The sequence below is a fragment of the Manacus candei genome, unplaced genomic scaffold (genome assembly GCF_025592945.1).
Source record: "Manacus candei isolate 608988 ecotype Guabito, Panama unplaced genomic scaffold, ASM2559294v1 h1tg000262l, whole genome shotgun sequence".
NCBI lineage: Eukaryota > Metazoa > Chordata > Aves > Passeriformes > Pipridae > Manacus > Manacus candei.
In genome coordinates, this window is record NW_026138310.1 from 311,138 (window position 1) to 377,224 (window position 66,087).

Consider the following 66,087-nt stretch of genomic DNA (forward strand, 5'->3'; position numbering starts at 1 on the left):
TCTCCTTTGAAGTCCAATGTAATTCAGTTTTGCACGAGTCTTGTCTGACTTATGTTTGAATTGCTTTCTATTCTAGGCAGTTCTTTTAAATTAAACTTTTGTGTCTCCCCCCCAGTATCTTGTACAAGACAAAGCTACCTTTCCTCGTGGGAACGGACTGGCCGGGCTTTGGCAATCTGGCCCCTCGAAAGACTAAGTGACCTCTTCCAACAGGGGAAGACTTTCTGGCAAGCGGTGCCAGGAAGAACTGGAGTTTCTGGAGAATAAAAGCTGGAAGCGTGCCCCTGAAAATCCCCAGCCCTGGGTGGTCAGTGGTCTGACTTGCACGGACCGGTGGCCTTGGCCAGGAGCGGTCCTGCGGGAAGCGCCTTTGCCCAGGCTGTAATTTTAATTTCCCTTGGATGCTTGGCAAAGCCCCTCTGGGTGAGCCCCAGTGCCTGGCAGGAGCAGAGCGGGCTTCCAGGGAGGTATTCACCTGGTCAGCGTCAGGAACCATCCTACCTGAGGCCTCGGTGAGTGCTTTTTGGACGACTGGACGGTGAAGCTGTCTGTGGGAATGACCTGGCTATGGCTCAGGGTAGTCCTAATTAAGGTGTCTTTTACTCCGTGTTCCCAGGCTGCCTCTTTCCCTTCGGTCGCCGTGGGTGTGCCGGACGCCTCTGGCAGGACTAACCCTGTGGCTTTTATGTCCAACGTGCTGTGCTGTGTGTGCCTGCAGGTAAGAAAAGCTGGGAGTGCAGTCCCTCTGCTTTGGTTGCTGTGTCTCTTTGGGAGTGATTTTGGAGGGGAATCCCAGAGCGATTTGGTTTGAAGGGGACCTTCAAAGGCCAGCCTGTCTTCCGTGGGCAGGGACACCTTCCGCTGTCCCCGGTTGCTGCGAGTCCCGTCCAGCCTGGCCTGGAACACTTGCAGGGATGGGGCAGGCTCAGCTTCCCTGTGCAGTGTGCTCTGATATCTCTCCACTGGCATCCTGAAAAATTTTGTCAGCACGTTTTGTGTGACAATGGTAAGCGGGACCTGGGTGAAAATTGGGGTTCTCGGAGGTGCAGAGGGAAAGAATTCTCCTTTGAAGTCCAATGTAATTCAGTTTTGCACGAGTCTTGTCTGACTTATGTTTGAATTGCTTTCTATTCTAGGCAGTTCTTTTAAATTAAACTTTTGTGTCTCCCCCCCAGTATCTTGTACAAGACAAAGCTACCTTTCCTCGTGGGAACGGACTGGCCGGGCTTTGGCAATCTGGCCCCTCGAAAGACTAAGTGACCTCTTCCAACAGGGGAAGACTTTCTGGCAAGCGGTGCCAGGAAGAACTGGAGTTTCTGGAGAATAAAAGCTGGAAGCGTGCCCCTGAAAATCCCCAGCCCTGGGTGGTCAGTGGTCTGACTTGCACGGACCGGTGGCCTTGGCCAGGAGCGGTCCTGCGGGAAGCGCCTTTGCCCAGGCTGTAATTTTAATTTCCCTTGGATGCTTGGCAAAGCCCCTCTGGGTGAGCCCCAGTGCCTGGCAGGAGCAGAGCGGGCTTCCAGGGAGGTATTCACCTGGTCAGCGTCAGGAACCATCCTACCTGAGGCCTCGGTGAGTGCTTTTTGGACGACTGGACGGTGAAGCTGTCTGTGGGAATGACCTGGCTATGGCTCAGGGTAGTCCTAATTAAGGTGTCTTTTACTCCGTGTTCCCAGGCTGCCTCTTTCCCTTCGGTCGCCGTGGGTGTGCCGGACGCCTCTGGCAGGACTAACCCTGTGGCTTTTATGTCCAACGTGCTGTGCTGTGTGTGCCTGCAGGTAAGAAAAGCTGGGAGTGCAGTCCCTCTGCTTTGGTTGCTGTGTCTCTTTGGGAGTGATTTTGGAGGGGAATCCCAGAGCGATTTGGTTTGAAGGGGACCTTCAAAGGCCAGCCTGTCTTCCGTGGGCAGGGACACCTTCCACTGTCCCCGGTTGCTGCGAGTCCCGTCCAGCCTGGCCTGGAACACTTGCAGGGATGGGGCAGGCTCAGCTTCCCTGTGCAGTGTGCTCTAATAGCTCTCCACTGGCATCGTGAAAAATGTTGTCAGCGTGTTTTGTTGGACGACGGTAAGCAGGACCTGGGTGAAAAGGACATTCTCTGAGGTGCTGGGAGAAGGAGGACTCGTGCGGGCACCTCCAGAGACAGCGGGAACGGGAGCGTGCTGCGGAGGAGGGAAATTCCAGGGGGTGGGTGCCGAGAAATTTGGCCTTCCCTCGCCCTGTGCTCTGCACTTAGCAGTGGGTCAAGTGCAGAAGTTTCCTGGGGACCCTGGGAAATGATGCCGGGTCTGCCAAGAAAAGTGGGGCCAAAGGAGCAGGACCTGGGTCTGCCAGCGTGGGAGAAACAAGGGACGGGTCATCCTCTGCCTCCAGGAGGGAGGGCAGCAGGAAAGGCCACGGACTAAAGCACTGAAGTGCCGTTCCCCAGGGAGCCCCTGCCCAGACCTGAACTTGCTTCTGCACTTGCTGTCCCTTTCCCAGCGGAGCCGAAGCGTCGGGTGCCGCTGCCGGGGGGATGGAGCTGCCAAGGACAAGCTGGGAGGGTGTTTGCGAGGGAAGGGGGTAGAAGGAGCTCTTGATGTGCTTTTTTTACTTCTTCATCCCACAGAATTGCCACGAGAGGAAATACTTCAGAGGGGCTTCCCTCCAGATAAGGCCTGAAGATGCCAGGAGGTTTCAGCCGGGAGGAAAGGAGCTGTGGAAGAAAAGCAGCCTAAAAACAGCCAGTGGGGATCATCAGGTTTTCCAGCCAAGAAGAACAAGGAGAGAGATGAGGGAATCGGGTTCCAATTCCTAATGCTTTGGTGGGTGCAGGAATGATTTCTGTGTGTTTTCCAGTCCCTTTGGATTCCTGGGATGATTTTAAAATGATGGCTTTAGCAATCAACTAAATCGCAGATGTTGTTTTTGAGAGGAAATGATGCCAAAGAAATGCAGAGTTTTGGGTCAGTTTTGGGGATGATTTGGGTCAGTTTTTGGGGTCAGTTTGGGGTCATTGTTTGGGGTGATTTGGGTCAGCTTTTGGGATGATTGGGGTCAGTTTTGGGTCAGCTTTTGGGATGATTGGGGTCAGGTTTTGGGGTCAGTTTTGGGTCAGCTTTTGGGGTGATTTGGGTCGGTTTTGGGTCAATTTTTGGGGAGCACTGGGTGTTACTGGGGGTTGTTGAGGAGCACTGGGTGTTACTGGGGTGTACTGGGGAGCACTGGGTGTTACTGAGGGTTGTTGGGGAGCACTGGGTGTTACTGGGGAGCACTGGGAGAGAAAATGAAAAATAAAGAGAATAAAAAATAAACGAAGTAAAGAAGGAAATATAAAAAAGAAAATTTAAAAAAAAAGGCAAAAAAACTAAAAAGGAAATAAAATGAAAATGAAATAAGAGAGAAAAAAAAAAAAAAGAAACCCCTTCTTGGGCACCCCGTTTCCTCTCCTCCCCCCCCCCCCCGAACCGTAAATTGCGGGGTCATCACCCCTAAAATGTGAGAAGGGGACCCCGAAATGTGGGTGAGGGAACCCCAGGGAGCCGGAAAAGTGGAGGGGGAGCCGCAGTAAGAAAGCGAAGCCGGGCGGTCGGGCGGCGGGGTGGGGGGGGGGCGCATGCGCAGTCGTTGGCAAGACGCCGGCGATCACGTGGTAAGTAAGGGCAGGCAGGAGAGGGACCGGCGACGCATGCGCAGTGGCTCTCGTGCCGGTGCAGCGCGCCCTGCTCGAGTTAAGGGCCGGTTCCGGCGGCAGGGCGGGACTCGCGGCCTCCCGTCTGTCCCGGGGTGTGCGGGGGGGGAATAACGTGAATTTCTCCTGATTTTAATTCTCTTGGGCTCTTGTCCTCATTTTAATTTTTTTAAGGCTCTTGTCCTGATTTTAATTCTCTTGGTTCAAACCATTTCCTAATAAGTCAGTTTTAATGAAGTGTTTTCCAGTCCCTTTGGATTCCTGAGATGATTTTAAAATGATGGCTTTAGCAATCAACTAAATCGCAGATGTTGTTTTTGAGAGGAAATGATGCCAAAGAAATGCAGAGAGAGAGCATGGAATCATCCTGGGATCCTGGAGTGGTTTGGGTTGGAAAGGATCTCAGGGATCATCTCCTTCCACCCCCTGCCACAGGCAGGGACACCTTCTAATAGACCTCCAGCCTGGCCTTGGCCACTTGCAGGGATGGGGCAGCCACAACTTCTCTGTGCCAGGCCACCTCCCCACCCTCCCAGGGAAGAATGTCTCCCTTCTGTGCAATCTTTCCCTTTCTTCTCTGCAGGAAGTGGGCTGGGACAAGGGAATTGGCTCCCACGAGGCCGAGGATCAGAGCGGGCTGTGCACAGGGGACAACTTCCACTTCCGAACGGGGAAGGGCCCCTTCGTGCCCACCCCTGGCAAACTGGGACAGAGTAACATCTGCCTGCAGCTGGCTGGAGTTCCCGTTGGCTCTGGGCTTTCAGCCCGCCGGGGCTGCGGCGGGAGCCGCGCGGAGGGAACGGGGGCCGGGGCCGCGCCGAGGGCCGGGGCCGGGCTGAGCGGGCGGGGCGGGGCCGCAGGGCCAGGCGGGCTGGGATTGGGCGGAGGCGCTCGAGTGCTGATTGGGCAGCGCTGCCAGCCCGCGGTATAAAGGGCCGGCGGGGCAGGTGGGGGCGGTTGTGTGTGGGGGCTGAGGGTGTGGCCCCGCTGCTGCCCGGGCTGCGGAGGGGAGAGCGCCTTGGCCGCTGGGTTTGTGCACCGGGGCAGCCGGGGGCGTTTAGGGGCGCCTTGTGCTGGGCGGCGGGGCCCGGGTAAGCCCCTTACCTGCCGGGTGCCCCCGGGGAGAGCCGTGGCATGGCTGTGGGTCCTGTGCTCTCTGGGTGTCTGAGGGTTTGCTTTGGGATCCCAAACCCTTTCCCCGTGCAGGGTTATGAGGCAAAGACTGCTTTAACTTGGTTTTTTGGTGCTGCGTTAATGCTTTTTGCTCGTTCTGTGTCCATTTGCAGCCTCGCTCGTGGTTTCCCCTGGTGTGGAGGCGAGTTGTGCTTCCTGCTGGGAGAGAGAACGGCCTTGGGAAGCTGCTCCATGAGCCACAGCTGTGCCGAGCCCGGCAGTCTGTCCAGGTAAGAGCAGGGCTTCTACTGCCCGTGAGGAGCTGGGTTTGCTGTTGGAAGATAGAATGTGCCTATGCCTTTAAATGCAAGGACAGGCAGAAGCCGGGAGGGACCCTGAGCAGGTTTGGTGGCACGACAGCAGTTTGAAAAGACCTTGACTGTGGGAGAAATGTCCAGGAAAACGATTCCTTTTTTGCAGGGAGGCAGTTTGCGAGGACAGGGGGGTTGCTGTGCTCTCTAGCAAAACTACTGCCCTTGGGATGTCCAGGGTGGGGAGATGTTGGCCACGTGTGGGCTGGAGCAAAGGTGTGTGGGTGCCTGTGTGTGACAGCCGTGGGTGTGCAGGAAGGGGGGTTCTGGTGCCATTGGAGCTGCCAGGGAGCCAAAAGGGGCACGGTTGTCTGAAAAAGGCAAAAAGTCTCAGTCTCTGTTGACACGTGTACCAAAGGAGATGCAAATTTTCCCTTTCTCGTTGCAGACTTCGCAAAGCTCCCCAGGAAAGGAAGCTTTATATTCCTCCCCAGCTTTATGCTAAAGGTTTCCTTCCTCCTGTCTCAGCACCCTTTCTGCTGTTGGGAGAGCACGAGGTGGATGGAGAGGATCCCCAGGCATCTGCAGGCACAAGGGACTCATACAACTGCGATTTTCCTCCAGCCCTCGTGAAAGGGACTTCCAGGATACTCTTGGGAATGTACCAGCTCTCCTGCTGGAGCTTTTCTATGGAATATTTGAACACAAAGGGTAAAACTAAAGTCAGGTCTGTTCTGGAGTATGTTACACTTGTGCAAAACTCCGTTCTTCTGTTTATTTTCTGTTCTGGAAAGAACAGTCTGGGGTTCCTGGGCACTTCCTATTGAGTGATTCCATGAAAATAATTTTGTACTGAAAGGGGAAAGGAGCTGTCTGTGGGAGGTCAGGTGTCCATGATAAAAGCTTTATGCTTTTCAGTCAGATAAGCCTTAAAATATCTCACAGTGTATAGGAATGCCTGGCTTCTAAAAGTCACCAGCTGAGTCTTAGAGGCTCCTTTGAAGAGCTGTTTTCAGGCAGGCAAATTGCCCCCCAGGAGGGACTCTGTGCCTGCTCTCCCGTGGCTCCAAGGGATCTCTGGCCCTTCACGCCGGCACCGAGATTTTCTCGGGAAGGGCCTCAGATCCCCGGACCAGTCTGGGACACAGGCAAGATCCCCCTGCATTTTGGGACCAAATTGGCCCCCTGGAGGGACAGTGCTGTTGGTGCCCCCCGGGTTGGGGCACCCCGAGGACTCCAGCGCGCACCGAAAGGATTATTCGGGGAGATCCTCGGGGTGCCCGGCCCTGGGGAGCTCAAAGCAAGGTCCCTGCCATGGATTCAGGCATTGCTGAGAGTATCCCAGGGGTCCCTGTCCCTGCTAGACAGGGAGCTCTCTAATGGGCTGTAATTGGGTTCTAAAAGCGGTGCTCCAAGTGCCAAAGAAGTGTGGGATTGGGATTAAGAAATGAGCAGTGAGGGTGCAGTTGGCTGTTTTCTCTGGAATGTGACTGTGAGAGCTGCAGGAGTGCCAGGTGTGTGTTCCAGTCCCCAGCATTTGGTTTGCACATGTCCTGCTCAGACACAAGTACAATTTCCTCAGTCCTGAACACAGCAGAATGAGAATTATGGACTGGCAGTGTTAAGGTGATTGGTGTGACAGGGGTCAAACTGGGAAAACATTGGGGAATTCCTCAGTTTGTGTTTTTGCCAAACTCACCCAAACCTCTGCTAGGAAGTGATGGGCTGGAAAAGTTGAGGCAGAAATGGAATTGAAAACTGGGGCTCTTGACACTGTAATTGCTGAAACTAAATGTGTCCAAGCAGCAGCTCTTGTTGTGCAGGGAATAACTCCTGTCAGCAGCAAGGCCCTGACTGAAGTGGCAGCTGCAGTTGTTCCTGTGGTGTGGGCCAGTGGAGCTGCAGGAGAGTGGAAGAGGGCAGAACCTGTAGGTATTACCCCTGATGTGGGATCTCTATGGGTAAGGCCAACCCAGTATCCTTTAAAATCAGAATGCCAGACTGGATTGGTTGCAGGAACAGCTAAATTGGCTCCTCCTGGTTTGCTTGTAGGACGTGAATGCAAGAACCTGCCAAGAAAACCAGTGGACAAGATGATTGATTAGTGCAGGACCTGAGAGAAGCACCTTGAATGACAACCTGGAGGAGTTTCCAGTATTGGATTTAAAAGATGGCCTTTGCATCTCCTTGAGCAAGGAAAGCCAAGAAAGCTTTGCTTTTGCAGGAGAAAATGGGGCAAGCAGGCAGGAAGAAGAGAAGCCCCGTGACTCCTCCCTGAGCCCCAGACAGCCCATGAACTGCCTTGCTGGGAATGGTGGGACGGGCTGGACTCTGCATTGCTCCCTCGGGATGTGTGGTAAGACTGTTATGGCGACTTTTTGAATAGATGGTGCAAGGGCAGCCTTTAAGCAGCTGAAGCATTCCCTGAGGAGAGCTCTGGGTCTGCCAGATGTGTCAGAACTGTTGGAAGCATCTTTGGTGGGGAGGGCAAACAAAGGCCAAGGTGTGCAGTGACCCCCCTGAGAAGGGACTTTCAGTTAATGGCATCCCTGATGGTGAACTTTGTGGGCTGTTCCCCCTGTAGGGCAGGTGATAGTCCCAGCTCCAGTTATGGGAAAAATGGTTAAAAGGGAGCCCCAAAAGCTGGAAGTCCTCCTGGAGGCTCCTGGCAAAGAGAGTTTGCTGCGTTCCCCCTGACAGAAGGACAGTGATAGCTTTTGAGTGCTGGTAGATCCTTTTAATAGATAGCCTTGAGTGTGTCCTTGTTGCACCAGTAGGACTTATCAAAGTCCCCATATTCCAGGAGATAGACACATTGAAGTTTAAAATATTCTTCCTAATCCTTTGTTGGCTTGAGGCTCTCCCCTCAGGAACTGCAGGAACTCCTGGTGCCGCCTGGGCCGATGGATTGGACGCCCCAGCCCCTCCGTTCCTGCCCGGCCACTGGGGCCGTGTCCAGTGGTGGCACTGCCAGCCCTGCAGGTGAAGTGGGAAGGGCCTTTGCAGGTCTGGTGGGTCACATTTATAGCAGGTAAAGTTGCAGTAAAAGGACCTGGGGTCTGTTATTCTTGAGTTCAGAAAGCTCCTTTTGATTGGTGAGCAGGACAAAGTGGATCCTTAAGAGTTCCCATCCGTGTTTGTGTCTCAGCCTGTGTTAGGATTCAGGGCTGTAGCTGTTGTTGTCACTGAGGAGTCAAACTGTGCTTTAAATAATGAGACCCTGGCCTGATGGCCCAGTGTCAAGGCAAAAGGTGGAATGCTCTCTGAGTGTTGAGATGTAACAAGGGCTCATCCTTTTTGCAGTGGGATGGAGCCTGGAAAGTGCACAGAGCTGAGCCCAGGGATTGAAAGGGACCAAGCAAGGGAGGTGAAGAAAGAAGGAAGAAGGGAAGTGAGGCAGCAGGCAAGCAGCACCAAGTTGCTGTGTAAGCAGGTGAGTTGTGTTGAGGTTCCTCAGGCAGGCACTGAGGACTTGGAGGGCTCCAGACAGAGCAGACCTGGGAAGGCCCTCGGTGAAGCCCCTCAGAAACCTGAAGCCCCTGGGCCTTTTGGGGAGCCTGAGCTATTGCAGCCCTGGGGATGGCTTTGGTTTCCTTCTCTCCTCAGAGTAAAACTCTGTGGGGGAGTCTGTGATCTCCCTGACTTTTGTGTCATAACTGAAACTTGGAAGGAAGTTGACCTTGTGTAGTTTCCCAACTGACTTGGCCGGGTTCAACCAGCAGTGCCAGATTGTTGTAGTGTGCAGGGTGTTGTTTGTGTCTGAGCAGTTTGGGGTTGATTTGCCAAGGGGAGCCATGGAATGTTATGGTGTTTTTGTCCCAATATTTGGAGGCAGTGCCCTGGATGAGTTGATTTCTGCCTCACTCCCTGATATCTGAGTTAGGAGATGTACCAAGAACTGGTAGTTTTTGCAGTGGGATGTTCCCTAGAAAGTGCATGGAGCTGAGCCAAGGAACTTAAAGGGACTGAGCAAGCAAAGTCAAGAAAGAATGAAGAAGGGAACTGAGGCAGCAGCCAAGCAGCACCAAGCTCCTCTACAACCAGGTGAGTTGTCTTGAAGTTGATAAGGTGGTCACTGAGAACTTTGGGGTCTGCAGGCACAGGTGACCACCAGAGACCCCCAATGGAGCCCCTCAGAGAACTTATAAGGGTTTGTGTAGATGGGAACAGGTGTTGGGAGTGTCCTGAATGTGCAACAGGAATGCAGGGAAGGAAAATGAACCCTCCTGTCATGCTGACCCCTCCCATCAGCTGCAGTGGAGACCCCTCCGTGTGCCCTTTGGGAGCGGATTGCCAGGACCCCCGTGGGGCTGGGATCATGGCAGGGTGTTGTAAGCAAGGAATGCCTGGCTTCTAAAAGTCACCAGCTGAGTCTTAGAGGCTCCTTTGAAGAGCTGAGTTCAGGCAGCAGAATTGCCCCCCAGGAGGGACTCTGTGCCTGCTCTCCCGTGGCTCCAAGGGATCTCTGGCCCTTCACGCCGGCACCGAGATTTTCTCGGGAAGGGCCTCAGATCTCCGGACCAGTCTGGGACACAGGCAAGATCCCCCTGCATTTTGGGACCAAATTGGCCCCTGGAGGGACAGTGCTGTTGGTGCCCCCCGGGTTGGGGCACCCCGAGGACTCCAGCGCGCACCGAAAGGATTATTCGGGGAGATCCTCGGGGTGCCCGGCCCTGGGGAGCTCAAAGCAAGGTCCCTGCCATGGATTCAGGCATTGCTGAGAGTATCCCAGGGGTCCCTGTCCCTGCTAGACAGGGAGCTCTCTAATGGGCTGTAATTGGGTTCTAAAAGCGGTGCTCCAAGTGCCAAACAAGTGTGGGATTGGGATTAAGAAATGAGCAGTGAGGGTGCAATTGGCTGTTTTCTCTGGAATGTGACTGTGAGAGCTGCAGGAGTGCCAGGTGTGTGTTCCAGTCCCCAGCATTTGGTTTGCACATGTCCTGCTCAGACACAAGTACAATTTCCTCAGTCCTGAACACAGCAGAATGAGAATTATGGACTGGCAGTGTTAAGGTGATTGGTGTGACAGGGGTCAAACTGGGAAAACATTGGGGAATTCCTCAGTTTGTGTTTTTGCCAAACTCACCCAAACCTCTGCTAGGAAGTGATGGGCTGGAAAAGTTGAGGCAGAAATGGAATTGAAAACTGGGGCTCTTGACACTGTAATTGCTGAAACTAAATGTGTCCAAGCAGCAGCTCTTGTTGTGCAGGGAATAACTCCTGTCAGCAGCAAGGCCCTGACTGAAGTGGCAGCTGCAGTTGTTCCTGTGGTGTGGGCCAGTGGAGCTGCAGGAGAGTGGAAGAGGGCAGAACCTGTAGGTATTACCCCTGATGTGGGATCTCTATGGGTAAGGCCAACCCAGTATCCTTTAAAATCAGAATGCCAGACTGGATTGGTTGCAGGAACAGCTAAATTGGCTCCTCCTGGTTTGCTTGTAGGACGTGAATGCAAGAACCTGCCAAGAAAACCAGTGGACAAGATGATTGATTAGTGCAGGACCTGAGAGAAGCACCTTGAATGACAACCTGGAGGAGTTTCCAGTATTGGATTTAAAAGATGGCCTTTGCATCTCCTTGAGCAAGGAAAGCCAAGAAAGCTTTGCTTTTGCAGGAGAAAATGGGGCAAGCAGGCAGGAAGAAGAGAAGCCCCGTGACTCCTCCCTGAGCCCCAGACAGCCCATGAACTGCCTTGCTGGGAATGGTGGGACGGGCTGGACTCTGCATTGCTCCCTCGGGATGTGTGGTAAGACTGTTATGGCGACTTTTTGAATAGATGGTGCAAGGGCAGCCTTTAAGCAGCTGAAGCATTCCCTGAGGAGAGCTCTGGGTCTGCCAGATGTGTCAGAACTGTTGGAAGCATCTTTGGTGGGGAGGGCAAACAAAGGCCAAGGTGTGCAGTGACCCCCCTGAGAAGGGACTTTCAGTTAATGGCATCCCTGATGGTGAACTTTGTGGGCTGTTCCCCCTGTAGGGCAGGTGATAGTCCCAGCTCCAGTTATGGGAAAAATGGTTAAAAGGGAGCCCCAAAAGCTGGAAGTCCTCCTGGAGGCTCCTGGCAAAGAGAGTTTGCTGCGTTCCCCCTGACAGAAGGACAGTGATAGCTTTTGAGTGCTGGTAGATCCTTTTAATAGATAGCCTTGAGTGTGTCCTTGTTGCACCAGTAGGACTTATCAAAGTCCCCATATTCCAGGAGATAGACACATTGAAGTTTAAAATATTCTTCCTAATCCTTTGTTGGCTTGAGGCTCTCCCCTCAGGAACTGCAGGAACTCCTGGTGCCGCCTGGGCCGATGGATTGGACGCCCCAGCCCCTCCGTTCCTGCCCGGCCACTGGGGCCGTGTCCAGTGGTGGCACTGCCAGCCCTGCAGGTGAAGTGGGAAGGGCCTTTGCAGGTCTGGTGGGTCACATTTATAGCAGGTAAAGTTGCAGTAAAAGGACCTGGGGTCTGTTATTCTTGAGTTCAGAAAGCTCCTTTTGATTGGTGAGCAGGACAAAGTGGATCCTTAAGAGTTCCCATCCGTGTTTGTGTCTCAGCCTGTGTTAGGATTCAGGGCTGTAGCTGTTGTTGTCACTGAGGAGTCAAACTGTGCTTTAAATAATGAGACCCTGGCCTGATGGCCCAGTGTTAAGAAAAAAGGGGGAATGCTCTCTGAGTGTTGAGATGTAACAAGGGCTAATCCTTTTTGCAGTGGGATGGAGCCTGGAAAGTGCACAGAGCTGAGCCCAGGGATTGAAAGGGACCAAGCAAGGGAGGTGAAGAAAGAAGGAAGAAGGGAAGTGAGGCAGCAGGCAAGCAGCACCAAGTTGCTGTGTAAGCAGGTGAGTTGTGTTGAGGTTCCTCAGGCAGGCACTGAGGACTTGGAGGGCTCCAGACAGAGCAGACCTGGGAAGGCCCTCGGTGAAGCCCCTTGGAAACCTTCTAAGGGTAGTTGTGTATGGTGATAAGTGTTGGGAAATGTCCTGAATGTGGAACAGGAATGCAGGGAAGGAAAATGAGCCCTCCTGTAATGCTGACCCCTCCCATCAGCTGCAGTGGAGACCCCTCCGTGTGCCCTTTGGGAGCGGATTGCCAGGACCCCCGTGGGGCTGGGATCATGGCAGGGTGTTGTAAGCAAGGAATGCCTGGCTTCTAAAAGTCACCAGCTGAGTCTTAGAGGCTCCTTTGAAGAGCTGTTTTCAGGCAGGCAAATTGCCCCCCAGGAGGGACTCTGTGCCTGCTCTCCCGTGGCTCCAAGGGATCTCTGGCCCTTCACGCCGGCACCGAGATTTTCTCGGGAAGGGCCTCAGATCTCCGGACCAGTCTGGGACACAGGCAAGATCCCCCTGCATTTTGGGACCAAATTGGCCCCCTGGAGGGACAGTGCTGTTGGTGCCCCCCGGGTTGGGGCACCCCGAGGACTCCAGCGCGCACCGAAAGGATTATTCGGGGAGATCCTCGGGGTGCCCGGCCCTGGGGAGCTCAAAGCAAGGTCCCTGCCATGGATTCAGGCATTGCTGAGAGTATCCCAGGGGTCCCTGTCCCTGCTAGACAGGGAGCTCTCTAATGGGCTGTAATTGGGTTCTAAAAGCGGTGCTCCAAGTGCCAAACAAGTGTGGGATTGGGATTAAGAAATGAGCAGTGAGGGTGCAATTGGCTGTTTTCTCTGGAATGTGACTGTGAGAGCTGCAGGAGTGCCAGGTGTGTGTTCCAGTCCCCAGCATTTGGTTTGCACATGTCCTGCTCAGACACAGGTCCAACTTGCTCAGTCCTTAACCCAAGAGAGGGAGAATTATGGACTGGCAGTGTTAAGGTGATTGGTGTGACAGGGGTCAAACTGGGAAAACATTGGGGAATTCCTCAGTTGGTCTGTTTGCCAAACTAACCCAAACCTGTGCTAGGAAGAGATGGACTGGGGTCTCTGATCTCCTGGGCAGTTGTTTTGCATGACCCTGGGAGCCTCTGGGATTAGACTGGCCTGGGCAGACAGGGAGCAGTTTGTCCTGTGGAGCTGGGCTGGGTTTGTTGAGGATGCCTTGGGAGGCAGGGCTGGAGAGGCTCCTCTGTTGGCTGTAGTGGTGGAAGGTTGTAGCAGCAGGGCTGGAGCCTTCGCCCTCCTGCTCCCCCCGTGAGCCCCGACGGGCCCGTGCCCTTGGCAATGGAGGGCCCCCCATTGCTGAGTCAGCGGTTCCGGGGGCCAGGAGGGATGGGATCAGGATGCCGAGCTCCGCCCAGGGCCAGGGCTGCCAGTGTTCAACCATGGAGGGAACTGAAAGCACAGTGAGATGGAGGCCAAGCTGCAGCACAGGGATGGGTGAGAAAAGACCCTAGTCCTCAGGTGGAGCTTTGAATTCCCTGGAAAAATGGATCCTGTCAGATGGATCAGGCCCTTGTGGGTGCTGGAGCAGAGGCCTCTCTCATTTTTGGTCACCCTGAAAGGTTGCAAGGACAGCAAGTTCTGACTGCAGGATGAGGTGGCAAACAAAGTGAAGTGGTCCAGAGAAAAGCTGAGGCTAAAATTGGCCCTGTGCCAGAGCAGCCTCGTGCAGTGCTTGTTGCTGTCCCTGAGTGTCCCATTGCAGTGGACATTTCCAAGGGTGCCTTGTGCTGGGGAGCACTGGGGCAGTTCCCTTTCCCTGGGCAGGGCAGGCAGGGCACGTTTCCCCCCTCGAGGGTGGCTCCACAGTCCCCCCCTGTGCCCTGGGAGCGTGGCAGAACACCTGGACCCACTGTCCTTGTCAGAGAGGGCACAAGGGATGGTTGGATGGGGGAGGGAATGGCTCAGGGAGTACAAGCACCATTACAATGAGTAGGGCAGCACCTGGAAAGGAAGAAGGGGAGTTAATCCAGACAAAATCCAAGCACCTGCCCAACCTGTGATATTTTTAGGAACTCAGTGGTGCTGTGGTCCCCAGGAAGTATTGCCCAGGACTAGGCAGGAGACTTCAGGCTCTGTCACCCCCAGAGCAAGTGTCCAGGGGCAGGCAGTGGGGAGGCAGCTCTGTTGTTGAGGATGGGGTTATTTTCTCTGCTTTATTTTGTCTCCAGAGATGTTCTTCCCATTAATCCAAACTGACTCCATCTCCTAACTCTCTGAAGAGGTTTTCTGCTTTTTGTGGGAGGGTAAGGTTTGGGTTCTAACTATAGAAGAGCCAACAAAATAAAGGCTTTGTGGCAAACAAATGGTGTCTCCCAAACTCTTTGTACTTCAAATAGATGCCTTTATTCTTAGTTTTTTCTTATTGGTATTCTCAAGGTACTTGATACCCTGTCTACAGTTATTTATTTTGGCTTCTCTTTTTTATTTGTTACAGAGTTGATGTGACTGACTTCTTTTTGAAATGCAGCAGTGCTCTCAAGGATATTTCCCCCCCACTCCTGGGCTTGTGCAGGGCTGTTGAGTCCGTGTGTGCCACTGTTCTTGTCCCAGGGGGACCGAGTGACATTTGGAACCAAACCTGGGGACTTGAACTCTAGGAATGTTTCTGTGTCTTTGAATTTTAAATTGCACATGAAGCAGAAATATGTTTGTGTTTTCCAGGTTATATTGTCATGAAAATAGAAATGCATCATTGGATCTTACTCCTCTGAGGGCAAACCACCAGACTGATCATTTCTTAGTCCATCAGACCCAGTGCCAGGAACTCAGAGGGCTGTTTGTGTGCAAATGTGCTGAGTGGTGGTGGCCCCCGTGAGACTGTGACCAGCTGGAAATGTGTGTGTGTGTGTGTGCAGAGCTGGGCTGGATCCCTTGGGATTTGGCTCCCAGATCCCCCCCAGCCTTCAGGAAAACCAGAGGCCACCGAACCCTGAGGGAAGGGAGTCCCATTTGCAGAAGGGTTTGTAGATTGGGGAAAAGCTCTCCAGAACAAAGCCTGTGTTCCAAACCCCTTCAGGCCAAAGTCAAGGAGCACAAACCCTGGAGTCATCAAGTTATGAAGTTTGGTTCAAACCATTTCCTAATAAGTCAGTTTTAATGAAGTGTTAAAAGGAGAACTTAAATAAGGGTAATTTCTGATGGAGAATAATGGGAAGAAGTGGTTTAAGTTCCCTAAACATGTTTTATATCAGTCCATGGTTATTTAATTGAGCATTGTTTGGAATTTTTCTTTTTGCATTCGTTCCTGGTGTGCTTTTCTCTATCTAAGGGATGTTTGGAGGTCTTTTTGATTGCTTGAAGGTTTTTAATGTCAGTGCTGGATTGGGGTGGACAGTCATTGTAACATGATTTAGAGTTGGATGCATTTTATCCTGTGTGCCCTCTTTGATGTCTCGTGTTCAGCGAGTGACTGGTCAGAGTTTGGCCCAAGCCTTTGTTTTTCAGGTGAAAAACCCGAAGGGGGAATTGTAGTTGCAGCTTTGCCCTTGAGCTGCAGCTGGAGCCTGGCCAAAGAACAAGGCAAAGCTCCCTGGGGAAGGAAGGGGGAGCCAGAGAAGAAAAGCAGCTGCAGCCAGAAAGGTGGGTTTGGGCGGGAGAAGAGGGGCTGTGACCCAGCAAGGGGCTCTGGAGGGCTCTGGGGTCCCTGTAATGGCTCTGGGGTCTCTATAGGGGCTCTGGGGTCTCTATAGGGGCTCTGGAGGGCTCTGGGGTCCCTATAATGGCTCTGGGGTCTCTGTAGGGACTCTGGGGTTTCTATCGTGGCTCTGGGGTCCCTATAATGGCTCTGGGGTCTCTGTAGGGACTCTGGGGTTTCTATCGTGGCTCTGGGGTCCCTATAATGGCTCTGGGGTCTCTGTAGGGGCTCTGGGGTCCCTCTCCTGGCTCGGGGTCCCTCTCGTGGCTCGGGGTCCCTCTCCTGGCTCGGGGTCCCTCTCGTGGCTCGGGGTCCCTCTCGTGGCTCGGGGTCCCTCTCGTGGCTCGGGGTCCCTCTCCTGGCTCGGGGTCCCTCTCCCTGCCGGCACAGGAGCTGCTGCCGCCCCAGCAAGAGGCAGAGGAGTCGCTGCCCAGAAGCAAGAACTCACTGAGAGCTGAACTGGGGCCGTGTGGGCAGGGCCAGAGGGGAGCAAAGGAAGGGATTTGTTGCTAAGAAAAGAAATAAAGTTTGGGTCATTTGTTGGGGAGATTTGTGTCAGTTTCTGATCATTTTTGGGGGTTATTTTTAGTGAGTTTCTGGTCATTTTTGGGGGAGATTTGGGTCAGTTTCTGGTCATTTTTCGGGATGATTTGGGTGAGTTTTGGGTTTATTTTTGTGGTAATTTTGGGTCAGTTTCTGGTCATTTTTTGGGGTGATTGGGCTGACTTTTGGGTCATTTTTTTGGGGAGATTTGGGTGAGTCTTGGTGTCAGTGTTTTGGGGTTTTGGGGTCAGTTTCTGGTCATATCTGGGGCTGATTTTGTATCATTTTGGGTCAGTTTTGGGGGGGGTTTTTTGCATTTTTAGGTCAGGTTTTGGGCCAATTTGGAGTTAGTTTTTGAGGTGATTTGGGCCAGTTTTGGGTCAGTTCTGGATCAATTTTTGGAGTGAATTGGATCAGTTTTTGTGTCACTTTTTGGGGAGATTTGGGTGAGTTCTGGGTCATTTTTGGGGAGATTTGAATCAGTTTCTGGTAGTTTTTTGGGGAGACTTGGGTGAGTTCTGGGTCTCTCCTGATTGTAATTCCTTCAGGCTCCTCTCCTGATTTTAATTTTTTTAGGCTCTTCTCCTCATTTTAATTTTTTAGGCTCCTCTCCTGATTTTAATTTTTTTAGTCCCCTCTCCTGATTTTAATTTTTTTAGTCCCCTCTCCTGATTTTAATTTTTTTAGTCCCCTCTCCTGATTTTAATTTTTTCAGGCTCCTCTCCTGATTTTAATTTTTTTAGGCTCCTCTCCTGATTTTAATTTTTTTAGGCTCCTCTCCTGATTTTTATTGTATTAGTCCCGTGTCCTGATTTTAATTTTTTCAGGCTCCTCTCCTGTTTTTAATTTTTTTAGGCTCTTCTCCTGATTGTAATTTTTTTAGGCTCTTCTCTTGATTTTAATTCTCTTAGGTTCTTCTCCTGATTTTAATTCTCTTGGGCTCTCCTCCTGATTTTTATATTTTTAGACTCTTCTCCTGATTTTCATTTTTTTTAGGCTCTTCCCCTGATTTTCATTTTTTTTTTAGGCTCTTCTCCTGATTTTAATTCTCTTAGGAGAAGAGCCTAGAGAATTAAAACCAGGAGAAGAGCCTAATTACACAAGTAAATTTTCAAACCACCAGCAATCACAAGCCAATTATCCGATTTCCCAAAAGAACTACACGAACAAATACGGTTATAAAACAAAAAAAAAATGCCATAAGTAAAAAATCGCATAGCAACAGTGCCCCCTGGTGACAGAGAAAAAGAATTGCACATATATTTGAGATGAAATACTGCCACCTGCTGACGGAAAACAGGAACTGCATTGAAAAAATTTTGAACAGCGCATGCGCAGTCGTTGGCAAAACGCCGGCGATCACGTGGTAAGTAAGGGCAGGCAGGAGAGGGACCGGCGACGCATGCGCAGTGGCTCTCGTGCCGGTGCAGCGCTCCCTGCTCGAGTTAAGGGCCGGTTCCGGCGGCAGGGCGGGACTCGCGGCCTCCCGTCTGTCCCGGGGTGTGCGGGGGGGGGAATAACGTGAAGATTTCTTGGGGTGAAAGCGCAGAAATTAGCGAGGAGGGACGCTAATTTGGGTTAGGGTTAGGAGTTTCGGTCACCGGAAGTAGTGAGCGACCGGAAGTCCTCCAAGGCCCCGGCCCGGAAGTCCGCCAAGCCCATAGCAAAGATGGCGCCACCAGGACCGGAACGACCACACTAAAGATGGCGGCCCCGGCCCGGAAGTTCGCCAAGCCCACAGTAAAGATGGCGCCGCCAGGACCGGAACGACCACACTAAAGATGGCGGCCCCGGCCCGGAAGTTCGCCAAGCCCACAGTAAAGATGGCGCCGCCAGGACCGGAACGACCACACTAAAGATGGCGGCGAGAGGCTTCCGCCGCGACCCGGACCCCCACCCCGCGCCCGCAGCGCCGTCTCGCCGCGCTGCTTCCCGCTGCGGGGACAGGGCGGGGCGCTCGGCGGCGCCGGGCGCGGGCGGCAGGTTCGTGGGCGGCGGCAGGCACCGGCGCCGGCAGCCCCCGTCTCGGGGCCGCGGCGCGCGAGGACCGCATGGCGCGCACGTCGCGCCGCCCTCTCGCCCCGCTCCGCTCCCGCTCCCGCCCCTGCCCCCGCTTCTGCCCCGCTCGCTCCCGCCGTGCCCTGGAGATGCTATCGGGGCTGCGCCGCCGCCTTCCCCCCCCGGAAGCGACCCACGGCGGCAGATTCGACGGAGATCGACCCCGGGGTAAGCTGGGCGCGTCCAAAGGCGCCGCGGGTCTCGCCAAGGAGGGGAGGGGGGGGGGGGAGGCGCGCGGCTGCAGTACCGCTCCCGGCCGTGTCCGCCAGGCGGCGACTGTGAGGCAGGGCCCGGCGCTCGGCGGCGCTCTTGCAAGCGACGCCCCTGGCAAAGCGGCGCTGCTTGGGCACTGCCGGCCTTCCCCCGGAGTGCCCGGGCTGGCCCAGCACCTGGCCGAACCTCTTAGGGAAGAGGCAAGGAACAACTGCGCTTCTTCTGCCCTTTCTTTAGCCCGGGACTGGAACACAGACAAAATCAAGGGGCTCTTGGACCTGGGCAGGCTCCGAGCAGTTTTCAGCCTTCCTTAGCAGGGCATTCTCACCCTCCGAAAAGCTGAAAGGCTTTAACAGCTGGACACGCGCCTGCAGCTGTGCAGATTAATGTAGTTTCTTTTAGGAAATGAAGGGGAAGTTTTCCTGTTGGGAGCCTAAATACCGAGTCTACTCTGCTTTTTCAATCAGGTGACGAAGCTTAGGGAAGAAAAGACCAAAGGCCTCGAGGTGAGTACATTCTACCGAGTTCTGCTTTTCTGGCATCGGTTTGGGAAAATCACGTGAAATTCTAAAAAGCTTCTCTCCGTGTTTTCTAGTTGTTTTTTCAGCCTTGCTCTAAGTTTCATGTAGAAAAGGGCATAGAATTATTAGAACAGACAAACTAGACTTCCTCGGGAGAGATGGAAGAAAAGTCTGCTGATTCCAGTTCTGCTTTTCTTGTCTTCCCTTCGACTGTCGTTTTCTCTCCCCTGCTGTTCAAATAGGCTGCAGTTAATTGCTCTGCTGAAGAGTTTGCTGTCCTAAGTGTCTGTCAAATTGATGCCTTCAACTCAAGACAGCACCTGCTCCTTAGTTACAAAAAGTTCCTCACAGGAAATGTTCAGGCGTGCCCATAAATCTCCTCGCTGTTTGTTTGGGAGAACAGGCTTTTCTCGTCTGTAACAGAACAGTCGTGTCATCTGCTCTGGAATGCTGGTGGCAATCTAGTCAGAAGAGGACCCCGTGCTTCACTAATTTTCCCTTTTTGTTGTTGGGGGTGACTTCTTCCCAGGCATGTTATTCTTGACCCCCCGGGGCAAACGGAGGTGTCAGCGTCAGGAGCCATCCTAACTGAGGCCCTGGGAGGTCAGTGCTTTTTGTGGGACTGGACGGTGAAGCTGTCTGTGGGAATGACCTGGCTATGGCTCAGGGTAGTCCTAATTAAGGTGTCTTTTACTCCGTGTTCCCAGGCTGCCTCTTTCCCTTCGGTCGCCGTGGGACGCCTCTGGCAGGACTAACCCTGTGGCTTTTATGTCCAACGTGCTGTGCTGTGTGTGCCTGCAGGTAAGAAAAGCTGGGAGTGCAGTCCCTCTGCTTTGGTTGCTGTGTCTCTTTGGGAGTGATTTTGGAGGGGAATCCCAGAGCGATTTGGTTTGAAGGGGACCTTCAAAGGCCAGCCTGTCTTCCGTGGGCAGGGACACCTTCCGCTGTCCCCGGTTGCTGCGAGTCCCGTCCAGCCTGGCCTGGAACACTTGCAGGGATGGGGCAGGCTCAGCTTCCCTGTGCAGTGTGCTCTGATATCTCTCCACTGGCATCCTGAAAAATTTTGTCAGCACGTTTTGTGTGACAATGGTAAGCGGGACCTGGGTGAAAATTGGGGTTCTCTGAGGTGCAGAGGGAAAGAATTCTCCTTTGAAGTCCAATGTAATTCAGTTTTGCACGAGTCTTGTCTGACTTATGTTTGAATTGCTTTCTATTCTAGGCAGTTCTTTTAAATTAAACTTTTGTGTCTCCCCCCCAGTATCTTGTACAAGACAAAGCTACCTTTCCTCGTGGGAACGGACTGGCCGGGCTTTGGCAATCTGGCCCCTCGAAAGACTAAGTGACCTCTTCCAACAGGGGAAGACTTTCTGGCAAGCGGTGCCAGGAAGAACTGGAGTTTCTGGAGAATAAAAGCTGGAAGCGTGCCCCTGAAAATCCCCAGCCCTGGGTGGTCAGTGGTCTGACTTGCACGGACCGGTGGCCTTGGCCAGGAGCGGTCCTGCGGGAAGCGCCTTTGCCCAGGCTGTAATTTTAATTTCCCTTGGATGCTTGGCAAAGCCCCTCTGGGTGAGCCCCAGTGCCTGGCAGGAGCAGAGCGGGCTTCCAGGGAGGTATTCACCTGGTCAGCGTCAGGAACCATCCTACCTGAGGCCTCGGTGAGTGCTTTTTGGACGACTGGACGGTGAAGCTGTCTGTGGGAATGACCTGGCTATGGCTCAGGGTAGTCCTAATTAAGGTGTCTTTTACTCCGTGTTCCCAGGCTGCCTCTTTCCCTTCGGTCGCCGTGGGTGTGCCGGACGCCTCTGGCAGGACTAACCCTGTGGCTTTTATGTCCAACGTGCTGTGCTGTGTGTGCCTGCAGGTAAGAAAAGCTGGGAGTGCAGTCCCTCTGCTTTGGTTGCTGTGTCTCTTTGGGAGTGATTTTGGAGGGGAATCCCAGAGCGATTTGGTTTGAAGGGGACCTTCAAAGGCCAGCCTGTCTTCCGTGGGCAGGGACACCTTCCGCTGTCCCCGGTTGCTGCGAGTCCCGTCCAGCCTGGCCTGGAACACTTGCAGGGATGGGGCAGGCTCAGCTTCCCTGTGCAGTGTGCTCTGATATCTCTCCACTGGCATCCTGAAAAATTTTGTCAGCACGTTTTGTGTGACAATGGTAAGCGGGACCTGGGTGAAAATTGGGGTTCTCGGAGGTGCAGAGGGAAAGAATTCTCCTTTGAAGTCCAATGTAATTCAGTTTTGCACGAGTCTTGTCTGACTTATGTTTGAATTGCTTTCTATTCTAGGCAGTTCTTTTAAATTAAACTTTTGTGTCTCCCCCCCAGTATCTTGTACAAGACAAAGCTACCTTTCCTCGTGGGAACGGACTGGCCGGGCTTTGGCAATCTGGCCCCTCGAAAGACTAAGTGACCTCTTCCAACAGGGGAAGACTTTCTGGCAAGCGGTGCCAGGAAGAACTGGAGTTTCTGGAGAATAAAAGCTGGAAGCGTGCCCCTGAAAATCCCCAGCCCTGGGTGGTCAGTGGTCTGACTTGCACGGACCGGTGGCCTTGGCCAGGAGCGGTCCTGCGGGAAGCGCCTTTGCCCAGGCTGTAATTTTAATTTCCCTTGGATGCTTGGCAAAGCCCCTCTGGGTGAGCCCCAGTGCCTGGCAGGAGCAGAGCGGGCTTCCAGGGAGGTATTCACCTGGTCAGCGTCAGGAACCATCCTACCTGAGGCCTCGGTGAGTGCTTTTTGGACGACTGGACGGTGAAGCTGTCTGTGGGAATGACCTGGCTATGGCTCAGGGTAGTCCTAATTAAGGTGTCTTTTACTCCGTGTTCCCAGGCTGCCTCTTTCCCTTCGGTCGCCGTGGGTGTGCCGGACGCCTCTGGCAGGACTAACCCTGTGGCTTTTATGTCCAACGTGCTGTGCTGTGTGTGCCTGCAGGTAAGAAAAGCTGGGAGTGCAGTCCCTCTGCTTTGGTTGCTGTGTCTCTTTGGGAGTGATTTTGGAGGGGAATCCCAGAGCGATTTGGTTTGAAGGGGACCTTCAAAGGCCAGCCTGTCTTCCGTGGGCAGGGACACCTTCCACTGTCCCCGGTTGCTGCGAGTCCCGTCCAGCCTGGCCTGGAACACTTGCAGGGATGGGGCAGGCTCAGCTTCCCTGTGCAGTGTGCTCTGATATCTCTCCACTGGCATCCTGAAAAATTTTGTCAGCACGTTTTGTGTGACAATGGTAAGCGGGACCTGGGTGAAAATTGGGGTTCTCTGAGGTGCAGAGGGAAAGAATTCTCCTTTGAAGTCCAATGTAATTCAGTTTTGCACGAGTCTTGTCTGACTTATGTTTGAATTGCTTTCTATTCTAGGCAGTTCTTTTAAATTAAACTTTTGTGTCTCCCCCCCAGTATCTTGTACAAGACAAAGCTACCTTTCCTCGTGGGAACGGACTGGCCGGGCTTTGGCAATCTGGCCCCTCGAAAGACTAAGTGACCTCTTCCAACAGGGGAAGACTTTCTGGCAAGCGGTGCCAGGAAGAACTGGAGTTTCTGGAGAATAAAAGCTGGAAGCGAGCCCCTGAAAATCCCCAGCCCTGGGTGGTCAGTGGTCTGACTTGCACGGACCGGTGGCCTTGGCCAGGAGCGGTCCTGCGGGAAGCGCCTTTGCCCAGGCTGTAATTTTAATTTCCCTTGGATGCTTGGCAAAGCCCCTCTGGGTGAGCCCCAGTGCCTGGCAGGAGCAGAGCGGGCTTCCAGGGAGGTATTCACCTGGTCAGCGTCAGGAACCATCCTACCTGAGGCCTCGGTGAGTGCTTTTTGGACGACTGGACGGTGAAGCTGTCTGTGGGAATGACCTGGCTATGGCTCAGGGTAGTCCTAATTAAGGTGTCTTTTACTCCGTGTTCCCAGGCTCCCTCTTTCCCTTCGGTCGCCGTGGGTGTGCCGGACGCCTCTGGCAGGACTAACCCTGTGGCTTTTATGTCCAACGTGCTGTGCTGTGTGTGCCTGCAGGTAAGAAAAGCTGGGAGTGCAGTCCCTCTGCTTTGGTTGCTGTGTCTCTTTGGGAGTGATTTTGGAGGGGAATCCCAGAGCGATTTGGTTTGAAGGGGACCTTCAAAGGCCAGCCTGTCTTCCGTGGGCAGGGACACCTTCCGCTGTCCCCGGTTGCTGCGAGTCCCGTCCAGCCTGGCCTGGAACACTTGCAGGGATGGGGCAGGCTCAGCTTCCCTGTGCAGTGTGCTCTAATAGCTCTCCACTGGCATCGTGAAAAATGTTGTCAGCGTGTTTTGTTGGACGACGGTAAGCAGGACCTGGGTGAAAAGGACATTCTCTGAGGTGCTGGGAGAAGGAGGACTCGTGCGGGCACCTCCAGAGACAGCGGGAACGGGAGCGTGCTGCGGAGGAGGGAAATTCCAGGGGGTGGGTGCCGAGAAATTTGGCCTTCCCTCGCCCTGTGCTCTGCACTTAGCAGTGGGTCAAGTGCAGAAGTTTCCTGGGGACCCTGGGAAATGATGCCGGGTCTGCCAAGAAAAGTGGGGCCAAAGGAGCAGGACCTGGGTCTGCCAGCGTGGGAGAAACAAGGGACGGGTCATCCTCTGCCTCCAGGAGGGAGGGCAGCAGGAAAGGCCACGGACTAAAGCACTGAAGTGCCGTTCCCCAGGGAGCCCCTGCCCAGACCTGAACTTGCTTCTGCACTTGCTGTCCCTTTCCCAGCGGAGCCGAAGCGTCGGGTGCCGCTGCCGGGGGGATGGAGCTGCCAAGGACAAGCTGGGAGGGTGTTTGCGAGGGAAGGGGGTAGAAGGAGCTCTTGATGTGCTTTTTTTACTTCTTCATCCCACAGAATTGCCACGAGAGGAAATACTTCAGAGGGGCTTCCCTCCAGATAAGGCCTGAAGATGCCAGGAGGTTTCAGCCGGGAGGAAAGGAGCTGTGGAAGAAAAGCAGCCTAAAAACAGCCAGTGGGGATCATCAGGTTTTCCAGCCAAGAAGAACAAGGAGAGAGATGAGGGAATCGGGTTCCAATTCCTAATGCTTTGGTGGGTGCAGGAATGATTTCTGTGTGTTTTCCAGTCCCTTTGGATTCCTGGGATGATTTTAAAATGATGGCTTTAGCAATCAACTAAATCGCAGATGTTGTTTTTGAGAGGAAATGATGCCAAAGAAATGCAGAGTTTTGGGTCAGTTTTGGGGATGATTTGGGTCAGTTTTTGGGGTCAGTTTGGGGTCATTGTTTGGGGTGATTTGGGTCAGCTTTTGGGATGATTGGGGTCAGTTTTGGGTCAGCTTTTGGGATGATTGGGGTCAGGTTTTGGGGTCAGTTTTGGGTCAGCTTTTGGGGTGATTTGGGTCGGTTTTGGGTCAATTTTTGGGGAGCACTGGGTGTTACTGGGGGTTGTTGAGGAGCACTGGGTGTTACTGGGGTGTACTGGGGAGCACTGGGTGTTACTGAGGGTTGTTGGGGAGCACTGGGTGTTACTGGGGAGCACTGGGAGAGAAAATGAAAAATAAAGAGAATAAAAAATAAACGAAGTAAAGAAGGAAATATAAAAAAGAAAATTTAAAAAAAAAGGCAAAAAAACTAAAAAGGAAATAAAATGAAAATGAAATAAGAGAGAAAAAAAAAAAAAAGAAACCCCTTCTTGGGCACCCCGTTTCCTCTCCTCCCCCCCCCCCCCGAACCGTAAATTGCGGGGTCATCACCCCTAAAATGTGAGAAGGGGACCCCGAAATGTGGGTGAGGGAACCCCAGGGAGCCGGAAAAGTGGAGGGGGAGCCGCAGTAAGAAAGCGAAGCCGGGCGGTCGGGCGGCGGGGTGGGGGGGGGGCGCATGCGCAGTCGTTGGCAAGACGCCGGCGATCACGTGGTAAGTAAGGGCAGGCAGGAGAGGGACCGGCGACGCATGCGCAGTGGCTCTCGTGCCGGTGCAGCGCGCCCTGCTCGAGTTAAGGGCCGGTTCCGGCGGCAGGGCGGGACTCGCGGCCTCCCGTCTGTCCCGGGGTGTGCGGGGGGGGAATAACGTGAATTTCTCCTGATTTTAATTCTCTTGGGCTCTTGTCCTCATTTTAATTTTTTTAAGGCTCTTGTCCTGATTTTAATTCTCTTGGTTCAAACCATTTCCTAATAAGTCAGTTTTAATGAAGTGTTTTCCAGTCCCTTTGGATTCCTGAGATGATTTTAAAATGATGGCTTTAGCAATCAACTAAATCGCAGATGTTGTTTTTGAGAGGAAATGATGCCAAAGAAATGCAGAGAGAGAGCATGGAATCATCCTGGGATCCTGGAGTGGTTTGGGTTGGAAAGGATCTCAGGGATCATCTCCTTCCACCCCCTGCCACAGGCAGGGACACCTTCTAATAGACCTCCAGCCTGGCCTTGGCCACTTGCAGGGATGGGGCAGCCACAACTTCTCTGTGCCAGGCCACCTCCCCACCCTCCCAGGGAAGAATGTCTCCCTTCTGTGCAATCTTTCCCTTTCTTCTCTGCAGGAAGTGGGCTGGGACAAGGGAATTGGCTCCCACGAGGCCGAGGATCAGAGCGGGCTGTGCACAGGGGACAACTTCCACTTCCGAACGGGGAAGGGCCCCTTCGTGCCCACCCCTGGCAAACTGGGACAGAGTAACATCTGCCTGCAGCTGGCTGGAGTTCCCGTTGGCTCTGGGCTTTCAGCCCGCCGGGGCTGCGGCGGGAGCCGCGCGGAGGGAACGGGGGCCGGGGCCGCGCCGAGGGCCGGGGCCGGGCTGAGCGGGCGGGGCGGGGCCGCAGGGCCAGGCGGGCTGGGATTGGGCGGAGGCGCTCGAGTGCTGATTGGGCAGCGCTGCCAGCCCGCGGTATAAAGGGCCGGCGGGGCAGGTGGGGGCGGTTGTGTGTGGGGGCTGAGGGTGTGGCCCCGCTGCTGCCCGGGCTGCGGAGGGGAGAGCGCCTTGGCCGCTGGGTTTGTGCACCGGGGCAGCCGGGGGCGTTTAGGGGCGCCTTGTGCTGGGCGGCGGGGCCCGGGTAAGCCCCTTACCTGCCGGGTGCCCCCGGGGAGAGCCGTGGCATGGCTGTGGGTCCTGTGCTCTCTGGGTGTCTGAGGGTTTGCTTTGGGATCCCAAACCCTTTCCCCGTGCAGGGTTATGAGGCAAAGACTGCTTTAACTTGGTTTTTTGGTGCTGCGTTAATGCTTTTTGCTCGTTCTGTGTCCATTTGCAGCCTCGCTCGTGGTTTCCCCTGGTGTGGAGGCGAGTTGTGCTTCCTGCTGGGAGAGAGAACGGCCTTGGGAAGCTGCTCCATGAGCCACAGCTGTGCCGAGCCCGGCAGTCTGTCCAGGTAAGAGCAGGGCTTCTACTGCCCGTGAGGAGCTGGGTTTGCTGTTGGAAGATAGAATGTGCCTATGCCTTTAAATGCAAGGACAGGCAGAAGCCGGGAGGGACCCTGAGCAGGTTTGGTGGCACGACAGCAGTTTGAAAAGACCTTGACTGTGGGAGAAATGTCCAGGAAAACGATTCCTTTTTTGCAGGGAGGCAGTTTGCGAGGACAGGGGGGTTGCTGTGCTCTCTAGCAAAACTACTGCCCTTGGGATGTCCAGGGTGGGGAGATGTTGGCCACGTGTGGGCTGGAGCAAAGGTGTGTGGGTGCCTGTGTGTGACAGCCGTGGGTGTGCAGGAAGGGGGGTTCTGGTGCCATTGGAGCTGCCAGGGAGCCAAAAGGGGCACGGTTGTCTGAAAAAGGCAAAAAGTCTCAGTCTCTGTTGACACGTGTACCAAAGGAGATGCAAATTTTCCCTTTCTCGTTGCAGACTTCGCAAAGCTCCCCAGGAAAGGAAGCTTTATATTCCTCCCCAGCTTTATGCTAAAGGTTTCCTTCCTCCTGTCTCAGCACCCTTTCTGCTGTTGGGAGAGCACGAGGTGGATGGAGAGGATCCCCAGGCATCTGCAGGCACAAGGGACTCATACAACTGCGATTTTCCTCCAGCCCTCGTGAAAGGGACTTCCAGGATACTCTTGGGAATGTACCAGCTCTCCTGCTGGAGCTTTTCTATGGAATATTTGAACACAAAGGGTAAAACTAAAGTCAGGTCTGTTCTGGAGTATGTTACACTTGTGCAAAACTCCGTTCTTCTGTTTATTTTCTGTTCTGGAAAGAACAGTCTGGGGTTCCTGGGCACTTCCTATTGAGTGATTCCATGAAAATAATTTTGTACTGAAAGGGGAAAGGAGCTGTCTGTGGGAGGTCAGGTGTCCATGATAAAAGCTTTATGCTTTTCAGTCAGATAAGCCTTAAAATATCTCACAGTGTATAGGAATGCCTGGCTTCTAAAAGTCACCAGCTGAGTCTTAGAGGCTCCTTTGAAGAGCTGTTTTCAGGCAGGCAAATTGCCCCCCAGGAGGGACTCTGTGCCTGCTCTCCCGTGGCTCCAAGGGATCTCTGGCCCTTCACGCCGGCACCGAGATTTTCTCGGGAAGGGCCTCAGATCCCCGGACCAGTCTGGGACACAGGCAAGATCCCCCTGCATTTTGGGACCAAATTGGCCCCCTGGAGGGACAGTGCTGTTGGTGCCCCCCGGGTTGGGGCACCCCGAGGACTCCAGCGCGCACCGAAAGGATTATTCGGGGAGATCCTCGGGGTGCCCGGCCCTGGGGAGCTCAAAGCAAGGTCCCTGCCATGGATTCAGGCATTGCTGAGAGTATCCCAGGGGTCCCTGTCCCTGCTAGACAGGGAGCTCTCTAATGGGCTGTAATTGGGTTCTAAAAGCGGTGCTCCAAGTGCCAAAGAAGTGTGGGATTGGGATTAAGAAATGAGCAGTGAGGGTGCAGTTGGCTGTTTTCTCTGGAATGTGACTGTGAGAGCTGCAGGAGTGCCAGGTGTGTGTTCCAGTCCCCAGCATTTGGTTTGCACATGTCCTGCTCAGACACAAGTACAATTTCCTCAGTCCTGAACACAGCAGAATGAGAATTATGGACTGGCAGTGTTAAGGTGATTGGTGTGACAGGGGTCAAACTGGGAAAACATTGGGGAATTCCTCAGTTTGTGTTTTTGCCAAACTCACCCAAACCTCTGCTAGGAAGTGATGGGCTGGAAAAGTTGAGGCAGAAATGGAATTGAAAACTGGGGCTCTTGACACTGTAATTGCTGAAACTAAATGTGTCCAAGCAGCAGCTCTTGTTGTGCAGGGAATAACTCCTGTCAGCAGCAAGGCCCTGACTGAAGTGGCAGCTGCAGTTGTTCCTGTGGTGTGGGCCAGTGGAGCTGCAGGAGAGTGGAAGAGGGCAGAACCTGTAGGTATTACCCCTGATGTGGGATCTCTATGGGTAAGGCCAACCCAGTATCCTTTAAAATCAGAATGCCAGACTGGATTGGTTGCAGGAACAGCTAAATTGGCTCCTCCTGGTTTGCTTGTAGGACGTGAATGCAAGAACCTGCCAAGAAAACCAGTGGACAAGATGATTGATTAGTGCAGGACCTGAGAGAAGCACCTTGAATGACAACCTGGAGGAGTTTCCAGTATTGGATTTAAAAGATGGCCTTTGCATCTCCTTGAGCAAGGAAAGCCAAGAAAGCTTTGCTTTTGCAGGAGAAAATGGGGCAAGCAGGCAGGAAGAAGAGAAGCCCCGTGACTCCTCCCTGAGCCCCAGACAGCCCATGAACTGCCTTGCTGGGAATGGTGGGACGGGCTGGACTCTGCATTGCTCCCTCGGGATGTGTGGTAAGACTGTTATGGCGACTTTTTGAATAGATGGTGCAAGGGCAGCCTTTAAGCAGCTGAAGCATTCCCTGAGGAGAGCTCTGGGTCTGCCAGATGTGTCAGAACTGTTGGAAGCATCTTTGGTGGGGAGGGCAAACAAAGGCCAAGGTGTGCAGTGACCCCCCTGAGAAGGGACTTTCAGTTAATGGCATCCCTGATGGTGAACTTTGTGGGCTGTTCCCCCTGTAGGGCAGGTGATAGTCCCAGCTCCAGTTATGGGAAAAATGGTTAAAAGGGAGCCCCAAAAGCTGGAAGTCCTCCTGGAGGCTCCTGGCAAAGAGAGTTTGCTGCGTTCCCCCTGACAGAAGGACAGTGATAGCTTTTGAGTGCTGGTAGATCCTTTTAATAGATAGCCTTGAGTGTGTCCTTGTTGCACCAGTAGGACTTATCAAAGTCCCCATATTCCAGGAGATAGACACATTGAAGTTTAAAATATTCTTCCTAATCCTTTGTTGGCTTGAGGCTCTCCCCTCAGGAACTGCAGGAACTCCTGGTGCCGCCTGGGCCGATGGATTGGACGCCCCAGCCCCTCCGTTCCTGCCCGGCCACTGGGGCCGTGTCCAGTGGTGGCACTGCCAGCCCTGCAGGTGAAGTGGGAAGGGCCTTTGCAGGTCTGGTGGGTCACATTTATAGCAGGTAAAGTTGCAGTAAAAGGACCTGGGGTCTGTTATTCTTGAGTTCAGAAAGCTCCTTTTGATTGGTGAGCAGGACAAAGTGGATCCTTAAGAGTTCCCATCCGTGTTTGTGTCTCAGCCTGTGTTAGGATTCAGGGCTGTAGCTGTTGTTGTCACTGAGGAGTCAAACTGTGCTTTAAATAATGAGACCCTGGCCTGATGGCCCAGTGTCAAGGCAAAAGGTGGAATGCTCTCTGAGTGTTGAGATGTAACAAGGGCTCATCCTTTTTGCAGTGGGATGGAGCCTGGAAAGTGCACAGAGCTGAGCCCAGGGATTGAAAGGGACCAAGCAAGGGAGGTGAAGAAAGAAGGAAGAAGGGAAGTGAGGCAGCAGGCAAGCAGCACCAAGTTGCTGTGTAAGCAGGTGAGTTGTGTTGAGGTTCCTCAGGCAGGCACTGAGGACTTGGAGGGCTCCAGACAGAGCAGACCTGGGAAGGCCCTCGGTGAAGCCCCTCAGAAACCTGAAGCCCCTGGGCCTTTTGGGGAGCCTGAGCTATTGCAGCCCTGGGGATGGCTTTGGTTTCCTTCTCTCCTCAGAGTAAAACTCTGTGGGGGAGTCTGTGATCTCCCTGACTTTTGTGTCATAACTGAAACTTGGAAGGAAGTTGACCTTGTGTAGTTTCCCAACTGACTTGGCCGGGTTGAACCAGCAGTGCCAGATTGTTGTAGTGTGCAGGGTGTTGTTTGTGTCTGAGCAGTTTGGGGTTGATTTGCCAAGGGGAGCCATGGAATGTTATGGTGTTTTTGTCCCAATATTTGGAGGCAGTGCCCTGGATGAGTTGATTTCTGCCTCACTCCCTGATATCTGAGTTAGGAGATGTACCAAGAACTGGTAGTTTTTGCAGTGGGATGTTCCCTAGAAAGTGCATGGAGCTGAGCCAAGGAACTTAAAGGGACTGAGCAAGCAAAGTCAAGAAAGAATGAAGAAGGGAACTGAGGCAGCAGCCAAGCAGCACCAAGCTCCTCTACAACCAGGTGAGTTGTCTTGAAGTTGATAAGGTGGTCACTGAGAACTTTGGGGTCTGCAGGCACAGGTGACCACCAGAGACCCCCAATGGAGCCCCTCAGAGAACTTATAAGGGTTTGTGTAGATGGGAACAGGTGTTGGGAGTGTCCTGAATGTGCAACAGGAATGCAGGGAAGGAAAATGAACCCTCCTGTCATGCTGACCCCTCCCATCAGCTGCAGTGGAGACCCCTCCGTGTGCCCTTTGGGAGCGGATTGCCAGGACCCCCGTGGGGCTGGGATCATGGCAGGGTGTTGTAAGCAAGGAATGCCTGGCTTCTAAAAGTCACCAGCTGAGTCTTAGAGGCTCCTTTGAAGAGCTGAGTTCAGGCAGCAGAATTGCCCCCCAGGAGGGACTCTGTGCCTGCTCTCCCGTGGCTCCAAGGGATCTCTGGCCCTTCACGCCGGCACCGAGATTTTCTCGGGAAGGGCCTCAGATCTCCGGACCAGTCTGGGACACAGGCAAGATCCCCCTGCATTTTGGGACCAAATTGGCCCCTGGAGGGACAGTGCTGTTGGTGCCCCCCGGGTTGGGGCACCCCGAGGACTCCAGCGCGCACCGAAAGGATTATTCGGGGAGATCCTCGGGGTGCCCGGCCCTGGGGAGCTCAAAGCAAGGTCCCTGCCATGGATTCAGGCATTGCTGAGAGTATCCCAGGGGTCCCTGTCCCTGCTAGACAGGGAGCTCTCTAATGGGCTGTAATTGGGTTCTAAAAGCGGTGCTCCAAGTGCCAAAGAAGTGTGGGATTGGGATTAAGAAATGAGCAGTGAGGGTGCAATTGGCTGTTTTCTCTGGAATGTGACTGTGAGAGCTGCAGGAGTGCCAGGTGTGTGTTCCAGTCCCCAGCATTTGGTTTGCACATGTCCTGCTCAGACACAAGTACAATTTCCTCAGTCCTGAACACAGCAGAATGAGAATTATGGACTGGCAGTGTTAAGGTGATTGGTGTGACAGGGGTCAAACTGGGAAAACATTGGGGAATTCCTCAGTTTGTGTTTTTGCCAAACTCACCCAAACCTCTGCTAGGAAGTGATGGGCTGGAAAAGTTGAGGCAGAAATGGAATTGAAAACTGGGGCTCTTGACACTGTAATTGCTGAAACTAAATGTGTCCAAGCAGCAGCTCTTGTTGTGCAGGGAATAACTCCTGTCAGCAGCAAGGCCCTGACTGAAGTGGCAGCTGCAGTTGTTCCTGTGGTGTGGGCCAGTGGAGCTGCAGGAGAGTGGAAGAGGGCAGAACCTGTAGGTATTACCCCTGATGTGGGATCTCTATGGGTAAGGCCAACCCAGTATCCTTTAAAATCAGAATGCCAGACTGGATTGGTTGCAGGAACAGCTAAATTGGCTCCTCCTGGTTTGCTTGTAGGACGTGAATGCAAGAACCTGCCAAGAAAACCAGTGGACAAGATGATTGATTAGTGCAGGACCTGAGAGAAGCACCTTGAATGACAACCTGGAGGAGTTTCCAGTATTGGATTTAAAAGATGGCCTTTGCATCTCCTTGAGCAAGGAAAGCCAAGAAAGCTTTGCTTTTGCAGGAGAAAATGGGGCAAGCAGGCAGGAAGAAGAGAAGCCCCGTGACTCCTCCCTGAGCCCCAGACAGCCCATGAACTGCCTTGCTGGGAATGGTGGGACGGGCTGGACTCTGCATTGCTCCCTCGGGATGTGTGGTAAGACTGTTATGGCGACTTTTTGAATAGATGGTGCAAGGGCAGCCTTTAAGCAGCTGAAGCATTCCCTGAGGAGAGCTCTGGGTCTGCCAGATGTGTCAGAACTGTTGGAAGCATCTTTGGTGGGGAGGGCAAACAAAGGCCAAGGTGTGCAGTGACCCCCCTGAGAAGGGACTTTCAGTTAATGGCATCCCTGATGGTGAACTTTGTGGGCTGTTCCCCCTGTAGGGCAGGTGATAGTCCCAGCTCCAGTTATGGGAAAAATGGTTAAAAGGGAGCCCCAAAAGCTGGAAGTCCTCCTGGAGGCTCCTGGCAAAGAGAGTTTGCTGCGTTCCCCCTGACAGAAGGACAGTGATAGCTTTTGAGTGCTGGTAGATCCTTTTAATAGATAGCCTTGAGTGTGTCCTTGTTGCACCAGTAGGACTTATCAAAGTCCCCATATTCCAGGAGATAGACACATTGAAGTTTAAAATATTCTTCCTAATCCTTTGTTGGCTTGAGGCTCTCCCCTCAGGAACTGCAGGAACTCCTGGTGCCGCCTGGGCCGATGGATTGGACGCCCCAGCCCCTCCGTTCCTGCCCGGCCACTGGGGCCGTGTCCAGTGGTGGCACTGCCAGCCCTGCAGGTGAAGTGGGAAGGGCCTTTGCAGGTCTGGTGGGTCACATTTATAGCAGGTAAAGTTGCAGTAAAAGGACCTGGGGTCTGTTATTCTTGAGTTCAGAAAGCTCCTTTTGATTGGTGAGCAGGACAAAGTGGATCCTTAAGAGTTCCCATCCGTGTTTGTGTCTCAGCCTGTGTTAGGATTCAGGGCTGTAGCTGTTGTTGTCACTGAGGAGTCAAACTGTGCTTTAAATAATGAGACCCTGGCCTGATGGCCCAGTGTTAAGAAAAAAGGGGGAATGCTCTCTGAGTGTTGAGATGTAACAAGGGCTAATCCTTTTTGCAGTGGGATGGAGCCTGGAAAGTGCACAGAGCTGAGCCCAGGGATTGAAAGGGACCAAGCAAGGGAGGTGAAGAAAGAAGGAAGAAGGGAAGTGAGGCAGCAGGCAAGCAGCACCAAGTTGCTGTGTAAGCAGGTGAGTTGTGTTGAGGTTCCTCAGGCAGGCACTGAGGACTTGGAGGGCTCCAGACAGAGCAGACCTGGGAAGGCCCTCGGTGAAGCCCCTTGGAAACCTTCTAAGGGTAGTTGTGTATGGTGATAAGTGTTGGGAAATGTCCTGAATGTGGAACAGGAATGCAGGGAAGGAAAATGAGCCCTCCTGTAATGCTGACCCCTCCCATCAGCTGCAGTGGAGACCCCTCCGTGTGCCCTTTGGGAGCGGATTGCCAGGACCCCCGTGGGGCTGGGATCATGGCAGGGTGTTGTAAGCAAGGAATGCCTGGCTTCTAAAAGTCACCAGCTGAGTCTTAGAGGCTCCTTTGAAGAGCTGTTTTCAGGCAGGCAAATTGCCCCCCAGGAGGGACTCTGTGCCTGCTCTCCCGTGGCTCCAAGGGATCTCTGGCCCTTCACGCCGGCACCGAGATTTTCTCGGGAAGGGCCTCAGATCTCCGGACCAGTCTGGGACACAGGCAAGATCCCCCTGCAGTTTAGGACCAAATTGGCCCCCTGGAGGGACAGTGCTGTTGGTGCCCCCCGGGTTGGGGCACCCCGAGGACTCCAGCGCGCACCGAAAGGATTATTCGGGGAGATCCTCGGGGTGCCCGGCCCTGGGGAGCTCAAAGCAAGGTCCCTGCCATGGATTCAGGCATTGCTGAGAGTATCCCAGGGGTCCCTGTCCCTGCTAGACAGGGAGCTCTCTAATGGGCTGTAATTGGGTTCTAAAAGCGGTGCTCCAAGTGCCAAACAAGTGTGGGATTGGGATTAAGAAATGAGCAGTGAGGGTGCAATTGGCTGTTTTCTCTGGAATGTGACTGTGAGAGCTGCAGGAGTGCCAGGTGTGTGTTCCAGTCCCCAGCATTTGGTTTGCACATGTCCTGCTCAGACACAGGTCCAACTTGCTCAGTCCTTAACCCAAGAGAGGGAGAATTATGGACTGGCAGTGTTAAGGTGATTGGTGTGACAGGGGTCAAACTGGGAAAACATTGGGGAATTCCTCAGTTGGTCTGTTTGCCAAACTAACCCAAACCTGTGCTAGGAAGAGATGGACTGGGGTCTCTGATCTCCTGGGCAGTTGTTTTGCATGACCCTGGGAGCCTCTGGGATTAGACTGGCCTGGGCAGACAGGGAGCAGTTTGTCCTGTGGAGCTGGGCTGGGTTTGTTGAGGATGCCTTGGGAGGCAGGGCTGGAGAGGCTCCTCTGTTGGCTGTAGTGGTGGAAGGTTGTAGCAGCAGGGCTGGAGCCTTCGCCCTCCTGCTCCCCCCGTGAGCCCCGACGGGCCCGTGCCCTTGGCAATGGAGGGCCCCCCATTGCTGAGTCAGCGGTTCCGGGGGCCAGGAGGGATGGGATCAGGATGCCGAGCTCCGCCCAGGGCCAGGGCTGCCAGTGTTCAACCATGGAGGGAACTGAAAGCACAGTGAGATGGAGGCCAAGCTGCAGCACAGGGATGGGTGAGAAAAGACCCTAGTCCTCAGGTGGAGCTTTGAATTCCCTGGAAAAATGGATCCTGTCAGATGGATCAGGCCCTTGTGGGTGCTGGAGCAGAGGCCTCTCTCATTTTTGGTCACCCTGAAAGGTTGCAAGGACAGCAAGTTCTGACTGCAGGATGAGGTGGCAAACAAAGTGAAGTGGTCCAGAGAAAAGCTGAGGCTAAAATTGGCCCTGTGCCAGAGCAGCCTCGTGCAGTGCTTGTTGCTGTCCCTGAGTGTCCCATTGCAGTGGACATTTCCAAGGGTGCCTTGTGCTGGGGAGCACTGGGGCAGTTCCCTTTCCCTGGGCAGGGCAGGCAGGGCACGTTTCCCCCCTCGAGGGTGGCTCCACAGTCCCCCCCTGTGCCCTGGGAGCGTGGCAGAACACCTGGACCCACTGTCCTTGTCAGAGAGGGCACAAGGGATGGTTGGATGGGGGAGGGAATGGCTCAGGGAGTACAAGCACCATTACAATGAGTAGGGCAGCACCTGGAAAGGAAGAAGGGGAGTTAATCCAGACAAAATCCAAGCACCTGCCCAACCTGTGATATTTTTAGGAACTCAGTGGTGCTGTGGTCCCCAGGAAGTATTGCCCAGGACTAGGCAGGAGACTTCAGGCTCTGTCACCCCCAGAGCAAGTGTCCAGGGGCAGGCAGTGGGGAGGCAGCTCTGTTGTTGAGGATGGGGTTATTTTCTCTGCTTTATTTTGTCTCCAGAGATGTTCTTCCCATTAATCCAAACTGACTCCATCTCCTAACTCTCTGAAGAGGTTTTCTGCTTTTTGTGGGAGGGTAAGGTTTGGGTTCTAACTATAGAAGAGCCAACAAAATAAAGGCTTTGTGGCAAACAAATGGTGTCTCCCAAACTCTTTGTACTTCAAATAGATGCCTTTATTCTTAGTTTTTTCTTATTGGTATTCTCAAGGTACTTGATACCCTGTCTACAGTTATTTATTTTGGCTTCTCTTTTTTATTTGTTACAGAGTTGATGTGACTGACTTCTTTTTGAAATGCAGCAGTGCTCTCAAGGATATTTCCCCCCCACTCCTGGGCTTGTGCAGGGCTGTTGAGTCCGTGTGTGCCACTGTTCTTGTCCCAGGGGGACCGAGTGACATTTGGAACCAAACCTGGGGACTTGAACTCTAGGAATGTTTCTGTGTCTTTGAATTTTAAATTGCACATGAAGCAGAAATATGTTTGTGTTTTCCAGGTTATATTGTCATGAAAATAGAAATGCATCATTGGATCTTACTCCTCTGAGGGCAAACCACCAGACTGATCATTTCTTAGTCCATCAGACCCAGTGCCAGGAACTCAGAGGGGTGTTTGTGTGCAAATGTGCTGAGTGGTGGTGGCCCCCGTGAGACTGTGACCAGCTGGAAATGTGTGTGTGTGTGTGTGCAGAGCTGGGCTGGATCCCTTGGGATTTGGCTCCCAGATCCCCCCCAGCCTTCAGGAAAACCAGAGGCCACCGAACCCTGAGGGAAGGGAGTCCCATTTGCAGAAGGGTTTGTAGATTGGGGAAAAGCTCTCCAGAACAAAGCCTGTGTTCCAAACCCCTTCAGGCCAAAGTCAAGGAGCACAAACCCTGGAGTCATCAAGTTATGAAGTTTGGTTCAAACCATTTCCTAATAAGTCAGTTTTAATGAAGTGTTAAAAGGAGAACTTAAATAAGGGTAATTTCTGATGGAGAATAATGGGAAGAAGTGGTTTAAGTTCCCTAAACATGTTTTATATCAGTCCATGGTTATTTAATTGAGCATTGTTTGGAATTTTTCTTTTTGCATTCGTTCCTGGTGTGCTTTTCTCTATCTAAGGGATGTTTGGAGGTCTTTTTGATTGCTTGAAGGTTTTTAATGTCAGTGCTGGATTGGGGTGGACAGTCATTGTAACATGATTTAGAGTTGGATGCATTTTATCCTGTGTGCCCTCTTTGATGTCTCGTGTTCAGCGAGTGACTGGTCAGAGTTTGGCCCAAGCCTTTGTTTTTCAGGTGAAAAACCCGAAGGGGGAATTGTAGTTGCAGCTTTGCCCTTGAGCTGCAGCTGGAGCCTGGCCAAAGAACAAGGCAAAGCTCCCTGGGGAAGGAAGGGGGAGCCAGAGAAGAAAAGCAGCTGCAGCCAGAAAGGTGGGTTTGGGCGGGAGAAGAGGGGCTGTGACCCAGCAAGGGGCTCTGGAGGGCTCTGGGGTCCCTGTAATGGCTCTGGGGTCTCTATAGGGGCTCTGGGGTCTCTATAGGGGCTCTGGAGGGCTCTGGGGTCCCTATAATGGCTCTGGGGTCTCTGTAGGGACTCTGGGGTTTCTATCGTGGCTCTGGGGTCCCTATAATGGCTCTGGGGTCTCTGTAGGGACTCTGGGGTTTCTATCGTGGCTCTGGGGTCCCTATAATGGCTCTGGGGTCTCTGTAGGGGCTCTGGGGTCCCTCTCGTGGCTCGGGGTCCCTCTCGTGGCTCGGGGTCCCTCTCGTGGCTCGGGGTCCCTCTCGTGGCTCGGGGTCCCTCTCCTGGCTCGGGGTCCCTCTCCCTGCCGGCACAGGAGCTGCTGCCGCCCCAGCAAGAGGCAGAGGAGTCGCTGCCCAGAAGCAAGAACTCACTGAGAGCTGAACTGGGGCCGTGTGGGCAGGGCCAGAGGGGAGCAAAGGAAGGGATTTGTTGCTAAGAAAAGAAATAAAGTTTGGGTCATTTGTTGGGGAGATTTGTGTCAGTTTCTGATCATTTTTGGGGGTTATTTTTAGTGAGTTTCTGGTCATTTTTGGGGGAGATTTGGGTCAGTTTCTGGTCATTTTTCGGGATGATTTGGGTGAGTTTTGGGTTTATTTTTGTGGTAATTTTGGGTCAGTTTCTGGTCATTTTTTGGGGTGATTGGGCTGACTTTTGGGTCATTTTTTTGGGGAGATTTGGGTGAGTCTTGGTGTCAGTGTTTTGGGGTTTTGGGGTCAGTTTCTGGTCATATCTGGGGCTGATTTTGTATCATTTTGGGTCAGTTTTGGGGGGGGTTTTTTGCATTTTTAGGTCAGGTTTTGGGCCAATTTGGAGTTAGTTTTTGAGGTGATTTGGGCCAGTTTTGGGTCAGTTCTGGATCAATTTTTGGAGTGAATTGGATCAGTTTTTGTGTCACTTTTTGGGGAGATTTGGGTGAGTTCTGGGTCATTTTTGGGGAGATTTGAATCAGTTTCTGGTAGTTTTCTGGGGAGACTTGGGTGAGTTCTGGGTCTCTCCTGATTGTAATTCCTTCAGGCTCCTCTCCTGATTTTAATTTTTTTAGGCTCTTCTCCTCATTTTAATTTTTTAGGCTCCTCTCCTGATTTTAATTTTTTTAGTCCCCTCTCCTGATTTTAATTTTTTTAGTCCCCTCTCCTGATTTTAATTTTTTTAGTCCCCTCTCCTGATTTTAATTTTTTTAGTCCCCTCTCCTGATTTTAATTTTTTCAGGCTCCTCTCCTGATTTTAATTTTTTTAGGCTCCTCTCCTGATTTTTATTGTATTAGTCCCGTGTCCTGATTTTAATTTTTTCAGGCTCCTCTCCTGTTTTTAATTTTTTTAGGCTCTTCTCCTGATTGTAATTTTTTTAGGCTCTTCTCTTGATTTTAATTCTCTTAGGTTCTTCTCCTGATTTTAATTCTCTTGGGCTCTCCTCCTGATTTTTATATTTTTAGACTCTTCTCCTGATTTTCATTTTTTTTAGGCTCTTCCCCTGATTTTCATTTTTTTTTTAGGCTCTTCTCCTGATTTTAATTCTCTTAGGAGAAGAGCCTAGAGAATTAAAACCAGGAGAAGAGCCTAATTACACAAGTAAATTTTCAAACCACCAGCAATCACAAGCCAATTATCCGATTTCCCAAAAGAACTACACGAACAAATACGGTTATAAAACAAAAAAAAAATGCCATAAGTAAAAAATCGCATAGCAACAGTGCCCCCTGGTGACAGAGAAAAAGAATTGCACATATATTTGAGATGAAATACTGCCACTTGCTGACGGAAAACAGGAACTGCATTGAAAAAATTTTGAACAGCGCATGCGCAGTCGTTGGCAAAACGCCGGCGATCACGTGGTAAGTAAGGGCAGGCAGGAGAGGGACCGGCGACGCATGCGCAGTGGCTCTCGTGCCGGTGCAGCGCTCCCTGCTCGAGTTAAGGGCCGGTTCCGGCGGCAGGGCGGGACTCGCGGCCTCCCGTCTGTCCCGGGGTGTGCGGGGGGGGAATAACGTGAAGATTTCTTGGGGTGAAAGCGCAGAAATTAGCGAGGAGGGACGCTAATTTGGGTTAGGGTTAGGAGTTTCGGTCACCGGAAGTAGTGAGCGACCGGAAGTCCTCCAAGGCCCCGGCCCGGAAGTCCGCCAAGCCCATAGCAAAGATGGCGCCACCAGGACCGGAACGACCACACTAAAGATGGCGGCCCCGGCCCGGAAGTTCGCCAAGCCCACAGTAAAGATGGCGCCGCCAGGACCGGAACGACCACACTAAAGATGGCGGCCCCGGCCCGGAAGTTCGCCAAGCCCACAGTAAAGATGGCGCCGCCAGGACCGGAACGACCACACTAAAGATGGCGGCGAGAGGCTTCCGCCGCGACCCGGACCCCCACCCCGCGCCCGCAGCGCCGTCTCGCCGCGCTGCTTCCCGCTGCGGGGACAGGGCGGGGCGCTCGGCGGCGCCGGGCGCGGGCGGCAGGTTCGTGGGCGGCGGCAGGCACCGGCGCCGGCAGCCCCCGTCTCGGGGCCGCGGCGCGCGAGGACCGCATGGCGCGCACGTCGCGCCGCCCTCTCGCCCCGCTCCGCTCCCGCTCCCGCCCCTGCCCCCGCTTCTGCCCCGCTCGCTCCCGCCGTGCCCTGGAGATGCTATCGGGGCTGCGCCGCCGCCTTCCCCCCCCGGAAGCGACCCACGGCGGCAGATTCGACGGAGATCGACCCCGGGGTAAGCTGGGCGCGTCCAAAGGCGCCGCGGGTCTCGCCAAGGAGGGGAGGGGGGGGGGGAGGCGCGCGGCTGCAGTACCGCTCCCGGCCGTGTCCGCCAGGCGGCGACTGTGAGGCAGGGCCCGGCGCTCGGCGGCGCTCTTGCAAGCGACGCCCCTGGCAAAGCGGCGCTGCTTGGGCACTGCCGGCCTTCCCCCGGAGTGCCCGGGCTGGCCCAGCACCTGGCCGAACCTCTTAGGGAAGAGGCAAGGAACAACTGCGCTTCTTCTGCCCTTTCTTTAGCCCGGGACTGGAACACAGACAAAATCAAGGGGCTCTTGGACCTGTGCAGGCTCCGAGCAGTTTTCAGCCTTCCTTAGCAGGGCATTCTCACCCTCCGAAAAGCTGAAAGGCTTTAACAGCTGGACACGCGCCTGCAGCTGTGCAGATTAATGTAGTTTCTTTTAGGAAATGAAGGGGAAGTTTTCCTGTTGGGAGCCTAAATACCGAGTCTACTCTGCTTTTTCAATCAGGTGACGAAGCTTAGGGAAGAAAAGACCAAAGGCCTCGAGGTGAGTACATTCTACCGAGTTCTGCTTTTCTGGCATCGGTTTGGGAAAATCACGTGAAATTCTAAAAAGCTTCTCTCCGTGTTTTCTAGTTGTTTTTTCAGCCTTGCTCTAAGTTTCATGTAGAAAAGGGCATAGAATTATTAGAACAGACAAACTAGACTTCCTCGGGAGAGATGGAAGAAAAGTCTGCTGATTCCAGTTCTGCTTTTCTTGTCTTCCCTTCGACTGTCGTTTTCTCTCCCCTGCTGTTCAAATAGGCTGCAGTTAATTGCTCTGCTGAAGAGTTTGCTGTCCTAAGTGTCTGTCAAATTGATGCCTTCAACTCAAGACAGCACCTGCTCCTTAGTTACAAAAAGTTCCTCACAGGAAATGTTCAGGCGTGCCCATAAATCTCCTCGCTGTTTGTTTGGGAGAACAGGCTTTTCTCGTCTGTAACAGAACAGTCGTGTCATCTGCTCTGGAATGCTGGTGGCAATCTAGTCAGAAGAGGACCCCGTGCTTCACTAATTTTCCCTTTTTGTTGTTGGGGGTGACTTCTTCCCAGGCATGTTATTCTTGACCCCCCGGGGCAAACGGAGGTGTCAGCGTCAGGAGCCATCCTAACTGAGGCCCTGGGAGGTCAGTGCTTTTTGTGGGACTGGACGGTGAAGCTGTCTGTGGGAATGACCTGGCTATGGCTCAGGGTAGTCCTAATTAAGGTGTCTTTTACTCCGTGTTCCCAGGCTGCCTCTTTCCCTTCGGTCGCCGTGGGACGCCTCTGGCAGGACTAACCCTGTGGCTTTTATGTCCAACGTGCTGTGCTGTGTGTGCCTGCAGGTAAGAAAAGCTGGGAGTGCAGTCCCTCTGCTTTGGTTGCTGTGTCTCTTTGGGAGTGATTTTGGAGGGGAATCCCAGAGCGATTTGGTTTGAAGGGGACCTTCAAAGGCCAGCCTGTCTTCCGTGGGCAGGGACACCTTCCACTGTCCCCGGTTGCTGCGAGTCCCGTCCAGCCTGGCCTGGAACACTTGCAGGGATGGGGCAGGCTCAGCTTCCCTGTGCAGTGTGCTCTGATATCTCTCCACTGGCATCCTGAAAAATTTTGTCAGCACGTTTTGTGTGACAATGGTAAGCGGGACCTGGGTGAAAATTGGGGTTCTCTGAGGTGCAGAGGGAAAGAATTCTCCTTTGAAGTCCAATGTAATTCAGTTTTGCACGAGTCTTGTCTGACTTATGTTTGAATTGCTTTCTATTCTAGGCAGTTCTTTTAAATTAAACTTTTGTGTCTCCCCCCCAGTATCTTGTACAAGACAAAGCTACCTTTCCTCGTGGGAACGGACTGGCCGGGCTTTGGCAATCTGGCCCCTCGAAAGACTAAGTGACCTCTTCCAACAGGGGAAGACTTTCTGGCAAGCGGTGCCAGGAAGAACTGGAGTTTCTGGAGAATAAAAGCTGGAAGCGTGCCCCTGAAAATCCCCAGCCCTGGGTGGTCAGTGGTCTGACTTGCACGGACCGGTGGCCTTGGCCAGGAGCGGTCCTGCGGGAAGCGCCTTTGCCCAGGCTGTAATTTTAATTTCCCTTGGATGCTTGGCAAAGCCCCTCTGGGTGAGCCCCAGTGCCTGGCAGGAGCAGAGCGGGCTTCCAGGGAGGTATTCACCTGGTCAGCGTCAGGAACCATCCTACCTGAGGCCTCGGTGAGTGCTTTTTGGACGACTGGACGGTGAAGCTGTCTGTGGGAATGACCTGGCTATGGCTCAGGGTAGTCCTAATTAAGGTGTCTTTTACTCCGTGTTCCCAGGCTGCCTCTTTCCCTTCGGTCGCCGTGGGTGTGCCGGACGCCTCTGGCAGGACTAACCCTGTGGCTTTTATGTCCAACGTGCTGTGCTGTGTGTGCCTGCAGGTAAGAAAAGCTGGGAGTGCAGTCCCTCTGCTTTGGTTGCTGTGTCTCTTTGGGAGTGATTTTGGAGGGGAATCCCAGAGCGATTTGGTTTGAAGGGGACCTTCAAAGGCCAGCCTGTCTTCCGTGGGCAGGGACACCTTCCGCTGTCCCCGGTTGCTGCGAGTCCCGTCCAGCCTGGCCTGGAACACTTGCAGGGATGGGGCAGGCTCAGCTTCCCTGTGCAGTGTGCTCTGATATCTCTCCACTGGCATCCTGAAAAATTTTGTCAGCACGTTTTGTGTGACAATGGTAAGCGGGACCTGGGTGAAAATTGGGGTTCTCGGAGGTGCAGAGGGAAAGAATTCTCCTTTGAAGTCCAATGTAATTCAGTTTTGCACGAGTCTTGTCTGACTTATGTTTGAATTGCTTTCTATTCTAGGCAGTTCTTTTAAATTAAACTTTTGTGTCTCCCCCCCAGTATCTTGTACAAGACAAAGCTACCTTTCCTCGTGGGAACGGACTGGCCGGGCTTTGGCAATCTGGCCCCTCGAAAGACTAAGTGACCTCTTCCAACAGGGGAAGACTTTCTGGCAAGCGGTGCCAGGAAGAACTGGAGTTTCTGGAGAATAAAAGCTGGAAGCGAGCCCCTGAAAATCCCCAGCCCTGGGTGGTCAGTGGTCTGACTTGCACGGACCGGTGGCCTTGGCCAGGAGCGGTCCTGCGGGAAGCGCCTTTGCCCAGGCTGTAATTTTAATTTCCCTTGGATGCTTGGCAAAGCCCCTCTGGGTGAGCCCCAGTGCCTGGCAGGAGCAGAGCGGGCTTCCAGGGAGGTATTCACCTGGTCAGCGTCAGGAACCATCCTACCTGAGGCCTCGGTGAGTGCTTTTTGGACGACTGGACGGTGAAGCTGTCTGTGGGAATGACCTGGCTATGGCTCAGGGTAGTCCTAATTAAGGTGTCTTTTACTCCGTGTTCCCAGGCTCCCTCTTTCCCTTCGGTCGCCGTGGGTGTGCCGGACGCCTCTGGCAGGACTAACCCTGTGGCTTTTATGTCCAACGTGCTGTGCTGTGTGTGCCTGCAGGTAAGAAAAGCTGGGAGTGCAGTCCCTCTGCTTTGGTTGCTGTGTCTCTTTGGGAGTGATTTTGGAGGGGAATCCCAGAGCGATTTGGTTTGAAGGGGACCTTCAAAGGCCAGCCTGTCTTCCGTGGGCAGGGACACCTTCCGCTGTCCCCGGTTGCTGCGAGTCCCGTCCAGCCTGGCCTGGAACACTTGCAGGGATGGGGCAGGCTCAGCTTCCCTGTGCAGTGTGCTCTAATAGCTCTCCACTGGCATCGTGAAAAATGTTGTCAGCGTGTTTTGTTGGACGACGGTAAGCAGGACCTGGGTGAAAAGGACATTCTCTGAGGTGCTGGGAGAAGGAGGACTCGTGCGGGCACCTCCAGAGACAGCGGGAACGGGAGCGTGCTGCGGAGGAGGGAAATTCCAGGGGGTGGGTGCCGAGAAATTTGGCCTTCCCTCGCCCTGTGCTCTGCACTTAGCAGTGGGTCAAGTGCAGAAGTTTCCTGGGGACCCTGGGAAATGATGCCGGGTCTGCCAAGAAAAGTGGGGCCAAAGGAGCAGGACCTGGGTCTGCCAGCGTGGGAGAAACAAGGGACGGGTCATCCTCTGCCTCCAGGAGGGAGGGCAGCAGGAAAGGCCACGGACTAAAGCACTGAAGTGCCGTTCCCCAGGGAGCCCCTGCCCAGACCTGAACTTGCTTCTGCACTTGCTGTCCCTTTCCCAGCGGAGCCGAAGCGTCGGGTGCCGCTGCCGGGGGGATGGAGCTGCCAAGGACAAGCTGGGAGGGTGTTTGCCAGGGAAGGGGGTAGAAGGAGCTCTTGATGTGCTTTTTTTACTTCTTCATCCCACAGAATTGCCACGAGAGGAAATACTTCAGAGGGGCTTCCCTCCAGATAAGGCCTGAAGATGCCAGGAGGTTTCAGCCGGGAGGAAAGGAGCTGTGGAAGAAAAGCAGCCTAAAAACAGCCAGTGGGGATCATCAGGTTTTCCAGCCAAGAAGAACAAGGAGAGAGATGAGGGAATCGGGTTCCAATTCCTAATGCTTTGGTGGGTGCAGGAATGATTTCTGTGTGTTTTCCAGTCCCTTTGGATTCCTGGGATGATTTTAAAATGATGGCTTTAGCAATCAACTAAATCGCAGATGTTGTTTTTGAGAGGAAATGATGCCAAAGAAATGCAGAGTTTTGGGTCAGTTTTGGGGATGATTTGGGTCAGTTTTTGGGGTCAGTTTGGGGTCATTGTTTGGGGTGATTTGGGTCAGCTTTTGGGATGATTGGGGTCAGTTTTGGGTCAGCTTTTGGGATGATTGGGGTCAGGTTTTGGGGTCAGTTTTGGGTCAGCTTTTGGGGTGATTTGGGTCGGTTTTGGGTCAATTTTTGGGGAGCACTGGGTGTTACTGGGGGTTGTTGAGGAGCACTGGGTGTTACTGGGGTGTACTGGGGAGCACTGGGTGTTACTGAGGGTTGTTGGGGAGCACTGGGTGTTACTGGGGAGCACTGGGAGAGAAAATGAAAAATAAAGAGAATAAAAAATAAACGAAGTAAAGAAGGAAATATAAAAAAGAAAATTTAAAAAAAAAGGCAAAAAAACTAAAAAGGAAATAAAATGAAAATGAAATAAGAGAGAAAAAAAAAAAAAAGAAACCCCTTCTTGGGCACCCCGTTTCCTCTCCTCCCCCCCCCCCCCGAACCGTAAATTGCGGGGTCATCACCCCTAAAATGTGAGAAGGGGACCCCGAAATGTGGGTGAGGGAACCCCAGGGAGCCGGAAAAGTGGAGGGGGAGCCGCAGTAAGAAAGCGAAGCCGGGCGGTCGGGCGGCGGGGTGGGGGGGGGGCGCATGCGCAGTCGTTGGCAAGACGCCGGCGATCACGTGGTAAGTAAGGGCAGGCAGGAGAGGGACCGGCGACGCATGCGCAGTGGCTCTCGTGCCGGTGCAGCGCGCCCTGCTCGAGTTAAGGGCCGGTTCCGGCGGCAGGGCGGGACTCGCGGCCTCCCGTCTGTCCCGGGGTGTGCGGGGGGGGAATAACGTGAATTTCTCCTGATTTTAATTCTCTTGGGCTCTTGTCCTCATTTTAATTTTTTTAAGGCTCTTGTCCTGATTTTAATTCTCTTGGTTCAAACCATTTCCTAATAAGTCAGTTTTAATGAAGTGTTTTCCAGTCCCTTTGGATTCCTGAGATGATTTTAAAATGATGGCTTTAGCAATCAACTAAATCGCAGATGTTGTTTTTGAGAGGAAATGATGCCAAAGAAATGCAGAGAGAGAGCATGGAATCATCCTGGGATCCTGGAGTGGTTTGGGTTGGAAAGGATCTCAGGGATCATCTCCTTCCACCCCCTGCCACAGGCAGGGACACCTTCTAATAGACCTCCAGCCTGGCCTTGGCCACTTGCAGGGATGGGGCAGCCACAACTTCTCTGTGCCAGGCCACCTCCCCACCCTCCCAGGGAAGAATGTCTCCCTTCTGTGCAATCTTTCCCTTTCTTCTCTGCAGGAAGTGGGCTGGGACAAGGGAATTGGCTCCCACGAGGCCGAGGATCAGAGCGGGCTGTGCACAGGGGACAACTTCCACTTCCGAACGGGGAAGGGCCCCTTCGTGCCCACCCCTGGCAAACTGGGACAGAGTAACATCTGCCTGCAGCTGGCTGGAGTTCCCGTTGGCTCTGGGCTTTCAGCCCGCCGGGGCTGCGGCGGGAGCCGCGCGGAGGGAACGGGGGCCGGGGCCGCGCCGAGGGCCGGGGCCGGGCTGAGCGGGCGGGGCGGGGCCGCAGGGCCAGGCGGGCTGGGATTGGGCGGAGGCGCTCGAGTGCTGATTGGGCAGCGCTGCCAGCCCGCGGTATAAAGGGCCGGCGGGGCAGGTGGGGGCGGTTGTGTGTGGGGGCTGAGGGTGTGGCCCCGCTGCTGCCCGGGCTGCGGAGGGGAGAGCGCCTTGGCCGCTGGGTTTGTGCACCGGGGCAGCCGGGGGCGTTTAGGGGCGCCTTGTGCTGGGCGGCGGGGCCCGGGTAAGCCCCTTACCTGCCGGGTGCCCCCGGGGAGAGCCGTGGCATGGCTGTGGGTCCTGTGCTCTCTGGGTGTCTGAGGGTTTGCTTTGGGATCCCAAACCCTTTCCCCGTGCAGGGTTATGAGGCAAAGACTGCTTTAACTTGGTTTTTTGGTGCTGCGTTAATGCTTTTTGCTCGTTCTGTGTCCATTTGCAGCCTCGCTCGTGGTTTCCCCTGGTGTGGAGGCGAGTTGTGCTTCCTGCTGGGAGAGAGAACGGCCTTGGGAAGCTGCTCCATGAGCCACAGCTGTGCCGAGCCCGGCAGTCTGTCCAGGTAAGAGCAGGGCTTCTACTGCCCGTGAGGAGCTGGGTTTGCTGTTGGAAGATAGAATGTGCCTATGCCTTTAAATGCAAGGACAGGCAGAAGCCGGGAGGGACCCTGAGCAGGTTTGGTGGCACGACAGCAGTTTGAAAAGACCTTGACTGTGGGAGAAATGTCCAGGAAAACGATTCCTTTTTTGCAGGGAGGCAGTTTGCGAGGACAGGGGGGTTGCTGTGCTCTCTAGCAAAACTACTGCCCTTGGGATGTCCAGGGTGGGGAGATGTTGGCCACGTGTGGGCTGGAGCAAAGGTGTGTGGGTGCCTGTGTGTGACAGCCGTGGGTGTGCAGGAAGGGGGGTTCTGGTGCCATTGGAGCTGCCAGGGAGCCAAAAGGGGCACGGTTGTCTGAAAAAGGCAAAAAGTCTCAGTCTCTGTTGACACGTGTACCAAAGGAGATGCAAATTTTCCCTTTCTCGTTGCAGACTTCGCAAAGCTCCCCAGGAAAGGAAGCTTTATATTCCTCCCCAGCTTTATGCTAAAGGTTTCCTTCCTCCTGTCTCAGCACCCTTTCTGCTGTTGGGAGAGCACGAGGTGGATGGAGAGGATCCCCAGGCATCTGCAGGCACAAGGGACTCATACAACTGCGATTTTCCTCCAGCCCTCGTGAAAGGGACTTCCAGGATACTCTTGGGAATGTACCAGCTCTCCTGCTGGAGCTTTTCTATGGAATATTTGAACACAAAGGGTAAAACTAAAGTCAGGTCTGTTCTGGAGTATGTTACACTTGTGCAAAACTCCGTTCTTCTGTTTATTTTCTGTTCTGGAAAGAACAGTCTGGGGTTCCTGGGCACTTCCTATTGAGTGATTCCATGAAAATAATTTTGTACTGAAAGGGGAAAGGAGCTGTCTGTGGGAGGTCAGGTGTCCATGATAAAAGCTTTATGCTTTTCAGTCAGATAAGCCTTAAAATATCTCACAGTGTATAGGAATGCCTGGCTTCTAAAAGTCACCAGCTGAGTCTTAGAGGCTCCTTTGAAGAGCTGTTTTCAGGCAGGCAAATTGCCCCCCAGGAGGGACTCTGTGCCTGCTCTCCCGTGGCTCCAAGGGATCTCTGGCCCTTCACGCCGGCACCGAGATTTTCTCGGGAAGGGCCTCAGATCCCCGGACCAGTCTGGGACACAGGCAAGATCCCCCTGCATTTTGGGACCAAATTGGCCCCCTGGAGGGACAGTGCTGTTGGTGCCCCCCGGGTTGGGGCACCCCGAGGACTCCAGCGCGCACCGAAAGGATTATTCGGGGAGATCCTCGGGGTGCCCGGCCCTGGGGAGCTCAAAGCAAGGTCCCTGCCATGGATTCAGGCATTGCTGAGAGTATCCCAGGGGTCCCTGTCCCTGCTAGACAGGGAGCTCTCTAATGGGCTGTAATTGGGTTCTAAAAGCGGTGCTCCAAGTGCCAAAGAAGTGTGGGATTGGGATTAAGAAATGAGCAGTGAGGGTGCAGTTGGCTGTTTTCTCTGGAATGTGACTGTGAGAGCTGCAGGAGTGCCAGGTGTGTGTTCCAGTCCCCAGCATTTGGTTTGCACATGTCCTGCTCAGACACAAGTACAATTTCCTCAGTCCTGAACACAGCAGAATGAGAATTATGGACTGGCAGTGTTAAGGTGATTGGTGTGACAGGGGTCAAACTGGGAAAACATTGGGGAATTCCTCAGTTTGTGTTTTTGCCAAACTCACCCAAACCTCTGCTAGGAAGTGATGGGCTGGAAAAGTTGAGGCAGAAATGGAATTGAAAACTGGGGCTCTTGACACTGTAATTGCTGAAACTAAATGTGTCCAAGCAGCAGCTCTTGTTGTGCAGGGAATAACTCCTGTCAGCAGCAAGGCCCTGACTGAAGTGGCAGCTGCAGTTGTTCCTGTGGTGTGGGCCAGTGGAGCTGCAGGAGAGTGGAAGAGGGCAGAACCTGTAGGTATTACCCCTGATGTGGGATCTCTATGGGTAAGGCCAACCCAGTATCCTTTAAAATCAGAATGCCAGACTGGATTGGTTGCAGGAACAGCTAAATTGGCTCCTCCTGGTTTGCTTGTAGGACGTGAATGCAAGAACCTGCCAAGAAAACCAGTGGACAAGATGATTGATTAGTGCAGGACCTGAGAGAAGCACCTTGAATGACAACCTGGAGGAGTTTCCAGTATTGGATTTAAAAGATGGCCTTTGCATCTCCTTGAGCAAGGAAAGCCAAGAAAGCTTTGCTTTTGCAGGAGAAAATGGGGCAAGCAGGCAGGAAGAAGAGAAGCCCCGTGACTCCTCCCTGAGCCCCAGACAGCCCATGAACTGCCTTGCTGGGAATGGTGGGACGGGCTGGACTCTGCATTGCTCCCTCGGGATGTGTGGTAAGACTGTTATGGCGACTTTTTGAATAGATGGTGCAAGGGCAGCCTTTAAGCAGCTGAAGCATTCCCTGAGGAGAGCTCTGGGTCTGCCAGATGTGTCAGAACTGTTGGAAGCATCTTTGGTGGGGAGGGCAAACAAAGGCCAAGGTGTGCAGTGACCCCCCTGAGAAGGGACTTTCAGTTAATGGCATCCCTGATGGTGAACTTTGTGGGCTGTTCCCCCTGTAGGGCAGGTGATAGTCCCAGCTCCAGTTATGGGAAAAATGGTTAAAAGGGAGCCCCAAAAGCTGGAAGTCCTCCTGGAGGCTCCTGGCAAAGAGAGTTTGCTGCGTTCCCCCTGACAGAAGGACAGTGATAGCTTTTGAGTGCTGGTAGATCCTTTTAATAGATAGCCTTGAGTGTGTCCTTGTTGCACCAGTAGGACTTATCAAAGTCCCCATATTCCAGGAGATAGACACATTGAAGTTTAAAATATTCTTCCTAATCCTTTGTTGGCTTGAGGCTCTCCCCTCAGGAACTGCAGGAACTCCTGGTGCCGCCTGGGCCGATGGATTGGACGCCCCAGCCCCTCCGTTCCTGCCCGGCCACTGGGGCCGTGTCCAGTGGTGGCACTGCCAGCCCTGCAGGTGAAGTGGGAAGGGCCTTTGCAGGTCTGGTGGGTCACATTTATAGCAGGTAAAGTTGCAGTAAAAGGACCTGGGGTCTGTTATTCTTGAGTTCAGAAAGCTCCTTTTGATTGGTGAGCAGGACAAAGTGGATCCTTAAGAGTTCCCATCCGTGTTTGTGTCTCAGCCTGTGTTAGGATTCAGGGCTGTAGCTGTTGTTGTCACTGAGGAGTCAAACTGTGCTTTAAATAATGAGACCCTGGCCTGATGGCCCAGTGTTAAGAAAAAAGGGGGAATGCTCTCTGAGTGTTGAGATGTAACAAGGGCTAATCCTTTTTGCAGTGGGATGGAGCCTGGAAAGTGCACAGAGCTGAGCCCAGGGATTGAAAGGGACCAAGCAAGGGAGGTGAAGAAAGAAGGAAGAAGGGAAGTGAGGCAGCAGGCAAGCAGCACCAAGTTGCTGTGTAAGCAGGTGAGTTGTGTTGAGGTTCCTCAGGCAGGCACTGAGGACTTGGAGGGCTCCAGACAGAGCAGACCTGGGAAGGCCCTCGGTGAAGCCCCTCAGAAACCTGAAGCCCCTGGGCCTTTTGGGGAGCCTGAGCTATTGCAGCCCTGGGGATGGCTTTGGTTTCCTTCTCTCCTCAGAGTAAAACTCTGTGGGGGAGTCTGTGATCTCCCTGACTTTTGTGTCATAACTGAAACTTGGAAGGAAGTTGACCTTGTGTAGTTTCCCAACTGACTTGGCCGGGTTGAACCAGCAGTGCCAGATTGTTGTAGTGTGCAGGGTGTTGTTTGTGTCTGAGCAGTTTGGGGTTGATTTGCCAAGGGGAGCCATGGAATGTTATGGTGTTTTTGTCCCAATATTTGGAGGCAGTGCCCTGGATGAGTTGATTTCTGCCTCACTCCCTGATATCTGAGTTAGGAGATGTACCAAGAACTGGTAGTTTTTGCAGTGGGATGTTCCCTAGAAAGTGCATGGAGCTGAGCCAAGGAACTTAAAGGGACTGAGCAAGCAAAGTCAAGAAAGAATGAAGAAGGGAACTGAGGCAGCAGCCAAGCAGCACCAAGCTCCTCTACAACCAGGTGAGTTGTCTTGAAGTTGATAAGGTGGTCACTGAGAACTTTGGGGTCTGCAGGCACAGGTGACCACCAGAGACCCCCAATGGAGCCCCTCAGAGAACTTATAAGGGTTTGTGTAGATGGGAACAGGTGTTGGGAGTGTCCTGAATGTGCAACAGGAATGCAGGGAAGGAAAATGAACCCTCCTGTCATGCTGACCCCTCCCATCAGCTGCAGTGGAGACCCCTCCGTGTGCCCTTTGGGAGCGGATTGCCAGGACCCCCGTGGGGCTGGGATCATGGCAGGGTGTTGTAAGCAAGGAATGCCTGGCTTCTAAAAGTCACCAGCTGAGTCTTAGAGGCTCCTTTGAAGAGCTGAGTTCAGGCAGCAGAATTGCCCCCCAGGAGGGACTCTGTGCCTGCTCTCCCGTGGCTCCAAGGGATCTCTGGCCCTTCACGCCGGCACCGAGATTTTCTCGGGAAGGGCCTCAGATCTCCGGACCAGTCTGGGACACAGGCAAGATCCCCCTGCATTTTGGGACCAAATTGGCCCCTGGAGGGACAGTGCTGTTGGTGCCCCCCGGGTTGGGGCACCCCGAGGACTCCAGCGCGCACCGAAAGGATTATTCGGGGAGATCCTCGGGGTGCCCGGCCCTGGGGAGCTCAAAGCAAGGTCCCTGCCATGGATTCAGGCATTGCTGAGAGTATCCCAGGGGTCCCTGTCCCTGCTAGACAGGGAGCTCTCTAATGGGCTGTAATTGGGTTCTAAAAGCGGTGCTCCAAGTGCCAAAGAAGTGTGGGATTGGGATTAAGAAATGAGCAGTGAGGGTGCAATTGGCTGTTTTCTCTGGAATGTGACTGTGAGAGCTGCAGGAGTGCCAGGTGTGTGTTCCAGTCCCCAGCATTTGGTTTGCACATGTCCTGCTCAGACACAAGTACAATTTCCTCAGTCCTGAACACAGCAGAATGAGAATTATGGACTGGCAGTGTTAAGGTGATTGGTGTGACAGGGGTCAAACTGGGAAAACATTGGGGAATTCCTCAGTTTGTGTTTTTGCCAAACTCACCCAAACCTCTGCTAGGAAGTGATGGGCTGGAAAAGTTGAGGCAGAAATGGAATTGAAAACTGGGGCTCTTGACACTGTAATTGCTGAAACTAAATGTGTCCAAGCAGCAGCTCTTGTTGTGCAGGGAATAACTCCTGTCAGCAGCAAGGCCCTGACTGAAGTGGCAGCTGCAGTTGTTCCTGTGGTGTGGGCCAGTGGAGCTGCAGGAGAGTGGAAGAGGGCAGAACCTGTAGGTATTACCCCTGATGTGGGATCTCTATGGGTAAGGCCAACCCAGTATCCTTTAAAATCAGAATGCCAGACTGGATTGGTTGCAGGAACAGCTAAATTGGCTCCTCCTGGTTTGCTTGTAGGACGTGAATGCAAGAACCTGCCAAGAAAACCAGTGGACAAGATGATTGATTAGTGCAGGACCTGAGAGAAGCACCTTGAATGACAACCTGGAGGAGTTTCCAGTATTGGATTTAAAAGATGGCCTTTGCATCTCCTTGAGCAAGGAAAGCCAAGAAAGCTTTGCTTTTGCAGGAGAAAATGGGGCAAGCAGGCAGGAAGAAGAGAAGCCCCGTGACTCCTCCCTGAGCCCCAGACAGCCCATGAACTGCCTTGCTGGGAATGGTGGGACGGGCTGGACTCTGCATTGCTCCCTCGGGATGTGTGGTAAGACTGTTATGGCGACTTTTTGAATAGATGGTGCAAGGGCAGCCTTTAAGCAGCTGAAGCATTCCCTGAGGAGAGCTCTGGGTCTGCCAGATGTGTCAGAACTGTTGGAAGCATCTTTGGTGGGGAGGGCAAACAAAGGCCAAGGTGTGCAGTGACCCCCCTGAGAAGGGACTTTCAGTTAATGGCATCCCTGATGGTGAACTTTGTGGGCTGTTCCCCCTGTAGGGCAGGTGATAGTCCCAGCTCCAGTTATGGGAAAAATGGTTAAAAGGGAGCCCCAAAAGCTGGAAGTCCTCCTGGAGGCTCCTGGCAAAGAGAGTTTGCTGCGTTCCCCCTGACAGAAGGACAGTGATAGCTTTTGAGTGCTGGTAGATCCTTTTAATAGATAGCCTTGAGTGTGTCCTTGTTGCACCAGTAGGACTTATCAAAGTCCCCATATTCCAGGAGATAGACACATTGAAGTTTAAAATATTCTTCCTAATCCTTTGTTGGCTTGAGGCTCTCCCCTCAGGAACTGCAGGAACTCCTGGTGCCGCCTGGGCCGATGGATTGGACGCCCCAGCCCCTCCGTTCCTGCCCGGCCACTGGGGCCGTGTCCAGTGGTGGCACTGCCAGCCCTGCAGGTGAAGTGGGAAGGGCCTTTGCAGGTCTGGTGGGTCACATTTATAGCAGGTAAAGTTGCAGTAAAAGGACCTGGGGTCTGTTATTCTTGAGTTCAGAAAGCTCCTTTTGATTGGTGAGCAGGACAAAGTGGATCCTTAAGAGTTCCCATCCGTGTTTGTGTCTCAGCCTGTGTTAGGATTCAGGGCTGTAGCTGTTGTTGTCACTGAGGAGTCAAACTGTGCTTTAAATAATGAGACCCTGGCCTGATGGCCCAGTGTTAAGAAAAAAGGGGGAATGCTCTCTGAGTGTTGAGATGTAACAAGGGCTAATCCTTTTTGCAGTGGGATGGAGCCTGGAAAGTGCACAGAGCTGAGCCCAGGGATTGAAAGGGACCAAGCAAGGGAGGTGAAGAAAGAAGGAAGAAGGGAAGTGAGGCAGCAGGCAAGCAGCACCAAGTTGCTGTGTAAGCAGGTGAGTTGTGTTGAGGTTCCTCAGGCAGGCACTGAGGACTTGGAGGGCTCCAGACAGAGCAGACCTGGGAAGGCCCTCGGTGAAGCCCCTCAGAAACCTGAAGCCCCTGGGCCTTTTGGGGAGCCTGAGCTATTGCAGCCCTGGGGATGGCTTTGGTTTCCTTCTCTCCTCAGAGTAAAACTCTGTGGGGGAGTCTGTGATCTCCCTGACTTTTGTGTCATAACTGAAACTTGGAAGGAAGTTGACCTTGTGTAGTTTCCCAACTGACTTGGCCGGGTTGAACCAGCAGTGCCAGATTGTTGTAGTGTGCAGGGTGTTGTTTGTGTCTGAGCAGTTTGGGGTTGATTTGCCAAGGGGAGCCATGGAATGTTATGGTGTTTTTGTCCCAATATTTGGAGGCAGTGCCCTGGATGAGTTGATTTCTGCCTCACTCCCTGATATCTGAGTTAGGAGATGTACCAAGAACTGGTAGTTTTTGCAGTGGGATGTTCCCTAGAAAGTGCATGGAGCTGAGCCAAGGAACTTAAAGGGACTGAGCAAGCAAAGTCAAGAAAGAATGAAGAAGGGAACTGAGGCAGCAGCCAAGCAGCACCAAGCTCCTCTACAACCAGGTGAGTTGTCTTGAAGTTGATAAGGTGGTCACTGAGAACTTTGGGGTCTGCAGGCACAGGTGACCACCAGAGACCCCCAATGGAGCCCCTCAGAGAACTTATAAGGGTTTGTGTAGATGGGAACAGGTGTTGGGAGTGTCCTGAATGTGCAACAGGAATGCAGGGAAGGAAAATGAACCCTCCTGTCATGCTGACCCCTCCCATCAGCTGCAGTGGAGACCCCTCCGTGTGCCCTTTGGGAGCGGATTGCCAGGACCCCCGTGGGGCTGGGATCATGGCAGGGTGTTGTAAGCAAGGAATGCCTGGCTTCTAAAAGTCACCAGCTGAGTCTTAGAGGCTCCTTTGAAGAGCTGAGTTCAGGCAGCAGAATTGCCCCCCAGGAGGGACTCTGTGCCTGCTCTCCCGTGGCTCCAAGGGATCTCTGGCCCTTCACGCCGGCACCGAGATTTTCTCGGGAAGGGCCTCAGATCTCCGGACCAGTCTGGGACACAGGCAAGATCCCCCTGCATTTTGGGACCAAATTGGCCCCTGGAGGGACAGTGCTGTTGGTGCCCCCCGGGTTGGGGCACCCCGAGGACTCCAGCGCGCACCGAAAGGATTATTCGGGGAGATCCTCGGGGTGCCCGGCCCTGGGGAGCTCAAAGCAAGGTCCCTGCCATGGATTCAGGCATTGCTGAGAGTATCCCAGGGGTCCCTGTCCCTGCTAGACAGGGAGCTCTCTAATGGGCTGTAATTGGGTTCTAAAAGCGGTGCTCCAAGTGCCAAAGAAGTGTGGGATTGGGATTAAGAAATGAGCAGTGAGGGTGCAATTGGCTGTTTTCTCTGGAATGTGACTGTGAGAGCTGCAGGAGTGCCAGGTGTGTGTTCCAGTCCCCAGCATTTGGTTTGCACATGTCCTGCTCAGACACAAGTACAATTTCCTCAGTCCTGAACACAGCAGAATGAGAATTATGGACTGGCAGTGTTAAGGTGATTGGTGTGACAGGGGTCAAACTGGGAAAACATTGGGGAATTCCTCAGTTTGTGTTTTTGCCAAACTCACCCAAACCTCTGCTAGGAAGTGATGGGCTGGAAAAGTTGAGGCAGAAATGGAATTGAAAACTGGGGCTCTTGACACTGTAATTGCTGAAACTAAATGTGTCCAAGCAGCAGCTCTTGTTGTGCAGGGAATAACTCCTGTCAGCAGCAAGGCCCTGACTGAAGTGGCAGCTGCAGTTGTTCCTGTGGTGTGGGCCAGTGGAGCTGCAGGAGAGTGGAAGAGGGCAGAACCTGTAGGTATTACCCCTGATGTGGGATCTCTATGGGTAAGGCCAACCCAGTATCCTTTAAAATCAGAATGCCAGACTGGATTGGTTGCAGGAACAGCTAAATTGGCTCCTCCTGGTTTGCTTGTAGGACGTGAATGCAAGAACCTGCCAAGAAAACCAGTGGACAAGATGATTGATTAGTGCAGGACCTGAGAGAAGCACCTTGAATGACAACCTGGAGGAGTTTCCAGTATTGGATTTAAAAGATGGCCTTTGCATCTCCTTGAGCAAGGAAAGCCAAGAAAGCTTTGCTTTTGCAGGAGAAAATGGGGCAAGCAGGCAGGAAGAAGAGAAGCCCCGTGACTCCTCCCTGAGCCCCAGACAGCCCATGAACTGCCTTGCTGGGAATGGTGGGACGGGCTGGACTCTGCATTGCTCCCTCGGGATGTGTGGTAAGACTGTTATGGCGACTTTTTGAATAGATGGTGCAAGGGCAGCCTTTAAGCAGCTGAAGCATTCCCTGAGGAGAGCTCTGGGTCTGCCAGATGTGTCAGAACTGTTGGAAGCATCTTTGGTGGGGAGGGCAAACAAAGGCCAAGGTGTGCAGTGACCCCCCTGAGAAGGGACTTTCAGTTAATGGCATCCCTGATGGTGAACTTTGTGGGCTGTTCCCCCTGTAGGGCAGGTGATAGTCCCAGCTCCAGTTATGGGAAAAATGGTTAAAAGGGAGCCCCAAAAGCTGGAAGTCCTCCTGGAGGCTCCTGGCAAAGAGAGTTTGCTGCGTTCCCCCTGACAGAAGGACAGTGATAGCTTTTGAGTGCTGGTAGATCCTTTTAATAGATAGCCTTGAGTGTGTCCTTGTTGCACCAGTAGGACTTATCAAAGTCCCCATATTCCAGGAGATAGACACATTGAAGTTTAAAATATTCTTCCTAATCCTTTGTTGGCTTGAGGCTCTCCCCTCAGGAACTGCAGGAACTCCTGGTGCCGCCTGGGCCGATGGATTGGACGCCCCAGCCCCTCCGTTCCTGCCCGGCCACTGGGGCCGTGTCCAGTGGTGGCACTGCCAGCCCTGCAGGTGAAGTGGGAAGGGCCTTTGCAGGTCTGGTGGGTCACATTTATAGCAGGTAAAGTTGCAGTAAAAGGACCTGGGGTCTGTTATTCTTGAGTTCAGAAAGCTCCTTTTGATTGGTGAGCAGGACAAAGTGGATCCTTAAGAGTTCCCATCCGTGTTTGTGTCTCAGCCTGTGTTAGGATTCAGGGCTGTAGCTGTTGTTGTCACTGAGGAGTCAAACTGTGCTTTAAATAATGAGACCCTGGCCTGATGGCCCAGTGTTAAGAAAAAAGGGGGAATGCTCTCTGAGTGTTGAGATGTAACAAGGGCTAATCCTTTTTGCAGTGGGATGGAGCCTGGAAAGTGCACAGAGCTGAGCCCAGGGATTGAAAGGGACCAAGCAAGGGAGGTGAAGAAAGAAGGAAGAAGGGAAGTGAGGCAGCAGGCAAGCAGCACCAAGTTGCTGTGTAAGCAGGTGAGTTGTGTTGAGGTTCCTCAGGCAGGCACTGAGGACTTGGAGGGCTCCAGACAGAGCAGACCTGGGAAGGCCCTCGGTGAAGCCCCTCAGAAACCTGAAGCCCCTGGGCCTTTTGGGGAGCCTGAGCTATTGCAGCCCTGGGGATGGCTTTGGTTTCCTTCTCTCCTCAGAGTAAAACTCTGTGGGGGAGTCTGTGATCTCCCTGACTTTTGTGTCATAACTGAAACTTGGAAGGAAGTTGACCTTGTGTAGTTTCCCAACTGACTTGGCCGGGTTGAACCAGCAGTGCCAGATTGTTGTAGTGTGCAGGGTGTTGTTTGTGTCTGAGCAGTTTGGGGTTGATTTGCCAAGGGGAGCCATGGAATGTTATGGTGTTTTTGTCCCAATATTTGGAGGCAGTGCCCTGGATGAGTTGATTTCTGCCTCACTCCCTGATATCTGAGTTAGGAGATGTACCAAGAACTGGTAGTTTTTGCAGTGGGATGTTCCCTAGAAAGTGCATGGAGCTGAGCCAAGGAACTTAAAGGGACTGAGCAAGCAAAGTCAAGAAAGAATGAAGAAGGGAACTGAGGCAGCAGCCAAGCAGCACCAAGCTCCTCTACAACCAGGTGAGTTGTCTTGAAGTTGATAAGGTGGTCACTGAGAACTTTGGGGTCTGCAGGCACAGGTGACCACCAGAGACCCCCAATGGAGCCCCTCAGAGAACTTATAAGGGTTTGTGTAGATGGGAACAGGTGTTGGGAGTGTCCTGAATGTGCAACAGGAATGCAGGGAAGGAAAATGAACCCTCCTGTCATGCTGACCCCTCCCATCAGCTGCAGTGGAGACCCCTCCGTGTGCCCTTTGGGAGCGGATTGCCAGGACCCCCGTGGGGCTGGGATCATGGCAGGGTGTTGTAAGCAAGGAATGCCTGGCTTCTAAAAGTCACCAGCTGAGTCTTAGAGGCTCCTTTGAAGAGCTGTTTTCAGGCAGGCAAATTGCCCCCCAGGAGGGACTCTGTGCCTGCTCTCCCGTGGCTCCAAGGGATCTCTGGCCCTTCACGCCGGCACCGAGATTTTCTCGGGAAGGGCCTCAGATCCCCGGACCAGTCTGGGACACAGGCAAGATCCCCCTGCATTTTGGGACCAAATTGGCCCCCTGGAGGGACAGTGCTGTTGGTGCCCCCCGGGTTGGGGCACCCCGAGGACTCCAGCGCGCACCGAAAGGATTATTCGGGGAGATCCTCGGGGTGCCCGGCCCTGGGGAGCTCAAAGCAAGGTCCCTGCCATGGATTCAGGCATTGCTGAGAGTATCCCAGGGGTCCCTGTCCCTGCTAGACAGGGAGCTCTCTAATGGGCTGTAATTGGGTTCTAAAAGCGGTGCTCCAAGTGCCAAACAAGTGTGGGATTGGGATTAAGAAATGAGCAGTGAGGGTGCAATTGGCTGTTTTCTCTGGAATGTGACTGTGAGAGCTGCAGGAGTGCCAGGTGTGTGTTCCAGTCCCCAGCATTTGGTTTGCACATGTCCTGCTCAGACACAGGTCCAACTTGCTCAGTCCTTAACCCAAGAGAGGGAGAATTATGGACTGGCAGTGTTAAGGTGATTGGTGTGACAGGGGTCAAACTGGGAAAACATTGGGGAATTCCTCAGTTGGTCTGTTTGCCAAACTAACCCAAACCTGTGCTAGGAAGAGATGGACTGGGGTCTCTGATCTCCTGGGCAGTTGTTTTGCATGACCCTGGGAGCCTCTGGGATTAGACTGGCCTGGGCAGACAGGGAGCAGTTTGTCCTGTGGAGCTGGGCTGGGTTTGTTGAGGATGCCTTGGGAGGCAGGGCTGGAGAGGCTCCTCTGTTGGCTGTAGTGGTGGAAGGTTGTAGCAGCAGGGCTGGAGCCTTCGCCCTCCTGCTCCCCCCGTGAGCCCCGACGGGCCCGTGCCCTTGGCAATGGAGGGCCCCCCATTGCTGAGTCAGCGGTTCCGGGGGCCAGGAGGGATGGGATCAGGATGCCGAGCTCCGCCCAGGGCCAGGGCTGCCAGTGTTCAACCATGGAGGGAACTGAAAGCACAGTGAGATGGAGGCCAAGCTGCAGCACAGGGATGGGTGAGAAAAGACCCTAGTCCTCAGGTGGAGCTTTGAATTCCCTGGAAAAATGGATCCTGTCAGATGGATCAGGCCCTTGTGGGTGCTGGAGCAGAGGCCTCTCTCATTTTTGGTCACCCTGAAAGGTTGCAAGGACAGCAAGTTCTGACTGCAGGATGAGGTGGCAAACAAAGTGAAGTGGTCCAGAGAAAAGCTGAGGCTAAAATTGGCCCTGTGCCAGAGCAGCCTCGTGCAGTGCTTGTTGCTGTCCCTGAGTGTCCCATTGCAGTGGACATTTCCAAGGGTGCCTTGTGCTGGGGAGCACTGGGGCAGTTCCCTTTCCCTGGGCAGGGCAGGCAGGGCACGTTTCCCCCCTCGAGGGTGGCTCCACAGTCCCCCCCTGTGCCCTGGGAGCGTGGCAGAACACCTGGACCCACTGTCCTTGTCAGAGAGGGCACAAGGGATGGTTGGATGGGGGAGGGAATGGCTCAGGGAGTACAAGCACCATTACAATGAGTAGGGCAGCACCTGGAAAGGAAGAAGGGGAGTTAATCCAGACAAAATCCAAGCACCTGCCCAACCTGTGATATTTTTAGGAACTCAGTGGTGCTGTGGTCCCCAGGAAGTATTGCCCAGGACTAGGCAGGAGACTTCAGGCTCTGTCACCCCCAGAGCAAGTGTCCAGGGGCAGGCAGTGGGGAGGCAGCTCTGTTGTTGAGGATGGGGTTATTTTCTCTGCTTTATTTTGTCTCCAGAGATGTTCTTCCCATTAATCCAAACTGACTCCATCTCCTAACTCTCTGAAGAGGTTTTCTGCTTTTTGTGGGAGGGTAAGGTTTGGGTTCTAACTATAGAAGAGCCAACAAAATAAAGGCTTTGTGGCAAACAAATGGTGTCTCCCAAACTCTTTGTACTTCAAATAGATGCCTTTATTCTTAGTTTTTTCTTATTGGTATTCTCAAGGTACTTGATACCCTGTCTACAGTTATTTATTTTGGCTTCTCTTTTTTATTTGTTACAGAGTTGATGTGACTGACTTCTTTTTGAAATGCAGCAGTGCTCTCAAGGATATTTCCCCCCCACTCCTGGGCTTGTGCAGGGCTGTTGAGTCCGTGTGTGCCACTGTTCTTGTCCCAGGGGGACCGAGTGACATTTGGAACCAAACCTGGGGACTTGAACTCTAGGAATGTTTCTGTGTCTTTGAATTTTAAATTGCACATGAAGCAGAAATATGTTTGTGTTTTCCAGGTTATATTGTCATGAAAATAGAAATGCATCATTGGATCTTACTCCTCTGAGGGCAAACCACCAGACTGATCATTTCTTAGTCCATCAGACCCAGTGCCAGGAACTCAGAGGGCTGTTTGTGTGCAAATGTGCTGAGTGGTGGTGGCCCCCGTGAGACTGTGACCAGCTGGAAATGTGTGTGTGTGTGTGTGCAGAGCTGGGCTGGATCCCTTGGGATTTGGCTCCCAGATCCCCCCCAGCCTTCAGGAAAACCAGAGGCCACCGAACCCTGAGGGAAGGGAGTCCCATTTGCAGAAGGGTTTGTAGATTGGGGAAAAGCTCTCCAGAACAAAGCCTGTGTTCCAAACCCCTTCAGGCCAAAGTCAAGGAGCACAAACCCTGGAGTCATCAAGTTATGAAGTTTGGTTCAAACCATTTCCTAATAAGTCAGTTTTAATGAAGTGTTAAAAGGAGAACTTAAATAAGGGTAATTTCTGATGGAGAATAATGGGAAGAAGTGGTTTAAGTTCCCTAAACATGTTTTATATCAGTCCATGGTTATTTAATTGAGCATTGTTTGGAATTTTTCTTTTTGCATTCGTTCCTGGTGTGCTTTTCTCTATCTAAGGGATGTTTGGAGGTCTTTTTGATTGCTTGAAGGTTTTTAATGTCAGTGCTGGATTGGGGTGGACAGTCATTGTAACATGATTTAGAGTTGGATGCATTTTATCCTGTGTGCCCTCTTTGATGTCTCGTGTTCAGCGAGTGACTGGTCAGAGTTTGGCCCAAGCCTTTGTTTTTCAGGTGAAAAACCCGAAGGGGGAATTGTAGTTGCAGCTTTGCCCTTGAGCTGCAGCTGGAGCCTGGCCAAAGAACAAGGCAAAGCTCCCTGGGGAAGGAAGGGGGAGCCAGAGAAGAAAAGCAGCTGCAGCCAGAAAGGTGGGTTTGGGCGGGAGAAGAGGGGCTGTGACCCAGCAAGGGGCTCTGGAGGGCTCTGGGGTCCCTGTAATGGCTCTGGGGTCTCTATAGGGGCTCTGGGGTCTCTATAGGGGCTCTGGAGGGCTCTGGGGTCCCTATAATGGCTCTGGGGTCTCTGTAGGGACTCTGGGGTTTCTATCGTGGCTCTGGGGTCCCTATAATGGCTCTGGGGTCTCTGTAGGGACTCTGGGGTTTCTATCGTGGCTCTGGGGTCCCTATAATGGCTCTGGGGTCTCTGTAGGGGCTCTGGGGTCCCTCTCCTGGCTCGGGGTCCCTCTCGTGGCTCGGGGTCCCTCTCCTGGCTCGGGGTCCCTCTCGTGGCTCGGGGTCCCTCTCGTGGCTCGGGGTCCCTCTCCTGGCTCGGGGTCCCTCTCCCTGCCGGCACAGGAGCTGCTGCCGCCCCAGCAAGAGGCAGAGGAGTCGCTGCCCAGAAGCAAGAACTCACTGAGAGCTGAACTGGGGCCGTGTGGGCAGGGCCAGAGGGGAGCAAAGGAAGGGATTTGTTGCTAAGAAAAGAAATAAAGTTTGGGTCATTTGTTGGGGAGATTTGTGTCAGTTTCTGATCATTTTTGGGGGTTATTTTTAGTGAGTTTCTGGTCATTTTTGGGGGAGATTTGGGTCAGTTTCTGGTCATTTTTCGGGATGATTTGGGTGAGTTTTGGGTTTATTTTTGTGGTAATTTTGGGTCAGTTTCTGGTCATTTTTTGGGGTGATTGGGCTGACTTTTGGGTCATTTTTTTGGGGAGATTTGGGTGAGTCTTGGTGTCAGTGTTTTGGGGTTTTGGGGTCAGTTTCTGGTCATATCTGGGGCTGATTTTGTATCATTTTGGGTCAGTTTTGGGGGGGGTTTTTTGCATTTTTAGGTCAGGTTTTGGGCCAATTTGGAGTTAGTTTTTGAGGTGATTTGGGCCAGTTTTGGGTCAGTTCTGGATCAATTTTTGGAGTGAATTGGATCAGTTTTTGTGTCACTTTTTGGGGAGATTTGGGTGAGTTCTGGGTCATTTTTGGGGAGATTTGAATCAGTTTCTGGTAGTTTTTTGGGGAGACTTGGGTGAGTTCTGGGTCTCTCCTGATTGTAATTCCTTCAGGCTCCTCTCCTGATTTTAATTTTTTTAGGCTCTTCTCCTCATTTTAATTTTTTAGGCTCCTCTCCTGATTTTAATTTTTTTAGTCCCCTCTCCTGATTTTAATTTTTTTAGTCCCCTCTCCTGATTTTAATTTTTTTAGTCCCCTCTCCTGATTTTAATTTTTTCAGGCTCCTCTCCTGATTTTAATTTTTTTAGGCTCCTCTCCTGATTTTAATTTTTTTAGGCTCCTCTCCTGATTTTTATTGTATTAGTCCCGTGTCCTGATTTTAATTTTTTCAGGCTCCTCTCCTGTTTTTAATTTTTTTAGGCTCTTCTCCTGATTGTAATTTTTTTAGGCTCTTCTCTTGATTTTAATTCTCTTAGGTTCTTCTCCTGATTTTAATTCTCTTGGGCTCTCCTCCTGATTTTTATATTTTTAGACTCTTCTCCTGATTTTCATTTTTTTTAGGCTCTTCCCCTGATTTTCATTTTTTTTTTAGGCTCTTCTCCTGATTTTAATTCTCTTAGGAGAAGAGCCTAGAGAATTAAAACCAGGAGAAGAGCCTAATTACACAAGTAAATTTTCAAACCACCAGCAATCACAAGCCAATTATCCGATTTCCCAAAAGAACTACACGAACAAATACGGTTATAAAACAAAAAAAAAATGCCATAAGTAAAAAATCGCATAGCAACAGTGCCCCCTGGTGACAGAGAAAAAGAATTGCACATATATTTGAGATGAAATACTGCCACCTGCTGACGGAAAACAGGAACTGCATTGAAAAAATTTTGAACAGCGCATGCGCAGTCGTTGGCAAAACGCCGGCGATCACGTGGTAAGTAAGGGCAGGCAGGAGAGGGACCGGCGACGCATGCGCAGTGGCTCTCGTGCCGGTGCAGCGCTCCCTGCTCGAGTTAAGGGCCGGTTCCGGCGGCAGGGCGGGACTCGCGGCCTCCCGTCTGTCCCGGGGTGTGCGGGGGGGGGAATAACGTGAAGATTTCTTGGGGTGAAAGCGCAGAAATTAGCGAGGAGGGACGCTAATTTGGGTTAGGGTTAGGAGTTTCGGTCACCGGAAGTAGTGAGCGACCGGAAGTCCTCCAAGGCCCCGGCCCGGAAGTCCGCCAAGCCCATAGCAAAGATGGCGCCACCAGGACCGGAACGACCACACTAAAGATGGCGGCCCCGGCCCGGAAGTTCGCCAAGCCCACAGTAAAGATGGCGCCGCCAGGACCGGAACGACCACACTAAAGATGGCGGCCCCGGCCCGGAAGTTCGCCAAGCCCACAGTAAAGATGGCGCCGCCAGGACCGGAACGACCACACTAAAGATGGCGGCGAGAGGCTTCCGCCGCGACCCGGACCCCCACCCCGCGCCCGCAGCGCCGTCTCGCCGCGCTGCTTCCCGCTGCGGGGACAGGGCGGGGCGCTCGGCGGCGCCGGGCGCGGGCGGCAGGTTCGTGGGCGGCGGCAGGCACCGGCGCCGGCAGCCCCCGTCTCGGGGCCGCGGCGCGCGAGGACCGCATGGCGCGCACGTCGCGCCGCCCTCTCGCCCCGCTCCGCTCCCGCTCCCGCCCCTGCCCCCGCTTCTGCCCCGCTCGCTCCCGCCGTGCCCTGGAGATGCTATCGGGGCTGCGCCGCCGCCTTCCCCCCCCGGAAGCGACCCACGGCGGCAGATTCGACGGAGATCGACCCCGGGGTAAGCTGGGCGCGTCCAAAGGTGCCACGGGTCTCGCCAAGGAGGGGAGGGGGGGGGGGGAGGCGCGCGGCTGCAGTACCGCTCCCGGCCGTGTCCGCCAGGCGGCGACTGTGAGGCAGGGCCCGGCGCTCGGCGGCGCTCTTGCAAGCGACGCCCCTGGCAAAGCGGCGCTGCTTGGGCACTGCCGGCCTTCCCCCGGAGTGCCCGGGCTGGCCCAGCACCTGGCCGAACCTCTTAGGGAAGAGGCAAGGAACAACTGCGCTTCTTCTGCCCTTTCTTTAGCCCGGGACTGGAACACAGACAAAATCAAGGGGCTCTTGGACCTGTGCAGGCTCCGAGCAGTTTTCAGCCTTCCTTAGCAGGGCATTCTCACCCTCCGAAAAGCTGAAAGGCTTTAACAGCTGGACACGCGCCTGCAGCTGTGCAGATTAATGTAGTTTCTTTTAGGAAATGAAGGGGAAGTTTTCCTGTTGGGAGCCTAAATACCGAGTCTACTCTGCTTTTTCAATCAGGTGACGAAGCTTAGGGAAGAAAAGACCAAAGGCCTCGAGGTGAGTACATTCTACCGAGTTCTGCTTTTCTGGCATCGGTTTGGGAAAATCACGTGAAATTCTAAAAAGCTTCTCTCCGTGTTTTCTAGTTGTTTTTTCAGCCTTGCTCTAAGTTTCATGTAGAAAAGGGCATAGAATTATTAGAACAGACAAACTAGACTTCCTCGGGAGAGATGGAAGAAAAGTCTGCTGATTCCAGTTCTGCTTTTCTTGTCTTCCCTTCGACTGTCGTTTTCTCTCCCCTGCTGTTCAAATAGGCTGCAGTTAATTGCTCTGCTGAAGAGTTTGCTGTCCTAAGTGTCTGTCAAATTGATGCCTTCAACTCAAGACAGCACCTGCTCCTTAGTTACAAAAAGTTCCTCACAGGAAATGTTCAGGCGTGCCCATAAATCTCCTCGCTGTTTGTTTGGGAGAACAGGCTTTTCTCGTCTGTAACAGAACAGTCGTGTCATCTGCTCTGGAATGCTGGTGGCAATCTAGTCAGAAGAGGACCCCGTGCTTCACTAATTTTCCCTTTTTGTTGTTGGGGGTGACTTCTTCCCAGGCATGTTATTCTTGACCCCCCGGGGCAAACGGAGGTGTCAGCGTCAGGAGCCATCCTAACTGAGGCCCTGGGAGGTCAGTGCTTTTTGTGGGACTGGACGGTGAAGCTGTCTGTGGGAATGACCTGGCTATGGCTCAGGGTAGTCCTAATTAAGGTGTCTTTTACTCCGTGTTCCCAGGCTGCCTCTTTCCCTTCGGTCGCCGTGGGACGCCTCTGGCAGGACTAACCCTGTGGCTTTTATGTCCAACGTGCTGTGCTGTGTGTGCCTGCAGGTAAGAAAAGCTGGGAGTGCAGTCCCTCTGCTTTGGTTGCTGTGTCTCTTTGGGAGTGATTTTGGAGGGGAATCCCAGAGCGATTTGGTTTGAAGGGGACCTTCAAAGGCCAGCCTGTCTTCCGTGGGCAGGGACACCTTCCACTGTCCCCGGTTGCTGCGAGTCCCGTCCAGCCTGGCCTGGAACACTTGCAGGGATGGGGCAGGCTCAGCTTCCCTGTGCAGTGTGCTCTGATATCTCTCCACTGGCATCCTGAAAAATTTTGTCAGCACGTTTTGTGTGACAATGGTAAGCGGGACCTGGGTGAAAATTGGGGTTCTCGGAGGTGCAGAGGGAAAGAATTCTCCTTTGAAGTCCAATGTAATTCAGTTTTGCACGAGTCTTGTCTGACTTATGTTTGAATTGCTTTCTATTCTAGGCAGTTCTTTTAAATTAAACTTTTGTGTCTCCCCCCCAGTATCTTGTACAAGACAAAGCTACCTTTCCTCGTGGGAACGGACTGGCCGGGCTTTGGCAATCTGGCCCCTCGAAAGACTAAGTGACCTCTTCCAACAGGGGAAGACTTTCTGGCAAGCGGTGCCAGGAAGAACTGGAGTTTCTGGAGAATAAAAGCTGGAAGCGTGCCCCTGAAAATCCCCAGCCCTGGGTGGTCAGTGGTCTGACTTGCACGGACCGGTGGCCTTGGCCAGGAGCGGTCCTGCGGGAAGCGCCTTTGCCCAGGCTGTAATTTTAATTTCCCTTGGATGCTTGGCAAAGCCCCTCTGGGTGAGCCCCAGTGCCTGGCAGGAGCAGAGCGGGCTTCCAGGGAGGTATTCACCTGGTCAGCGTCAGGAACCATCCTACCTGAGGCCTCGGTGAGTGCTTTTTGGACGACTGGACGGTGAAGCTGTCTGTGGGAATGACCTGGCTATGGCTCAGGGTAGTCCTAATTAAGGTGTCTTTTACTCCGTGTTCCCAGGCTGCCTCTTTCCCTTCGGTCGCCGTGGGTGTGCCGGACGCCTCTGGCAGGACTAACCCTGTGGCTTTTATGTCCAACGTGCTGTGCTGTGTGTGCCTGCAGGTAAGAAAAGCTGGGAGTGCAGTCCCTCTGCTTTGGTTGCTGTGTCTCTTTGGGAGTGATTTTGGAGGGGAATCCCAGAGCGATTTGGTTTGAAGGGGACCTTCAAAGGCCAGCCTGTCTTCCGTGGGCAGGGACACCTTCCGCTGTCCCCGGTTGCTGCGAGTCCCGTCCAGCCTGGCCTG

At 53.2% G+C, this 66,087-nt stretch overlaps 2 protein-coding genes and 6 long non-coding RNA genes across 16 annotated transcripts; all 8 read left to right on the plus strand.

The window, feature by feature from the left end:
* The first annotated feature begins 1,787 nt into the window (after nucleotides 1–1,787).
* Nucleotides 1,788–2,931, plus strand: LOC127464727 (uncharacterized). Its single transcript, XR_007901551.1, has 2 exons — nucleotides 1,788–2,066; nucleotides 2,608–2,931. It is a non-coding gene; the product is annotated as an uncharacterized LOC127464727 (long non-coding RNA).
* Nucleotides 2,932–4,395: 1,464 nt separating this feature from the next.
* LOC127464717 (uncharacterized) lies at nucleotides 4,396–8,386 on the plus strand. Its single transcript, XM_051775191.1, has 5 exons — nucleotides 4,396–4,616; nucleotides 4,956–5,072; nucleotides 5,542–5,804; nucleotides 7,318–7,449; nucleotides 7,951–8,386. Exons 2-5 carry the CDS (start codon nucleotides 5,035–5,037, stop codon nucleotides 8,163–8,165), a joined length of 648 nt encoding a protein of 215 aa, XP_051631151.1. The 5' UTR covers nucleotides 4,396–4,616; nucleotides 4,956–5,034; the 3' UTR covers nucleotides 8,166–8,386.
* A 10,011-nt stretch (nucleotides 8,387–18,397) lies between these two features.
* Nucleotides 18,398–23,724, plus strand: LOC127464720 (uncharacterized). The gene is made up of 10 exons (XR_007901543.1): nucleotides 18,398–18,905; nucleotides 19,450–19,523; nucleotides 19,628–19,721; nucleotides 20,179–20,575; nucleotides 20,680–20,781; nucleotides 21,239–21,635; nucleotides 21,740–21,841; nucleotides 22,397–22,695; nucleotides 22,800–22,901; nucleotides 23,033–23,724. It is a non-coding gene; the product is annotated as an uncharacterized LOC127464720 (long non-coding RNA).
* Nucleotides 23,725–28,580: 4,856 nt separating this feature from the next.
* LOC127464723 (uncharacterized) lies at nucleotides 28,581–31,110 on the plus strand. 2 transcript variants are annotated; one of them, XR_007901546.1, is made up of 3 exons: nucleotides 28,581–29,247; nucleotides 29,520–29,649; nucleotides 30,131–31,110. It is a non-coding gene; the product is annotated as an uncharacterized LOC127464723 (long non-coding RNA). The 2 variants fall into 2 exon arrangements; XR_007901547.1 differs by having other exon boundaries at nucleotides 28,581–29,198.
* An 857-nt stretch (nucleotides 31,111–31,967) lies between these two features.
* Nucleotides 31,968–33,888, plus strand: LOC127464724 (uncharacterized). Of its 2 annotated transcripts, none has more exons than XR_007901548.1 (2): nucleotides 31,968–32,634; nucleotides 32,907–33,888. It is a non-coding gene; the product is annotated as an uncharacterized LOC127464724 (long non-coding RNA). The 2 variants fall into 2 exon arrangements; XR_007901549.1 differs by having other exon boundaries at nucleotides 31,968–32,585.
* A 4,906-nt stretch (nucleotides 33,889–38,794) lies between these two features.
* LOC127464719 (uncharacterized) lies at nucleotides 38,795–44,077 on the plus strand. 7 transcript variants are annotated; one of them, XR_007901538.1, is made up of 10 exons: nucleotides 38,795–39,438; nucleotides 39,950–39,988; nucleotides 40,533–40,606; nucleotides 40,711–40,804; nucleotides 41,262–41,658; nucleotides 41,763–41,864; nucleotides 42,420–42,718; nucleotides 42,823–42,924; nucleotides 43,056–43,212; nucleotides 43,754–44,077. It is a non-coding gene; the product is annotated as an uncharacterized LOC127464719 (long non-coding RNA). The 7 variants fall into 7 exon arrangements; XR_007901536.1 differs by lacking the exon at nucleotides 43,056–43,212 and having other exon boundaries at nucleotides 38,800–39,438; XR_007901541.1 differs by lacking the exons at nucleotides 42,420–42,718; nucleotides 42,823–42,924; nucleotides 43,056–43,212 and having other exon boundaries at nucleotides 38,808–39,438.
* A 1,464-nt stretch (nucleotides 44,078–45,541) lies between these two features.
* LOC127464718 (uncharacterized) lies at nucleotides 45,542–52,917 on the plus strand. Its single transcript, XM_051775192.1, has 5 exons — nucleotides 45,542–45,762; nucleotides 46,102–46,218; nucleotides 46,688–46,950; nucleotides 51,851–51,982; nucleotides 52,484–52,917. Exons 2-5 carry the CDS (start codon nucleotides 46,181–46,183, stop codon nucleotides 52,696–52,698), a joined length of 648 nt encoding a protein of 215 aa, XP_051631152.1. The 5' UTR covers nucleotides 45,542–45,762; nucleotides 46,102–46,180; the 3' UTR covers nucleotides 52,699–52,917.
* A 2,460-nt stretch (nucleotides 52,918–55,377) lies between these two features.
* LOC127464722 (uncharacterized) lies at nucleotides 55,378–57,908 on the plus strand. Its single transcript, XR_007901545.1, has 3 exons — nucleotides 55,378–55,995; nucleotides 56,317–56,446; nucleotides 56,928–57,908. It is a non-coding gene; the product is annotated as an uncharacterized LOC127464722 (long non-coding RNA).
* Nucleotides 57,909–66,087: the final 8,179 nt, after the last annotated feature.

Excerpts from the sequence above, each read along its gene's own strand:
- LOC127464717 (XM_051775191.1), top strand. The coding sequence starts at position 5,035 with ATGAGCCACAGCTGTGCCGAGCCCGGCAGTCTGTCCAG. Across the intron at positions 5,805-7,317 it reads GGAATATTTGAACACAAAGG|GAGAAAATGGGGCAAGCAGG; the intron begins GTAAAACTAAAG and ends TTGCTTTTGCAG. Across the intron at positions 7,450-7,950 it reads TTGCTCCCTCGGGATGTGTG|GCTCTCCCCTCAGGAACTGC; the intron begins GTAAGACTGTTA and ends TGTTGGCTTGAG.
- LOC127464718 (XM_051775192.1), top strand. The coding sequence starts at position 46,181 with ATGAGCCACAGCTGTGCCGAGCCCGGCAGTCTGTCCAG. Across the intron at positions 46,951-51,850 it reads GGAATATTTGAACACAAAGG|GAGAAAATGGGGCAAGCAGG; the intron begins GTAAAACTAAAG and ends TTGCTTTTGCAG. Across the intron at positions 51,983-52,483 it reads TTGCTCCCTCGGGATGTGTG|GCTCTCCCCTCAGGAACTGC; the intron begins GTAAGACTGTTA and ends TGTTGGCTTGAG.